The sequence below is a fragment of the Lissotriton helveticus genome (genome assembly GCF_964261635.1).
Source record: "Lissotriton helveticus chromosome 1_1 unlocalized genomic scaffold, aLisHel1.1 SUPER_1_unloc_26, whole genome shotgun sequence".
Lineage (NCBI taxonomy): Eukaryota > Metazoa > Chordata > Amphibia > Caudata > Salamandridae > Lissotriton > Lissotriton helveticus.
Window position 1 is genome coordinate 1,402,151 of NW_027611666.1, and position 72,089 is coordinate 1,474,239.

The 72,089-nt window shown below is 47.3% G+C and overlaps 1 protein-coding gene across 1 annotated transcript; it reads left to right on the forward strand.

Moving 5' to 3' along the window:
• Positions 1-17,928: 17,928 nt before the first annotated feature.
• Positions 17,929-59,155, forward strand: LOC144805804 (uncharacterized). The gene is made up of 2 exons (XM_078672284.1): positions 17,929-18,058; positions 54,843-59,155. Exon 2 carries the CDS (start codon positions 55,560-55,562, stop codon positions 57,744-57,746), a length of 2,187 nt encoding a protein of 728 aa, XP_078528410.1. The 5' UTR covers positions 17,929-18,058; positions 54,843-55,559; the 3' UTR covers positions 57,747-59,155.
• The last annotated feature ends 12,934 nt before the right edge of the window (positions 59,156-72,089 follow it).

Here is a 72,089-nt window from a genome sequence, read left to right on the forward strand (position 1 = left end):
ACCATAGAGAGCGGACCAGGACAAAACTGTACATTTACTCAATGACCATAGAGAGCGGACCAGGACATAATTAGAGATTTACTCAATGACCATAGAGAGCGGGCCAGGATATAACTAGAGATTTACTCAATGACCATAGAGAGCGGACCAGGACATAACTAGAGATTTACTCAATGACCATAGAGAGCGGACCAGGACATAACTGTACATTTACTCAATCATCATAGAGAGCGGACCAGGAATATAACTAGAGATTTACTCAATGACCATAGAGAGCGGACCAGGACATAACTGTACATTTACTCAATGACCATAGAGAGCAGACCAGTACATAACTAGAGATTTTCTCAATGACCATAGAGAGCGGACCAGGACATAACTAGAGATTTACTCAATGACCATAGAGAGCGGACCAGGACATAACTAGAGATTTACTCAATGACCATAGAGAGCGGACCAGGACATAACTGTACATTTACTCAATGACCATAGAGAGCGGACCAGGACATAGCTGTAGATTTACTCAATGACCATAGAGAGCGGACCAGGACATAACTAGAGATTTACTCAATGACCATAGAGAGCGGACCAGGACATAACTAGAGATTTACTCAATGACCATAGAGAGCGGACCAGGACATAACTAGAGATTTACTCAATGACCATAGAGAGCGGACCAGGACATAACTAGAGATTTACTCAATGACCATAGAGAGCGGGCCAGGATATAACTAGAGATTTACTCAATGACCACAGAGAGCGGACCAGGACATAACTAGAGATTTACTCAATGACCATAGAGAGCGGACCATGACATAACTGTAGATTTACTCAATGACCATAGAGAGCGGACCAGGACATAACTAGAGATTTACTCAATGATCATAGAGAGCGGACCAGGACATAACTGTAGATTTACTCAAAGACCATAGAGAGCAGACCAGTACATAACTAGAGATTTACTCAATGACGATAGAGAGCGGACCAGGACATAACTAGAGATTTACTCAATGACCATAGAGAGCGGACCAGGGCATAACTAGAGATTTACTCAATGACCATAGAGAGCGGACCAGGACATAACTGTACATTTACTCAATGACCATAGAGAGCGGACCAGGACATAACTAGAGATTTACTCAATGACCATAGAGAGCGGACCAGGACATAGCTGTAGATTTACTCAATGACCATAGAGAGCGGACCAGGACATAACTAGAGATTTACTCAATGACCATAGAGAGCGGACCATGACATAACTGTAGATTTACTCAATGACCATAGAGAGCGGACCAGGACATAACTAGAGATTTACTCAATGATCATAGAGAGCGGACCAGGACATAACTGTAGATTTACTCAAAGACCATAGAGAGCAGACCAGTACATAACTAGAGATTTACTCAATTACCATAGAGAGCGGACCAGGACATAACTAGAGATTTACTCAATTACCATAAAGAGCGGACCAGAATATAACTAGAGATTTACTCAATGACCATAGAGAGCGGACCAGGACATAACTGTACATTTACTCAATGACCATAGAGAGCGGACCAGGACATAACTAGAGATTTACTCAATGATCATAGAGAGCGGACCAGGACATAACTGTAAATTTACTCAAAGACCATAGAGAGCAGACCAGTACATAACTAGAGATTTACTCAATGACCATAGAGAGCGGACCGGGACATAACTAGAGATTTACTCAATGACCATAGAGAGCGGACCAGGACATAACTAGAGATTTACTCAATGACCATAGAGAGCCCACTAGGACATAACTGTACTTTACTCAATGACCATAGAGAGCGGACCAGGACATAACTAGAGATTTACTCAATGACCATAGAGAGCGGACCAGGACATAGCTGTAGATTTACTCAATGACCATAGAGAGCGGACCAGGACATAACTAGAGATTTACGCAATGACCATAGAGAGCGGACCAGGACATAACTAGAGATTTACTCAATGACCATAGAGAGCGGACAAGGACATAACTAGAGATTTACTCAATGACCATAGAGAGCGGACCAGGACATAACTAGAGATTTACTCAATGACCATAGAGAGCAGACCAGGACATAACTGTACATTTACTCTATGACCATAGAGAGCGGACCAAGACATAACTAGAGATTTACTCAATGACCATAGAGAGCGGATCAGGACATAACTGTAGATTTACTCAATGACCATAGAGAGCGGACCAGGACATAACTAGAGATTTACTCAATGATCATAGAGAGCGGACCAGGACATAACTGTACATTTACTCAATAACCATAGAGAGCGAACCAGGACATAACTAGAGATTTACTCAATGACCATAGAGAGCGGACCAGGACATAACTGTAGATTTACTCAATGACCATGGAGAGCGCACCAGGAAATAGCTAGAGATTTACTCAATGACCATAGAGAGCAGACCAGGACATAACTAGAGATTTACTCAATGACCATAGAGAGCGGACCAGGACATAACTGTACATTTACTCAATAACCATAGAGAGCGAACCAGGACATAACTAGAGATTTACTCAATGACCATAGAGAGCGGACCAGGACATAACTAGAGATTTACTCAGTGACCATAGAGAGCGGACCAGGACATAACTAGAGATTTACTCAATGACCATAGAGAGCGGACCAAGACATAGCTGTAGATTTACTCAATGACCATAGAGAGCGGACAAGGACATAACTAGAGATTTACTCAATGACCATAGAGAGCGGACCAGGACATAACTAGAGATTTACTCAATGACCATAGAGAGCGGACAAGGACATAACTAGAGATTTACTCAATGACCATAGCGAGCGGACCAGGACATAACTAGAGATTTACTCAATGACCATAGAGAGCGGACCAGGATATAACTGTACATTTACTCTATGACCATAGAGAGCGGACCAGGACATAACTAGGGATTTACTCAATGACCATAGAGAGCGGATCAGGACATAACTGTAGATTTACTCAATGACCATAGAGAGCGGACCAGGACATAACTAGAGATTTACTCAATGATCATAGAGAGCGGACCAGGACATAACTGTAGATTTACTCAATGACCATGGAGAGCGGACCAGGACATAGCTAGAGATTTACTCAATGACCATATAGAGCGGACCAGGACATAACTAGAGATTTACTCAGTGACCATAGAGAGCGGACCAGGACATAACTAGAGATTTACTCAATGACCATAGAGAGCGGACCAGGACATAACTGTACATTTACTCAATAACCATAGAGAGCGAACCAGGACATAACTAGAGATTTACTCAATGACCATAGAGAGCGGACCAGGACATAGATGTAGATTTACTCAATGACCATAGAGAGCGGACCAGGACATAACTAGAGATTTACTCAATGACCATACAGAGCGGTCCAGGACATAACTAGAGATTTACTCAATGACCATAGAGAGCGGACCAGGACATAACTGTACATTTACTCTATGGCCATAGAGAGCTGACCAGGACATAACTAGAGATTTACTCAATGACCATAGAGAGCGGATCAGGACATAACTGTAGATTTACTCAATGACCATAGAGAGCGGACCAGGACATAACTAGAGATTTACTCAATGATCATAGAGAGCGGACCAGGACATAACTGTCGATTTACTCAGTGACCATGGAGAGCGGACCAGGACATAGCTAGAGATTTACTCAATGACCATAGAGAGCGGACCAGGACATAACTAGAGATTTACTCAATGACCATAGAGAGCGGACCAGGACATAACTAGAGATTTACTCAATGACCATAGAGAGCGGACTAGGACATAACTGTACATTTACTCAATGACCATAGAGAGTGGACCAGGACATAACGAGAGATTTACTCAATGACCATAGAGAGCGGACCAGGACATAGCTGTAGATTTACTCAATGACCATAGAGAGCGGACCAGGACATAACTAGAGATTTACTCAATGACCATAGAGAGCAGACCAGGACATAACTAGAGATTTACTCAATGACCATAGAGAGCGGACCATGACATAACTGTAGATTTACTCAACGACCATAGAGAGCGGACCAGGACATAACTAGAGATTTACTCAATGATCATAGAGAGCGGACCAGGACATAACTGTAGATTTACTCAAAGACCATAGAGAGCAGACCAGTACATAACTAGAGATTTACTCAATGACCATAGAGAGCGGACCAGGACATAACTAGAGATTTACTCAATGACCATAGAGAGCGGAACAGGACATAACTAGAGATTTACACAAGGACCATAGAGAGCGGACCAGGACATAACTAGAGATTTACTCAATGACCATAGAGAGCGGACCAGGACATAACTGTACATTTACTCAATGACCATAGAGAGCGGACCAGGACATAACTAGAGATTTACTCAATGACCATAGAGAGCGGGCCAGGATATAACTAGAGATTTACTCAATGACCATAGAGAGCGGACCAGGACATAACTAGAGATTTACTCAATGACCATAGAGAGCGGACCAGGACATAACTGTACATTTACTCAATCATCATAGAGAGCGGACCAGGAATATAACTAGAGATTTACTCAATGACCATAGAGAGCGGACCAGGACATAACTGTACATTTACTCAATGACCATAGAGAGCAGACCAGTACATAACTAGAGATTTTCTCAATGACCATAGAGAGCGGACCAGGACATAACTAGAGATTTACTCAATGACCATAGAGAGCGGACCAGGACATAACTAGAGATTTACTCAATGACCATAGAGAGCGGACCAGGACATAACTGTACATTTACTCAATCACCATAGAGAGCGGACCAGGAATATAACTAGAGATTTACTCAATGACCATAGAGAGCGGACCAGGACATAGCTGTAGATTTACTCAATGACCTTAGAGAGCGGACCAGGACATAACTAGAGATTTACTCAATGACCATAGAGAGCGGACCAGGACATAACTAGAGATTCACTCAATGACCATAGAGAGCGGACAAGGACATAACTAGAGATTTACTCAATGACCATAGAGAGCGGACCAGGACATAACTAGAGATTTACTCAAAGACCATAGAGAGCGGACCAGGACATAACTGTACATTTACTCTATGACCATAGAGAGCAGACCAGGACATAACTAGAGATTTACTCAATGACCATAGAGAGCGGATAAGGACATAACTGTAGATTTACTCAATGACCATAGAGAGCAGACCAGGACATAACTAGAGATTTACTCAAAGATCATAGAGAGCGGACCAGGACATAACTGTAGATTTACTCAATGACCATGGAGAGCGGACCAGGACATAGCTAGAGATTTACTCAATGACCATAGAGAGCGGACCAGGACATAACTAGAGATTTACTCAATGACCATAGAGAGCGGACCAGGACATAACTAGAGATTTACTCAATGACCATAGAGAGCGGACCAGGACATAACTGTACATTTACTCAATGACCATAGAGAGCGGACCAGGACATAGCTGTAGATTTACTCAATGACCATAGAGAGCGGACCAGGACATAACTAGAGATTTACTCAATGACCATAGAGAGCGGACCAGGACATAACTAGAGATTTACTCAATGACCATAGAGAGCAGACCAGAACATAACTAGAGATTTACTCAATGACCATAGAGAGCGGACCAGGACATAACTAGAGATTTACTCAATGACCATAGAGAGCGGACCAGGACATAACTAGAGATTTACTCAATGACCACAGAGAGCGGACTAGGACATAACTGTACATTTACTCAATGACCATAGAGAGTGGACCAGGACATAACTAGAGATTTACTCAATGACCATAGAGAGCGGACCAGGACATAGCTGTAGATTTACTCAATGACCATAGAGAGCGGACCAGGACATAACTAGAGATTTACTCAATGACCATGGAGAGCGGACCAGGACATAACTAGAGATTTACTCAATGACCATAGAGAGCAGACCAGGACATAACTAGAGATTTACTCAATGACCATAGAGAGCGGACCATGACATAACTGTAGATTTACTCAACGACCATAGAGAGCGGACCAGGACATAACTAGAGATTTACTCAATGATCATAGAGAGCGGACCAGGACATAACTGTAGATTTACTCAAAGACCATAGAGAGCGGAACAGGACATAACTAGAGATTTACACAAGGACCATAGAGAGCGGACCAGGACATAACTAGAGATTTACTCAATGACCATAGAGAGCGGACCAGGACATAACTGTACATTTACTCAATGACCATAGAGAGCGGACCAGGACATAACTAGAGATTTACTCAATGACCATAGAGAGCGGGCCAGGATATAACTAGAGATTTACTCAATGACCATAGAGAGCGGACCAGGACATAACTAGAGATTTACTCAATGACCATAGAGAGCGGACCAGGACATAACTGTACATTTACTCAATCATCATAGAGAGCGGACCAGGAATATAACTAGAGATTTACTCAATGACCATAGAGAGCGGACCAGGACATAACTGTACATTTACTCAATGACCATAGAGAGCAGACCAGTACATAACTAGAGATTTTCTCAATGACCATAGAGAGCGGACCAGGACATAACTAGAGATTTACTCAATGACCATAGAGAGCGGACCAGGACATAACTAGAGATTTACTCAATGACCATAGAGAGCGGACCAGGACATAACTGTACATTTACTCAATCACCATAGAGAGCGGACCAGGAATATAACTAGAGATTTACTCAATGACCATAGAGAGCGGACCAGAACATAGCTGTAGATTTACTCAATGACCTTAGAGAGCGGACCAGGACATAACTAGAGATTTACTCAATGACCATAGAGAGCGGACCAGGACATAACTAGAGATTTACTCAATGATCATAGAGAGTGGACCAGGACATAACTGTAGATTTACTCAATGACCATGGAGAGCGGACCAGGACATAGCTAGAGATTTACTCAATGACCATAGAGAGCGGACCAGGACATAACTAGAGATTTACTCAATGACCATAGAGAGCGGACCAGGACATAACTAGAGATTTACTCAATGACATGCACCTGTCCACGTTCCTTGTTTATGGTCAGCTTTATGACTGGGTTGTGCCTTTCTTTATTGAGGTTAAATCGATATCTGATGGGAGTTCCAGGCCTAACTAGGTCATCTATCAACAAACTGGACATCTAAAATATGGGCTTGCCTACATGACTTCGCTCTTTGTATTATTGTAGAAATATGTGTATTGCCATACCATAAACTCAAGAATTCTTGCTTGAAGCCATATATCTTGTATATAAGGTGAAGGCTGGTTCTGTAAAAACGAACAGTCTCCCGAGAACCTACTCTCCGTGTGGTGTACTTCTGGGACACGTGTTACTTGGTAGCTACCAATAAAACTTGATCTTTGACCGTAACTAGAAGACTCCGTGTTTCTGTGGTCCGGAACAAGGGAGAACTCAGAGGTCTTCGGGTCTTCACCCAACTCGGGGCGATATCAAGCGGTGACGGTCCAAGCCAGATGTTCGTGAGGAGCTTCGTGTGAAAATTCCAGAGGACGGCCAGCCACTTCAGCGACCCCTGTATGTCGACGTGGTTCCGAAGGTCTTTGCTGCGAGGTTCCCCGCGTCCCGACGGCTACGAAGGACTGCTGCCCTGACTATCGCCTTGTTTTGGACCCAGTGATCCTTGGTAGAGCGAAACGATAGACGAGTCTTCTAGCGACGTCACAGATCTTTAATTACTTCAGTTAAGTATAAGTGGAGCGTCTCCCAGTCCTTAGTTTGTCCTTAGTTTTGGTATCCTTGAGATACACTTTGATTTGGAACTTGCAAGCCCCAAAGCCGAAGGACTCGTGTATTCACGAGAAATATCGTAATAGATAATCCTTTGAAGTTTGAAGCTAGACTAGTGAGCGAAGATGCCTGGTTTTAGCAGACTTGGAAACTTGTTTTGTCTTGGTTATAATAAGGACTCCCGATTAGAGGATTCTTGTCCGGTTCCTCCAATTGGAACTCCAACGTATGAGCTCTATGTAAAGCACGGCGTAGGTCCTATAACATATAACGAAGCAGCAGACATAGAAAAAGGAAATCGCCTCTTGTGATTTACTTTGTGCATGAAGGTCTCCCTTCCTTCACAAAATTCCAGCACCCTTGCATTGCACCATGGTGAAAGGCTGCCTGCATTGGCGCATGGCAGCCCATTGTGCGCCTGTGCTGGGGACAAGGACAGGAATGCGCTGTATCACATAGATACGGCGCATTCCTGCCCTTTTCTTCTGGTGTAGAGCAGTGCAGCAATATTCCTTGTGGTGCTGCCCTACCCAAAACCTCATAAATGAGTCTCTGGGCTTCCTGACGGAGGAGGAGAGACCTGCAGCAGGACGGCGTTCGATCGACTGAATCCAGTCAAGCGTGAACTAGAAAAAGAAGAGATCACATTCTTTGGCCACAATTACACCGACACAAGATGTTTGGAAGAAAGAGCCAGACCACCTGTAGGATTATGAGACCACCATGAGCCAGACCAGATTACCCCACCCCCCCCTCCTGAAGACTCATGAGACCACCATAGCGTTTGAGCAATAAGCAACAGCTAAGACGCAGACATTCGCTGTATCAGAAGTCCACAGTGGCAGGTCGAGGAGATGTGGTCATGGAGTGACTCGTGCATTTTCTCTTCCTCTAGCATTCTCTTTTTTGTGTTTTCTTTCCTTTAATTCTTCTCCTTCCTGTCTGTTTTTCTTCTTTCTGCACCCTGCCCGGTCTCTCTAAATTCTTTCATCTATCAACCAAGGGGTAAGATGTTGATTAAAGCTTAATTTCAGCCGGTGGTTGCAGGTGGGGCCCATCAGCACTCTCCTTTTGAGGGCCGGCACTTATTTTTCGTCATCAGACTTTGACACTTAACAAGGGTGTGAAAAACACCCAAGGGGGAAGAACGAGGAAGAGAAAGATGAAAACAAGTGACATAGGGGGAAATATGAGACCTACAGAAGTGAGATAAAGGAGCCAAGAGTGTCTGGGAGTGGATTAAAGAGCCACGAGGTGGAATCAAGAGTGAGATAAAGGAGCCAAGAGTGTCTGGGGGTGGATTAAAGAGCCATGAGGTGGAATCAAGAGTGTGATAAAGGAGCCGAGAGTGTCTGGGGGTGGATTAAAGAGCCATGAGGTGGAATCAAGAGTGAGATAAAGGAGCCAAGAGTGTCTGGGGATGGATTAAAGAGCCACGAGGTGGAATCAAGAGTGAGATAAAGGAGCCAAGAGTGTCTGGGGTAGATTAAAGAGCCATGAGGTGGAATCAAGAGTGAGATAAAGGAGCCAAGAGTGTCTGGGGGTGGATTAAAGAGCCATGAGGTGGAATCAAGAGTGAGATAAAGGAGCCGGGAGTGTCTGGGGTGGATTAAAGAGTCATGAGGTGGAATCAAGACTGAGATAAAGGAGCCGAGAGTGTCTGGGGGTGGATTAAAGAGTCATGAGGTGGAATCAAGAGTGAGATAAAGGAGCCGGGAGTGTCTGGGGTGGATTAAAGAGTCATGAGGTGGAATCAAGAGTGAGATAAAGGAGCTGAGAGTGTCTGGGGGTGGATTAAAGAGTCATGAGGTGGAATCAAGAGTGAGATAAAGGAGCCGGGAGTGTCTGGGGTGGATTAAAGAGTCATGAGGTGGAATCAAGAGTGAGATAAAGGAGCTGAGAGTGTCTGGGGGTGGATTAAAGAGTCATGAGGTGGAATCAAGAGTGAGATAAAGGAGCCGGGAGTGTCTGGGGTGGATTAAAGAGTCATGAGGTGGAATCAAGAGTGAGATAAAGGAGCCGGGAGTGTCTGGGGTGGATTAAAGAGTCATGAGGTGGAATCAAGAGTAAGATAAAGGAGCTGAGAGTGTCTGGGGGTGGATTAAAGAGTCATGAGGTGGAATCAAGAGTGAGATAAAGGAGCCGGGAGTGTCTGGGGTGGATTAAAGAGTCATGAGGTGGAATCAAGAGTGAGATAAAGGAGCTGAGAGTGTCTGGGGGTGGATTAAAGAGTCATGAGGTGGAATCAAGAGTGAGATAAAGGAGCTGAGAGTGTCTGGGGGTGGATTAAAGAGTCATGAGGTGGAATCAAGAGTGAGATAAAGGAGCTGAGAGTGTCTGGGGGTGGATTAAAGAGTCATGAGGTGGAATCAAGAGTGAGATAAAGGAGCCGGGAGTGTATGGGGTGGATTAAAGAGTCATGAGGTGGAATCAAGAGTGAGATAAAGGAGCTGAGAGTGTCTGGGGGTGGATTAAAGAGTCATGAGGTGGAATCAAGAGTGAGATAAAGGAGCCAGGAGTGTCTGGGGTGGATTAAAGAGTCATGAGGTGGAATCAAGAGTGAGATAAAGGAGCTGAGAGTGTCTGGGGGTGGATTAAAGAGTCATGAGGTGGAATCAAGAGTGAGATAAAGGAGCCGGGAGTGTCTGGGGTGGATTAAAGAGTCATGAGGTGGAATCAAGAGTGAGATAAAGGAGCCGGGAGTGTCTGGGGTGGATTAAAGAGTCATGAGGTGGAATCAAGAGTGAGATAAAGGAGCTGAGAGTGTCTGGGGTGGATTAAAGAGTCATGAGGTGGAATCAAGAGTGAGATAAAGGAGCCGGGAGTGTCTGGGGTGGATTAAAGAGCCACGAGGTGGAATCAAGAGTGAGATAAAGGAGCCGAGAGTGTCTGGGGTTGCATTAAAGAGTCATGAGGTGGAATCAAGAGTGAGATAAAGGAGCCAGGAGTGTCTGGGGGTGGATTAAAGCGCCTCGAGGTGGAATCAAGAGTGAGATAAAGGAGCCAGGAGTGTCTGGGGTGGATTAAAGAGCCATGAGGTGGAATCAAGAGTGAGATAAAGGAGCTGAGAGTGTCTGGGGGTGGATTAAAGAGCCATGAGGTGGAATCAAGAGTGAGATAAAGGAGCTGAGAGTGTCTGGGGGTGGATTAAAGAGCAATGAGGTAGAAACAAGAGTGAGATAAAGGGGCCGAGAGTGTCTGGGGTGGATTAAAGAGCCATGAGGTAGAATCAAGGGTGAGATAAAGGAGCCGAGAGTGTCTGGGGTGGATTAAAGAGCCATGAGGTGGAATCAAGAGTGGGATAAAGGAGCCGAGAGTGTCTGGGGGTGGATTAAAGAGCCACGAGGTGGAATCAAGAGTGAGATTCAGGAGCCGGGAGTGTCTGTAGGTGGATTAAAGAGCCACGAGGTGGAATCAAGAGTCAGATAAAGGAGCGGGGAGTGGCTAGTGGTGGATTAAAGAGCCATGAGCTGGAATGAAGAGTGAGATAAAGGAACAGAGAGTGTCTGGGGGTGGATTAAAGAGCCAGGAGGTGGAATCAAGAGTGAGATAAAGGAGCCGAGAGTGTCTGGGTGGATTAAAGAGCCACGAGGTGGAATCAAGGGTGAGATAAAGGAGCCGGGAGTGTCTGGGGGTGGATTAAAGAGCCATGAGGTAGAATCAAGAGTGAGATAAAGTAGCCGAGAGTGGCTGGTGGTGGATTAAAGAGACACAAGGTGAAATCAAGAGTGAGCCGTAAGTATCTGTGTGCTCGCTCTGTTCCTTTTTGCCTGTTATTTGTCTGCTGTTGTATTATTTTTTGTGGTATCTGTTACCCACTGTTGTATTACTTTTTAGTATTCTGCTGCTGTGTTATCTTGTGCCCACTGTTGTATTCCTTTTCTTTGTTTTCTTTGCTTCCGCCCATTTTTTGCTCTGTAGCCCTCCAGCATTCCAGCCTACCTCTACCCTTCCCGCTGCTGCGTCCCCTGCGGCCCCTACCCCCGTTTGCCCATTCGTCCCACTCCCGTCTCCCATCTGCTCCTCCCTCCCACCTCCCCTTCTAATGGCTGCCGTGCCAAAAGCGTGCCGAATGCAAACCCGCCTGTACTCGTCCACGCCTGGTCCGCGCCCAGCGCCAGGCCACCCTGGGCCCCCAAACTCCACGATGCCCGCCGCCACTACCACACCAGCACCCTCCATGCACTCAACGCCGGCCGATCATACACCTGCTTCCTGGCCACCCCGAAGCGCACCCAAGGACCCTTCACCTGCCGGAGCTGCAGCTTCACTAGCCTCCAAGCCGCCACCTCGCCCATCGGGGTAGGATGCCACCACCTCAGATGCATACTACTCAACCACCGCTCTGCCCATAAGCATGGCATCGAACTCTGGGATCTACCCGACTTATCCTCCCCGGACGACGCCTTCCTGATGGAGACCTGGAATTAACCCCTCCTCTGCACCCGACATCGCCATAGCCATCCTGGACGGCTACAAGATCACACGCAGGGACCGTACCAACATAGCAGAAGGAGGAATCACCATCGTCCACACCCTCAGAATCTCGACCAGCACCAACGACACTCTCAGCTCCACCGAACACCAGCACTTCCAGATCCACATCGACCCCAATACCACCCTCAGAGGAACCCTCGTCTATAGACCCCCCCGGCCACAGTGAAGCAACTCCATCCTCGACTTCGACAGCACGCTTGCCCTTGCATCCATGGACTACATCCGCCTCAAAGACCTGAACTTCCACCCACTCCGCCGGACACATGCTCAACTGCATCTTCTCCACCAGCAACTACATCACCTTCAACCATACCACCAAACACCACTGGACCGACCACTGCTGCATGCACTTCACCTTCGAGAAACCCACCATGCACCACCACACACAACGGACTCAACGCTGCAGCTAGAGCAAAGTCACCGAAAACCAGCTAATGCCCACCCTTGCCTGAAATCCACCAACTGACACCGCCGTCACCGACACTGTGGCCCGCAACCTCAGGCAATGGATCGACGACTGTGCCAACACTCTCACCCCGATCAAGAAACCCTCAAACAGACGCATCAACAGAACATCCATCTGGTTCACCGCCGACCTCCAGGCATCTGAGTAGACCTGTCGAAGACTCGAGATGAAGTGGCACCACAAACAGACAACACCGGACAGTAATGCAGCCCAAAAGAGTGCCATCCACAGACACCACCAACTCATCCGAACTGTCAAAAGGACTTCCTTCAAGGAATGCTTTACAACAACACACACAACAGCAAAGAGCTCTTCAACATCATGAAGGAACTCTCCAACCCCAGCTCCAACTCCAACGACATCCTGCCATCGCAAGACCTCTGCGACTCCCTAGCCACCTTCTTCTACTGTAAGATCGCAGACATCCGTGACAGCTTCAACAACCGGGCCCCCTGACAGCCAACGACACCTCGGACTCACCACCCCCAGCCACACCAACCCCCTGCTCTCCTGTACCCATGTCACCGACGACAACACCAACAAAATCATGAACACCATCCACTCCGGCATACCATCAGACCCCTGCCAGCACCACATATTCAACAAAGCAAGCTCCACCATTGCACCCCATCTCCGCAAGATCATAAATAATTCCTTTGAGACCGCCACTTTCCCGGAGAGCTGGAAGCACGCCGAGATCAACGCCCTACTCAAGAAACCAAAGGCGAACCCTAAGGACCTCAAATACTTTCGGCCCATCTCCCTACTCCCGTACCGGCGAAAGTCATCATGAAGATTGTCAACAGACAACAGACCCTCCTCCTCAAGGAGAACAACATCCCCATCCGGATTCCGCAGCAACCACAACACCAAAACTGCCCTCATTGCCGCCACCGATGACATCAGGAACCTGCTGGAGAATGGAGAAACCGCAGCCCTCATCCTCCTGGACCTTTTGGCCGCCTTTGACACCGTCTGCCACTACACCCTACGCACACGCCTCCACAGCGCAGGGATCCGCGGCTAAGCCATGGACTGGACCACCTCCTTCCTCACTGGCAGAACACAGAGCTTCCGCCTCCCTCCGTTACGATCTAAAGTTACCAAGATCATCTGCGGCGTTCCCCAAGGATCATCCCTCGGCCCAACACTCATCAACATCTACATGGCACCGCTCACCCACAAAGCCCGATCGCATGACCTCAACATCATCTCATATGCCAACGACACCCAGCTGATCCTCTCCTTCACCAATGCCCCACCACCGCCAAAACCAACCTCCACGAAGGGATGAAGGCCGTCGCCGAATGGATGAAGAACAGCCGCCTGAAACCGATGGATGCACCCCGTTCACCTGGGATGACTCCTGAATGCCACACTGGGAGCTGCACCGACTCCCACCGACCACACACGCAATCTGGGGTCCATTCTGGACTCATCGCTGTCAAGGATCCAGCAAGTCAACACTGTATCCTCCTCCTGCCTCAACACCCTCTGCATGCTCCGCAAGATCTACAGAAGGATCCTCACGGAACCAGAAGGACAGTCACCCAGGCCCTCATCACCAGCAGGCAGGACTACGCCAATGCCCTCTACGCAGGAACCTCGGCCAAACTCCAGAAACGACTACAACGCATACAGAATGCCTCTGCATGCCTGAGCCTCGACATCCCCGGCCACAGCCAAATCACATCCCACCTGAGAGACCTGTACTGGCTCCCCGTCAACAAGAGGATCACCTTCAAGCTCCTCACCCATGCATACACGGCACTCCACAACACCGGACCAGCGTACCTCTGCAGACGACTCAGCTTCTACACCCCGAACTGCCAGCTTCGCTCCGCTGACCTTGCCCTCGCCCTCGCCACCGTCCCTGTGTGGGTGAAATACCCCCTCCGTCCTCAGACCCCATCCACTGAGTGAGAGACCCCTGTGTGGGTGAAATACCCCCTCCATCAGACACATCCACTGAGTGACAGACCCCTGTGTGGGTGAAATACACCCTCCGTCCTCAGACCCCATCCACTGAGTGAGAGATCCTTGTGTGGTTGAAATACCCCCTCCGTCCTCAGACCCCATCCACTAAGTGAGAGACCCCTGTGTGGGTGAAAACCCCACTCCATCCTCAGACCCCATCCACTGAGTGAGAGACCCCTGTGTGGGTACAAATATCCCCTGCATCAGACCCCATCCACTGAGTGAGAGACTCGTGTGTGGGTGAAATACCCCCTCCATCCTCTGACCCTCTCCACTGAGTGATAGACCCCCATATGGGTTACACCTAATGGTCTGTGTTATGACTTTATTGTGACTACAACCTGCTTCTTTGCTTGTTTTGTGAGTGAGCTCCTGAAGGGGGTGGTGGACAGGAAAGCAGCAGAGAAATGCAAACCCTGATGTGGTGCAAAGCAGCGGGAGAGTGTTGATTGTCGGAGGTAGTCATTGCGGCGAGGTCCGGCCCGTACAATTGCTGCTCCTCGAGAGGTATCGGTTTTCTTCAAAGTGTACTTTACATTTTATTAATAGCGCTTGCGCGCTGCCTGTGCTGCCGTTCCTAATACTTTCAGTGGCTGTTTGTGACCTGAGTTGTTTGTACTAAATACTAAAAGGTTGTGCTGCTTATTCGCAGCGAAACCCTCTTCTATGCAGTCCCGGCTATGTTTTTGCTTACTGGAGTGGCATCGTTCAATAAGAATGGAAAATATGTTCAATTTGTAGCGTTCCTTAAAAAGTAAACATTTCTTTAATTACAAATTTTCCTTGATTTATGTGTGGTACGACGTTCCCGTTGTGCGCTCTCTATCATCATGTAACTAGCATGTGTGGCAGAGTTTTTACCTTTTTTACAAGTCATGCAAATACATTGTAGGTGTCTTATTCCATTGTTGTGAAGACAGAAGCCTTATTTGGCACAATCGTCTAAGCTATTCAGCTTAGTTGTGCCAATGTAGCTTTGATTTTAGACTGAATTAATCTATTTAGCAAACAGGTTCTCTTGGTTTCTTCTAGCGAACCTTAATTCAGCACGGCTCACATGCTCAGTATCTATGTAGTAGCTCTCCGTGACAGCAACTTCTGAAAACAAATGTGTGCAGGGCCCTTCTGTTCATCTGGGTAGTGTGCGGGCTCTGCATTCACATCATAATGTTATGCAATTATTTCATAACCTGTTGCAGAGGCCTGCTTGGGAATGTTTAGCAGTGATACGAGTGTTTTTAATACCGAACGACTCTTGTTTAGCACGTACTCCGGTTCTTAGCTACATGACTGCGTTTTTGTCAAAACTATTGCATTTTATTTTCCATGGGCAGTTTCTTTAGTACATGTTAGTCTCGAGGTCACCTAAAAGCGATCATGGGAGTTCTGTACTTCGTTTTCATGTTACACCTGACCTAGCGCTGTCATCCGTACTGGAGTGTGCACGTGCCCTGCTCTCCACATGCGGCCTAAGCAGAATATTGCTTGTAAGACCTGAACTCTTCTGTTTTTATAAACGCCAAAACAAAAACCTTTTTTGAAAAGCAGTATGAAGACGGAAAAGGGAGAAGTGGTCCCTTAAAAAAAAACATGCTTGGACGAGGTACAGTTCACATTTAATGCTTCTAAAAATGATTTCTTCATTACCATGATTGATCATCTGTGTGCAATTTATATCCCATGAAGTTTTAAAACATATGCTCACAAAACGCCCTGGTGTAGCCACACTCAGGGCGGAGCATAAGGGAAGGGGAAAAAATAATAAAATATTGAGAAATGACAAGACACAACACAAATGTAACAAACCAAATGATAGAACAGTGAATATCACCCTGTGACTGGGAATGGTGATAAGACCAAGTGCAGTAAATGGGAAAGTGCTTTAAAAGTGGTTTGTGGATACCAATGAAACCTTTATTTAAGGTTCCACAACCAGGCTTAAAAAGAATGAGGATGGGTCGTGTTAGAGGAGAAGACTAGGTTCTCAAAACATTATTAGTTTTTCCCCTTCCCTTATGCTCCGGCCTGAGTGTGGCTACACCAGGGCGTTTTGTAAGCAGACCCGATGATGAAGCATGTCACACACTTTTGTGTGTGAGTGAGGGCAGTTTTCAAAACAGATTTATTTTTTCTGTCTCGTGTTGTTACACGTGTACTCTAATCTTTCCACCCCTTCTTGTGTGTTTACTTTGCCTTAGGGGGTTCGGAGCGGTGGAGTTGTATAATTTCTTTGACCCTCTCCCCTTCTTTGTGAATAGTGAGTTTTAAAACATATGCCTTTTGCTAGCAGGCCCCCTTCCAGTAACATTCATCTTAGAAAGGGGCTGTAGGTTAGTAAGTTTGCAATTCAGGGGCTATGTAGAAGCTTGAACGTCTTTCCAAAGCTTATAACTGTTTTAAAGGGCGTAGTAATTTCTGATATTTCGCTTTTTCCATGGACTTATGTGTTTGGTTTTATTTCAGGGGGAAAAATGTCTCTGTCTCTGAGAGCTGCAGCCATGCAGTCTGTCTCCGGTTAGTGCCCTTCCTTCCATTTCTGCTGCTTTGCTGCAGTTTTAAGACCTTGTTAGAGTTTACTGTTGCTCAAATAGGGGTAATTTCTGATATTTATCTGTTTCCCTAATCTTCATTACTTGACTTTGCCCGCCGCAAGACAGTGTCACTCATAGTCATTGAAATGTCATTCATAATTTCACTGAAATGATGAAAATGTCACACACAGCAATCTGAAACCTTGGCAGCTATGATTAAGTTTGGGGATTCACGGCCCTGTCAAATATAAAAAATCACCCCCAGGAACAGGAACATTAGAAACGCTGCCCAGTCTCATTGCAGCAGCTGTGTCTACCTTGCACACATTGAAGGAAATACAAGTCGTCATTTAAATTCACTCATGAATGTCATGTCTGTTCCTTTGCAGGCGCCAATGCTTGTTTCCCATACAAGACCCTGTCATGGACTGTGTATCCCCACACCTCTGTGACATTTAAAAACCCAGGTCTTTACAGTCACCAAAGCTTGTTTCCCTGCTGGAATCTGGAGGCGTCGGTTCCGTCAGTGGCCACCAGAGGGTGCTCCTCACCTGCTGATGAAACACACTGAGCTGCACATTGTATGGAAGGGAGAAGGGTTTCCTCTTCCGGGTCAGCAGTGGCAGAGACAGCACCAGCAGCAGCGGTGGTGACATCACTTCCGGCCTCTCCCGGTGTGTCCAGCCTGCTGCAGAGGAGGAAGGAGACCTGTCTGTCCGCAGCGACCTTCATCTTCAGACCCCAGACCTCCCCCGCCCCCCAGCTCCAGGAGGAGGAGAGAGCCCGGACAGGTTTCTGCTCAGGTAGGAGAGCTGCCAATTCACTTGGTTGCAATGTATGAATCCATGGATCAGATTCCCCCCCCCCTGGCATTCAGGAGAGCTCAGCTCTTCCTGCTGCTGAGGCTGAGTGGGGAGCGGAGGAGGAGAGGCCTGTCCAGGGGAGAGAGGGGGGGGGAGGTGCAGAGGAGGAGAGGCCTGTCCAGGGGGAGCAGAGGAGGTGAGGCCTGTCCAGGGGTGCAGAGGAGGGGAGGCCTGTCCAGGGGGAGCAGAGGAGGTGAGGCCTGTCCAGGGGTGCAGAGGAGGTGAGGCCTGTCCAGGGGAGCAGAGGAGGAGAGGCCTGTCCAGGGGTGCAGAGGAGGAGAGGCCTGTCCAGGGGTGCAGAGGAGGAGAGGTCTGTCCAGGGGTGCAGAGGAGGAGAGGCCTGTCCAGGGTTGCAGGGGAGGTGAGGTCTGTCCAGGGGTCAGAGGAGGTGAGGCCTGTTCAGGGGTGCAGAGGAGGAGAGGCCTGTCCAGGGCTGCAGAGGAGGTGAGGCCTGTCCAGGGGTGCAGAGGAGGTGAGGCCTGTCCAGAGGTGCAGAGGAGGAGTGACCTGTCCATGGGAGCAGAGGAGGTGAGGTCTGTCCAGGGGTCCAGAGGAGATGAGGCCTGTCCAGGGGTGCAGAGGTGGAGAGGCCTGTCCAGGGGTGCAGAGGAGGTGAGGCCTGTCCATGGGTCAGAGGAGGAGAGGCCTGTCCAGGGTTGCAGAGGAGGTGAGGCCTGTCCAGGGGTGCAGAGGAGATGAGGTCTGTCCAGGGGGTGCGGAGGAGGAGAGGCCTGTCCAGGGGTGCGGAGGAGGAGAGGCCTGTCCAGGGCTGCAGAGGAGGTGAGGCCTGTCCAGGGGTGCAGAGGAGGTGAGGCCTGTCCAGAGGTGCAGAGGAGGAGTGACCTGTCCATGGGAGCAGAGGAGGTGAGGTCTGTCCAGGGGTCCAGAGGAGATGAGGCCTGTCCAGGGGTGCAGAGGTGGAGAGGCCTGTCCAGGGGTGCAGAGGAGGTGAGGCCTGTCCATGGGTCAGAGGAGGAGAGGCCTGTCCAGGGTTGCAGAGGAGGTGAGGCCTGTCCAGGGGTGCAGAGGAGATGAGGTCTGTCCAGGGGGTGCGGAGGAGGTGAGGTCTGTCCAGGGGTCAGAGGAGGTGAGGCCTGTTCAGGGGTGCAGAGGAGGAGAGGCCTGTCCAGGGCTGCAGAGGAGGTGAGGCCTGTCCAGGGGTGCAGAGGAGGTGAGGCCTGTCCAGAGGTGCAGAGGAGGAGTGACCTGTCCATGGGAGCAGAGGAGGTGAGGTCTGTCCAGGGGTCCAGAGGAGATGAGGCCTGTCCAGGGGTGCAGAGGTGGAGAGGCCTGTCCAGGGGTCCAGAGGAGGTGAGGCCTGTCCATGGGTCAGAGGAGGAGAGGCCTGTCCAGGGGTGCAGAGGAGATGAGGTCTGTCCAGGGGGTGCGGAGGAGGAGAGGCCTGTCCAGGGGTGCGGAGGAGGAGAGGCCTGTCCAGGGGTGCAGAGGAGGAGAGGCCTGTCCAGGAATGCAGAGGAGAAGAGGCCTGTCCAGAGGAGGGGCAGAGGAGGTGAGGCCTGTCCATGGGAGCGGAGGAGGAGAGGCCCGTCCAGGGGAGCAGAGGAGGTGAGGCCTGTCTAGGGGTGCCGAGGAGGCGAGGCCTGTCCAGGGGTGCAGAGGAGGTGAGGCCTGTCCAGGGGTGTCGAGGAGGCGAGGCCTGTCCAGGGGTCGGGAGGAGATGAGGCCCGTCCAGGGGAGCAGAGGAGGTGAGGCCTGTCCAGGGGTGGAGAGGAGGTGAGGCCTGTCCAAGGGAGCAGAGGGGGTGAGGCCTGTCCATGGGAGCAGAGGAGGTGAGGCCTGTCCAGGGGGTGCAGAGGAGGTGAGGCCTGTCCAGGGGTGCACAGGAGGCGAGGCCTGTCCAGGGATGCAGAGGAGAAGAGACCTGTCCAGGGGTGCAGAGGAGGTGAGGCCTGTCCATGGGAGCAGAGGGGGTGAGGCCTGTCCATGGGAGCAGAGGAGGTGAGGCCTGTCCAGGGGGTGCAGAGTAGGTGAGGCATGTCTGTGGGTGCAGAGAAGGAGAGGCCTGTCCAGGGGTGCAGAGGAAGAGAGGCCTTTCCAGAGGAGGGACAGAGGAGGAGAGGCCTGTCCTGGGGTGCAGAGGAGGAGAGGCCTGTCCAGGGGTGCAGAGGAGGAGAGGCCTGTCCAGGGCTGCAGAGGAGGTGAGGCCTGTCCAGGGGTGCAGAGGAGGTGAGGCCTGTCCAGAGGTGCAGAGGAGGAGTGGCCTGTCCATGGGAGCAGAGGAGGTGAGGTCTGTCCAGGGGTCCAAAGGAGATGAGGCCTGTCCAGGGGTGCAGAGGAGGAGAGGCCTGTCCAGGGGTGCAGAGGAGGTGAGGCCTGTCCATGGGTCAGAGGAGGAGAGGCCTGTCCAGGAGTGCAGAGGAGGGGAGGCCTGTCCAGGGTTGCAGAGGAGGTGAGGCCTGTCCAGGGGTGCAGAGGAGATGAGGTCTGTCCAGGGGGTGTGGAAGAGGAGAGGCCTGTCCAGGGGTGTGGAGAAGGAGAGGCCTGTCCAGGGGTGCAGAGGAGGAGAGGCCTGTCCAGGGGTGCAGAGGAGAAGAGGCCTGTCCAGAGGAGGGGCAGAGGAGGTGAGGCCTGTCCATGGGAGCGGAGGAGGAGAGGCCTGTCCAGGGGAGCGGAGGAGGAGAGGCCCGTCCAGGGGAGCAGAGGAGGTGAGGCCTGTCCATGGGTGCAGAGGAGGTGAGGCCTGTCCAGGGGTGCAGAGGAGGTGAGGCCTGTCCAGGGGTGCAGAGGAGGTGAGGCCTTTCCATGGGAGCAGAGGGGGTGAGGCCTGTCCATGGGAGCAGAGGAGGTGAGGCCTGTCCAGGGGGTGCAGAGGAGGTGAGGCCTGTCCAGGGGTGCAGAGGAGGCGAGGCCTGTCCAGGGATGCAGAGGAGGAGAGACCTGTCCAGGGGTGCAGAGGAGGTGAGGCCTGTCCATGGGAGCAGAGGGGGTGAGGCCTGTCCATGGGAGCAGAGGAGGTGAGGCCTGTCCAGGGGGTGCAGAGGAGGTGAGGCCTGTCCATGGGAGCAGAGGAGGTGAGGTCTGTCCAGGGGTCCAGAGGAGATGAGGCCTGTCCATGGGTGCAGAGGAGGAGAGGCCTGTCCAGGGGTGCAGAGGAGGGGAGGCCTGTCCAGGGGAGCAGAGGATGAGAGGCCTGTCCAGGGGTGCAGAGGAGGTGAGGCTTGTCCAGGGGAAGGAGAGGAGCTGAGGCCTGTCGAGGGGTGCCGAGGAGGTGAGGCTTGTCCAGGGTTGCTGAGGAGGTGAGGTCTGTCCAGGGGTACAGAGGAGGTGAGGCCTGTCCAGGGGTGCAGAGGAGGTGATGCCTGTCCAGGGGTGCAGAGGAGGTGAAGCCTGTCCAGGGGTGCAGAGAAGGAGAGGCCTGTCCAGGGCTGCAGAGGAAGGGAGACCTGTCCAGGGGTGCAGAGGAGGTGAGGTCTGTCCAGGGGTGCAGAGGAGGTGAGGCCTGTCCAGGGTTGCAGAGGAGGTGAGGTCTGTCCAAGGGTACAGAGGAGGTGAGGCCTGTCCAGGGGTGCAGAGGAGGTGAGGCCTGTCCAGGGGTGCAGAGGAGGTGAAGCCTGTCCAGGGGTGCAGATAAGGAGAGACCTGTCCAGGGGTGCAGAGGAGGTGAGGTCTGTCCAGGGGTGCAGAGGAGGGGAGGCCTGTCCAGGGGTGCAGAGGAGGTGAAGCCTGTCCAGGGGTGCAGAGGAGGTGAGGTCTGTCCAGGGTTGCAGAGGAGGTGAGGCCTGTCCAGGGGTGCAGAGGAGGCGAGGCCTGTCCAGGGATGCAGAGGAGTTGAGGTCTGTCCAGGGGTGTAGGCATAGAGGCCTGTCCTGGCTTGTCATCTGGGTTCTGTGCGTTTAGACAGCATAGACTATAGGATTGGTGTCAGACTGATTCTGGATACTTCTATCTGGTATGTTGGCGTGTATACCAGCTAGCTCACAGTGCCAATGGAAACTACTCTTACCAAGGAGGGAAGAGTTTCTGGCAACTATCAAACATGACAACTCTGATCCCCTCAGATAGATACACAGAATAAACGGTTGGGATGTTTTCAATATGTATTTTATGAACAGTCGTTATTCTAGTGTTAAATAGATGTGCTGAGACAATCAATAGACAGTAGAGGATATACATAACTCGAAGCGCTAGAAACGTAAAAGGATGATAGATTTCTACCATTCTGCTAAAATAATGAATGCATACAAGCATATAAAATACATTACAGTAAAATGCGTACTCCTACGATGTAATCCTAGCTAGATGTACCTAAGTGTACCAAGCATGTATGTAGGTGTTAAGCCAAGAATCCTCCTAGGATAAGTCAAACCCCATTACCTGAATTGAGAGAGTGTGGGACCCCCGTTCTGGTCTCGAACTGGACAACCCGCAAGGGATGTTCAGACCACTGCGAGCTGGAGTGTCTGAATGCAGGAACCTCAGCGTCTCGTTGCAGTGTGTCGGCATGAAAGTCCTGATCTCCCCTCTCTTAACTCAGTAAGATGTGCTGTATTTATACAAAAAATATCTAGTGTTTCTTTATCCCTTGTTGCTTGTACTAGCCATTTTTGGATTTGAGCATGACGTAGGGGATGAACCTTGTACATAGATATTATGCAGGTGGTGTAGCTTCTACCTAGGTTTCCAAGAACCCTCATGAATATTCATTCATACTGTGTGAGTCCATTGATGTAGTTATAGGAGGCTATGGTTTAGGGAAAAACCCTCCTGCTGCACCCAGGACTTGAACTAGGTAAAGGTTCAATCCTAAAAGGTGAAAGTATATGATATTACCCAGACCTATATATGGGTACCTATATGGAACATAACAGGTCCTCACCAGGCCACGGTTCACATCCTGGACCTCACAAGGCCCTGGTCCACCAGGCCCCAGGTCATGTCCTGGTCCTCACTAGACCCAGGCTCACGTCCTGGTCCTCACAAGGCCCTGGCTCACATTCTGGTCCTCGCAAGGCCCCAGCTCAGGTCTTGGTCCACCAGGCTTCGGCTCACATCCTGGTCCTCACAAGACCCTGACTCATGTCCTGGTCCTCACAAGGCCCTGGCTCACGTCCTGTTCCTCTGAAAATCTGGACCCTGTTGTTACCCCGATATCGAGGTCCAATACCCATGTCACAAAATATCAACGTACCATGACGAATTTGGTATCAACGAACCGGTAATGATTAGGACATCATCCCTATGCATTTGCGTCGTGATTGAGGCATGCCAACACCCTTAAACTATTGTTTCCGTTCCGACCCCTTGGACTCCATTTTGTAAACGGCATCCATCTTATATCTTGCCCTCATGATAAGTCAATTAAAGGTCGAGCTTGATCTAAAAGGACACGTCCACCTTCCCTGACTTCCCCCTGACCTGTCCCAACTGACTCCATTGCCTTTAGCCGATTCTGTTTGGGCAGCTCCTCGCCCAGTGGCCGAATACGATAAGCATCAATGCATAACATGCCATAAACCATTCACTACATTCAGATCATGTTTTCTACACACATACACACCTGTCCACGCTCCTTGTTTATGGCCAGTTTTATGACTAGGAGGTGCCTTCCTTTATTGGGGTTTCATCGATATCTGATGAGAGTTCCGGGACTGGCTGGGTAATCTATCATGAACTGGACATCTAAAATGTGGGCTTGCTTACATGACTTCGCTCTTTGTATTATTGTAGAAATATGTGTATAGCCATATCATAAACTAAAGAATTCTTGCTTGGAGCTATTGTTCGTGTATATAAGGAGAAGGCTGGTTCTGTAAAAACAAACAGTCTCCTGAGAACACACGATCCGTGTTGTCGTGCTTCTAGGACACATGTTACTTGGTAGCTGCCAATAAAACTTGATCTTTGACTGCGACTAGAAGACTCCGTGTTTCTGTGGTCCGGAACAAGGGAGAACTCAGAGGTCTTCGGGTGTTATCCCCTGGCACCACCGGGTTCCTAAAAACTCAGTACCTCAGTTGGCGCCCAACGTGGGGCGGTATCAAGCGGCGACGGTCCAAGCCAGATGTTCGTGAGGAGCTTCGTGTGAAACTTCCAGAGGACGGCCAGCCACTTCAACGACCCCTGTATGTCGACGTGGTTCCGAAGGTCTTTGTTGCGAGGTTCCCCGCGTCCCGACGGCTACGAAGGACTGCTGCCCTGACTATCGCCTTGTTTTGGACCCAGTGATCCTTGGTAGAGCGAAACGATAGACGAGTCTTCTAGCGACGTCATCGATCTTCAAATACTTCAGTTAAGTATAAGTGGAGCGTCTCCCAGTCCTTAGTTTGTCCTTAGTTTTTGGTATCCTTGAGATACGCTTTGATTTGGTACTTGCAAGCCCCAAAGCCGAAGGACTCGTGTATTCACGAGAAATATCGTAATAGATAATCCTTTGAAGTTTGAAGCTAGACTAGTGAGCGAAGATGCCTGGTTTTAGCAGACTTGGAAACTTGTTTTGTCTTGGTTGTAGTAAGGACTCCCGATTAGAGGATTCTTGTCCGGTTCCTCCAATTGGAACTCCAACGTATGAGCTCTATGTAAAACACGGCGTAGGTCCTATCACGTATAATGAAGCGTGGATAAAATACACTCGCAAGGATGGTGTTTTAAAATGGCCCCAATATGGTAGTTTTGACTCAGAAATATTAGATAACTTAGAGGTCAAAATGTTCAAGAAAAAAGCCCGTCCGGCGATGTTTGACTCTTTCCGCTTATGGCGCAAAGAAGCCAAACAGAAAGAAATAAGATTTAGCGAAAAAGAATAAAAGAGGAATGTCGATGGTGTAAGCTGCCGTTGCATACAGAGATAACGAGGAAGAACAGGAAAACGAACAAATGTTTAGGAGCAAGAAACTAGCAGTAGATAAATGCTACCCAATGTTACCACATAAGGGACAAGGTCAAGAGGAAAAATCCGAGAAAGATCCATTAATGTCCCACTTATTAAACTCACCTCCACCGTATGCGTTAGACGCTACCGCACCCCCAAAGCATTTTACTATACCGCGCCCTGGCGCACGTAACCCAGCTCTTGCACAAACGCCAGCTCCTCTTCAGCTGGTTCCTACTTCTCCGGTGCAGCCTTCTCAAGCGCCGCCGTCTTTGCTACATACTCCATCTACTTCTACGACTTTGCCTACAGCTCCCCAACTATTCCCTATGATACTACGTCTGCCACTGTTTCATCTTCCTCTGCTATTGCCTCTACTTCTTCTTTGTCTCAGCGTGTCTTTTCCGATACACTTGCCCCTCCGCAAGCTTCTCCTTCTATTGGACAAAGAGTGACTCGTCACTGGTCTATTTTCACCTTTCTTTGGGTCGCCCAAAACGACCCTTAAAACAGAACATAGACAGTCACGTAGTCAACTGCCTGATTACGAGGAACCAAAAGTGCTGAATGAACTAGCACGTCAATGGATTGCAGATACTGCTAGATATGATGTTCAGTCTGTTATGGATGTTTTCCGCCAATGGAATGCACCCACTCAGAGATACGTATTCGAAGAAATGTGTGTATATCTGTGCGAAGATTTGGAGACAAATGATCCCAAATGCACAATGGACGAACTATGGCGTACACGTTTTAAGTTCCACGAAGGTATTATTATAGGCGCAGATGTCGAAAAAGCGATAGAGTTATTGCTCTCTTATAGGAGTAAGGGAAACATCTCTAGATCATTACACAAAGACGACGTATCAGTTAGGAAAAGAGCGAGACAGTACCCCATGAGAGAGGTTCCTCCGGTTTGGATGGAAGGTGACGCGACTGCAGTTCCACCGGTTCTGCCTCATTTCCAGCGCGTATGGGTACATGTCCCCTGGAAAAGATCCGAAGTCTTAGCACTCAAGCAGTCACTGCCTGATCCTCGTAAAAACCCTGTGGTAAATAAATAAATTACCGGTACTATTTTTCTATGCATTTAAAGGAAAAAGGATAGCTCAATAAATGAGAGGCAGAGTCCGTGGTATCGGAGTCATACGGGTTTTAATGAAATGGCTCGAGCCAATGGACATCGGGTTCCATCACCTGCTAAGGTTCAGGAAGGGACAGACAATCTCTTATTAACATCATACAGTATATATAATAAAACAGTACAGTTGCATTGAATACAGTAGGCGTAACAAGTGAAAAAGGAAGATAAGAACATATGGGCGTGAAAGAAGGCGTGCACGGAGGTGTGTCATGTAAACGTCACAGAAGTGTCACAGGTGGGTGGACACATGGAGGGGGTTTCATGGGCAGCTGGAACCTTTAACCTACTGGTGCGCGCAAAACTAGCCATGACGTGTAACTGGGGAGAGCTGGGGGGCGCTGACTTCTAGCACTAGTAGAGGAGACTAAAGTCTAGGATGTCAGAACGACCTGTACCTATAGCATATCTGATATCTTGTGTTTAGAGTACATGTTGCTTGATTCTAAAAGTCATCAGGGCAAAGGCTACTTGTCACTAAAGCTAGTGTATGCATATTTTCTTCATGTATTGCGTGAACTATGAATCCTCTATGGATACTAATTCAGGAAATCACTTTGCATGGAGACAGAAAGACTGGACTGTAGACGAATATGTTTATCCTGTTCGTTAGCTAGGAATGTGAAGACGGGGAGTTGAACAGATAACTGTAGGCATAATATATTCTTGGCAGGCCGAGCCGGGCACCGTGTTGCTTGGCAGGAAGTAAGGGAAGGGTCAGGGATGCGGGCGGGGCTGCATCTCTCGGAGTGTTACAGGAGGCTTGAGGCCTGGATCTCATGTCCGGGCCCTGCTGAGCCTTAGAAACGGGTGCATCTCGATGATTTAACGTGCACCATGTAAAGACATTGGCAACATAGGCCTAAAAGCCTAATTCACGTTGCTTTCACGGAGGACTGGATAACTGACATACTAACGTTGGACGTAACTGTAAATACGTCTTTATATTCGGTCATGAAGGGAAAATGCATAGAAATCATATATATATATTACATGTTGGGGAACACGTAGGGACACATAGCAGGGCAAAATTCAATTTTCCTCAAACCGACTGGGTATTATAAGGAGTTATCGCAAACTGCAAGCTCATGTATAATGAATTTAGCGGATGTAGACATGTTGTTTGGGAACGTTGTTCCACATCCTTTATGGAGCAAAATCCGTCATACGGATCATGACCAGGAATTAGGAGACTCATGGGCTAACATTACCGCTACAGATGCTAGACAAGTTGGTGGTTTCAAACCTGAGCCGTTAATAGCTGAACTTCCCGGTAGAATTATCGCGTACATGAAGACAATTATGCCTGAAGTACGCGTGAACTGGGACAAGCTATCTGCATGCAAGCAGAAGAAGGATGAGAGTATATCTGACTTTTTCACGAGGTTTGAGGAGACTTTCACCGATCATAGTGGTCAGGACATGGCTACCAAAGGTGGTCAAAGATTGTTTGTAGACAAATTCGTACATAATTTGCTTCCTGAACTTTGTACTAAATTAAAAGATTCAGAGAGTGCTTGGGCTGTCTCTACGTCAGCGCAAATTTTTGCTACAGCCCAGTACTATGAAAATAGGCGCAAAGACGAGCTAGATAAGGCAGATAAAAAGACGAAAGATTTAAAAACTAAAGTTCTTCTCCAACAGGCCTATCCGCCTCGTACAACTAGTCAGCCTAATTCTCAACAATCACAGCAGTATTCGAGAAACACGCAAGGGAACGAGTTTTCCCATCAGCGTCTTCCGTATGGCCCGAATCAATGTGCGTATTGCAAGGAAGAGGGTCACTTTAAAGGTAATTGTCCGGCTCTTGCGCGACGTTTAAATGGCGCTTCAGGTGTAAGGGGAAGAGGTGTTCAACATGCCCCTAGAGGTAGGGGCCGTGGAAATTTCACCCAAAATACAACTTCCTTTCCGCCTCAGAATTCCATGAACAGCTTTGACCAACACAATAATTCATCGTCTAGGTCAGCTCAGTACTATGCTGACGACTATTACACCGAACACGAAAATGAGGGTAATAATTGCTAGGACAGCCATGGACAAAGAGAGGGAGTTGTTTCAGTTCCAGTAGATCAGAATGGACCTTATGTCGAGGTGATTACCTCAGGAGTGTCAGAGCCATTTCTGCTGGATACTGGTGCTACAAAAAGTTCTATTATGCACTCGAAACTTCCTGGCGCACCTTTGTCTGGCGAAATGAATGTTTCAGTAGGTTTCTCTGGCGCCCCTGTTAGAAACCCGATCTCTAGTCCTATATCCCTTTCTGTTGGCCCATGCGAATTAGAAGCACCCCTCATTCTTACAACAGGTTGCGGTGAAAATTTGTTAGGATTGGATTTGCTAAAGAGGTTATACGCGACTTTGTACTGTTCTCCCTCGGGAGTACAACTTACTTTAGGGAAAAAAGTCATTTCTCCAATGTATTTGTCAAAAGAAAATATTCCAATTGAATTGTCATCACTTCCTGATATACTGTGGGCTAATGGTTCCAATGATGTAGGTCGTTTGGAGAAAGCCCCGTATGTCATAACTTTAAAAGCTAACGTTAGGTTGCCACGTATTCCTCAATACAAAATATCTAGCGAATGCGAAAAAGTGTTGTTAGCGATTGTTCATGATCTAATTGATAAAGATGTCATCGAAGAAACAACAGGTAATGTTTGTAACAGTCCAGTTTTGCCCGTCTTAAAGCGTACTGATCCTTCACAGCCCCCTGTGTATAGGTTCGTGATTGACCTCAGAGAAGTGAATAAGGTAGTTATTCCACAGTTTCCAGTTGTCCCCGACATTACTGCTTTATTGACAATGGTCCCAGCTTCAGCAGCTTGGTTCTCGGTGATTGACCTGAAGAACGCTTTCTTCAGCATCCCGATTGCTGAGGAGAGTAGAGATATTTTCGGCTTTAATTTAGGAGGACGAAGCTTCCGCTTCAAATGCGCTCCTCAAGGCTACTGCGAAAGCCCATCAATATTCAGTCAGGCCCTGAAAACACAACTGGACACGATTATTCTACCCGATGGTTCAAGTCTGATTCAGTATGTAGACGATCTACTGATCGCTGCAGACACTGAGGAGATTTGCAAGGAAGCAACGATGTCACTATTGCGTTACTTATGTGACATGAAGCACAAAGTCTCTCTTTCAAAACTGCAATTTTGCCGACAAGAAGTAACCTACTTAGGTCACATCTTGTCGAAGGAGGGAAGGAGACTGACACCAGAAAGAATACAGGCAATTGCAGAACTAAGTGCCCCAAGGACACAGAGAGAGGTTCGAGCCTTCTTGGGCATTACATCGTACTGTAGACAATGGATACTGAATTTCTCACTACTAGCCAAACCCTTGCTGGTACTACTCCGCAAAGACACGCCTAATCCTATGCCCTGGTCTGAAGATTGTCAGACGAGTTTCCACGAGTTGCGTGATGCATTGTGTTCGGCTCCTGTGTTGGGAAACCCCAACTACAGTAAGCCTTTTACATTATATGTCCACGAGAAGGAAGGTTGTGCATTATCAGTCTTAACACAACACTTTGGGGACACACAGCGCCCATGCGCGTATTTTTCGGCAACTCTGGATCCTGTGGCTAAGGCACTGCCAAGTTGTCTGAGAGCTACCGCCGCAGCAGCTGTCTGCATTCGACAGTCTGCTGGGTTAGTCATGAATAATACTCTGATCGTTATGGTTCCGCATGCAGTAGACATCTTGCTAAACAGGACAAAGACACAACATCTTACTAGCGCTCGACTATCCAGTTACGAGCTTACCTTGTTAGCAAGTCACATCCACATAAAGAGGTGTGATACACTCAACCCCGCTACGCTATTACCCATCCCGACAGAGACAGACAAGATTGACAAACATGACTGCTGCTTTAGGACAGAAGAAGAGACAAAAGGGAGAGTAGACCTACAGGACACTCCCCTTCCTGAATGCAATGACACTCTATGGGTTGATGGTTCATGTTTCAAGTTGCCGAATGGTGATACGACTGCAGCATATGCCGTAACAACATTACACACCATTGTAGAGACCGCACGCATTTCCCACAATTCTGCACAAGCCGCGGAACTAATTGCACTTACCAGAGCATGTGTGTTAGCGACAGGAAAGCGAGTGAATGTGTACACTGACAGCCAATATGCCTTTGGCATGGCTCACAGTTTTGGGAGATTGTGGCGTGAACGTGGTTTCCTTACATCACATGGTGCAAAGATACAACATGGTCAGCTAGTTAATGAGCTCCTCGAGTCACTCACTTTGCCACTACAAGTTGCAATTATGAAATGCAGTGCACACAAAAAGATTCATGATGATGTTGGCCGCGGGAATGCATTTGCAGATGAGGTTGCGAAAGAGACTGCAAGGAACACAATGAGTCGGATGTATGTTGTAGGTCCCGCTAGATGGATCACTGATGTAGGAATGTGTGAGGACACCATTGAAAGCGTGAAATGTATACAAGCCGAAGCCACTGAGAAAGAGGTGAATGAATGGAGAGAAAGTAAAGGTAGGTTAGATGCGAATGGTTGTTGGATCGAATTGTCGGAACACCAGCGATGGCTATTACCTAAAGCATATGTACTTGCAGTAGTAACGATGGCTCACGGAATTGCGCACATCAGTTCGAAAGGAATATGCAAACTATTGGCCCCAGTATGGCAGAATAGTAATATCCCAAAATATGCAGATAATGTGGTCAGAAACTGTATGGTGTCTTTGAAGTACAATCCCGGTAGGGGAACCCCAACTCCAGCTGGTCATTTTGCGCCTCCAACGTATCCGTTCGAGGTTTTGCAGCTTGATTTCATCCACATGGAGAGGTGCAACAATCTGAAGTATGTGCTCGTTGTTGTTTGCGCTTTTTCCAGGTGGGTGGAAGCGTACCCCCTTAAGGACAACACCGCTTTGACAACTGCCAAAGCCCTTGTCAAAGAGTTCTTCCCTAGATTCGGTATGCCTAGAATTGTCTGGAGTGATAATGGAAGTGAATTCGTAGGACGCGTGATGAAGAGAGTGTGTGAGTGTCTAGGCATACACCAGAAGTTCCACGCTGCAAATCACCCCCAATCAGCTGGATTAGTAGAGTGCTACAATGGCACTTTAAAACTCAAACTAGCCAAGATCCAAGCCAGCACAGGTCTTAAATGGCCTGACGCCTTGCCCCTAGCACTCTTGTCAACCAGAATGACTGTCCATTCCAGATTAGGGCTCAGCCCTCACGAAATAGTGTTTGGCCGCCCAGCCAACGTCTGGGGCGTGCCAAGGCCAAAGAAACTCAGCGAAATAGAACACCCCGTACTGCTTGACTATTTGTGCGATTTGACAACTAAATTGCGTGTTTTACACCAACAGGTTCACAGTTCCTCTCCACCAGCCTCTGACGATCCTGGTCACGCCATCAAACCCGGCACGTGGGTTTTGGTGCGGAATTTCCAGCGCACCAGCAACGGACAGCCGAGGTGGACCGGACCATACCTGGTACTTCTTTCCACGAGATCTGCTGTTCGGGTGGAAGGCAAAAAGAATTGGGTACATGGGACCCATTGTAAACGGGTCCCTCTACCCCTTCCATACGACCGGTGGGTCAATGAAGGATTTGCCGACTCTGAGACAGAATCCGTACCTCGCTTCATCCCTTTCAGCGATGCACGTCTGAAAGAAACTGGTACCGAAAAGGAGAGTGACTACATTTTACAAGGACTTGGGTCACCATCTATGCAGTTGGACACTACCGAACCTGAGACATTGTTTGAAGACCACACCGTACCTGAGAAACGGCAATATAATCTCAGGTTGAGACAAAGAGACTAATAAAAGACGACTTTACTGTGATTTCCCTTCCCCCAAGAACTATTTTTGATTTTTCAGCTCTCTCGCCCAGGGAACTTGCTCATTTTTTGATTTTCGAACCGCCATCCGGTTCTGCTGCTAGGGTCGCGGTTGAAGTCTGGGGAGTGCAACTGGGGAAGTTTTAGGTCAACGGTTCTGGTTGGTCCGAGGGAATTACCCCGGACTGAACAGAGCGCACTCCCTGGGAGAATCAATAAACCACCGCGGGCAGCAACTAGAGGATGGAGTTTCCTAGGGTAGAGAGACCTATCAGACTCACGAACTTTGAAAAACAATTATGCACGATACTGTCCAAAAGAACGTTCCTGATAATATGTGTTTTAATGCTGTGTAACATAGTGATGTTTTTTACTGGTTATATTCTATTCGTATTTCAAGTTTCCTTGTTTGCAAATGACACCCGGCCAGTGCCTCCTCCCACTCTCTCTCCACACTACTTTCACCCTCTACCTGAACACGAGTCTGCCAGAAGACTCGAATTCGTAAACAACTCATTCATTCAACTCCTCCACCAACACCAGTCCATAATGAACACATCAAACTGTTGGATATGCGGACTCATGCCACACACGACTGATAAGGGTATCCCATACTTCATCCTGCCATTCAGTTATTATGGTTCTCTGTGGGCTTTCCAGACCATGTTCCTATTCGCCCTAGAACCATACCCGACCCGTTCCACTGAGAGCGATTCCAGTAACAAGGCACTAATAGCAGGGATAAGGAATATGAGTAGGGATATCGACACATACCTGACAATCCCCAAGGATGAACTCACTCCATACGCTCGTTGGAACGTAACTAAATATGGGGTTTATCTGAGTAAGAGCCAGACAGCGAAGAAATCCCGCCCAGTTTGGATAGTACCCCACCGAGGTCACTTATGTTTACAAGGTATTGGTAGGGATCCCACAGCACAATTAGGAAAGAGCATTTGCACGGAAACATATGTATTCGCTTCCCGAACTTCTCCTATACTTTTAGCAGCCAAAGGCACATATTTCATCTGCCACGATCAAGCTTACACATGGTTACCCTCGGACTTCTCAGGCACATGCTTCGTCTCATTTCTGCTGCCTCCCACCTACACGGCCAGAGCAGATTACCATCGGACAAGGACAGCTAGAGGTGTCGTGAGTAAAGACGACACCGCGGGTCAGGAATTTGCAGACTTCGCAAAGGGTTTTCTGCCATTTTGGGGGCCTATGGTGAACAGCAGGAATATTCGCAAGTTATCAACGATAGTTGAATCCACAGTGATTGAAACGGCCGGAGCCCTTGGCAACTTGACAACCGAGCTTCAGTCGGATCGACTTATGACCCTTCAGAACCGGGTTGCCCTAGATATCATACTCGCCGATCGTGGTGGTGTGTGTAGAGTCATCCAATCCAGTTGTTGCATTTTCATCCCTGACAATGCGCCGACAGTGTACTAGGCCATCTCTAAGCTACATGAAATCTCTGGTTCTCTTCACATAGAAAAAGGGGATTGGTCCTTGCTGGGGTGGTTCTGGGAACTGATCACTGCCTGGGGATGGAAAACACTGATCTTCATTGGGATGATCTTAGCACTTCTGTTCATGTTTTGCCTGTGTATACAGTGCGCTCCTGCACTATGTGGCCTCTGTGCTACCTCGTGTGTACGGAAGCCTGTGTCAAGGGACGAACTGAGTAACAGAATGATGCTACAGCAGCATCTCCACGAATTCCTTCATACCGATTTAAACTCAGATTAACGTGAGTTATTGCCTTACATAAGGGCAAAAGGAGGGTCTGTGGTTCTGAAAATCTGGACCCTGTTGTTACCCCGATATCGAGGTCCAATACCCATGTCACAAAATATCAACGTACCATGACGAATTTGGTATCAACGAACCGGTAATGATTAGGACATCATCCCTATGCATTTGCGTCGTGATTGAGGCATGCCAACACCCTTAAACCATTGTTTCCGTTCCGACCCCTTGGACTCCATTTTGTAAACGGCATCCATCTTATATCTTGCCCTCATGATAAGTCAATTAAAGGTCGAGCTTGATCTAAAAGGACACGTCCACCTTCCCTGACTTCCCCCTGACCTGTCCCAACTGACTCCATTGCCTTTAGCCGAACCTGTTTGGGCAGCTCCTCGCCCAGTGGCCGAATACGATAAGCATCAATGCATAACATGCCATAAACCATTCACTACATTCAGATCATGTTTTCTACACACATACACACCTGTCCACGCTCCTTGTTTATGGCCAGTTTTATGACTAGGAGGTGCCTTCCTTTATTGGGGTTTCATCGATATCTGATGAGAGTTCCGGGACTGGCTGGGTAATCTATCACGAACTGGACATCTAAAATGTGGGCTTGCTTACATGACTTCGCTCTTTGTATTATTGTAGAAATATGTGTATAGCCATATCATAAACTAAAGAATTCTTGCTTGGAGCTATTGTTCGTGTATATAAGGAGAAGGCTGGTTCTGTAAAAACAAACAGTCTCCTGAGAACACACGATCCGTGTTGTCGTGCTTCTAGGACACATGTTACTTGGTAGCTGCCAATAAAACTTGATCTTTGACTGCGACTAGAAGACTTCGTGTTTCTGTGGTCCGGAACAAGGGAGAACTCAGAGGTCTTCGGGTGTTATCCCCTGGCACCACCGGGTTCCTAAAAACCCAGTACCTCACTCCTAGTTGTCTACGCACCTCTTTACATTCCATATTGAACCACTGTGGGCCTTTCCTAGGATAGACTCCCTTGGCCTTATGGCATCTAATGAAATAAGTGCGTAGCTTGGCAAAAAAGCTAACATGGGTACCGATCACCGGGTCAAGAGCCGCTGAGTTTAGCATGTATACTTCCAACTCTGAAATCGCCCCTTCAACATCTAGGGATATTGAAGCTAAAGATTCGGGGTGCTTGAGTATATTTGCCCATTTTAGGCGTCTCATGTCGTTTGATGGAACCACATCCTTGTGAGCAAATTACTCTCTGATCGCGTGTGTTCCCATTGTGGTACCAAATCTAGAGTTGCACACAGGGGGTTGTGGTCCCTCTCTGGCCGCTCTCTTACTACCATATCCCATAATGTATGCCACAGTCGCAGATTGATTAATAAGTAGTCTATGCGACTGGCTCAAATGCCATTGTTGAAAGTATTTGCTCCATACCTATCGGATGTGGATCTGACATTCGCCGCCTGTGGTCCCTTCTCTAGATAAGTGGCATTGATTTGGATTGCCATGTCAGACCATTTTTTAATTGGTGGCAGTTCTAACTTTAAGATCCCCTCATTGCTCATCAGCATCTGCAATAAAATCACAATATTGTATTGTATTGTATTGTAATTGCATTTGTATAGCGCTTACTACCCCATACGAGGCGTCGAAGCGCTTTTTCGGCGAGTAGCAAGCTACTCCGGGACCTATTGAGGATTAGTGTTGAATTAGTATAGTAAAACATGCAAGTAACTTTTAAGTGGTGGATATGTTAGTCAGTTATTTGGATTCGGAAGGATAGCAGAAGGATAGAAGAGGAAAGAAGGTTTGTATTTATATAGCACTCCTAACCCCTGATGGGGGTGTTGAAGCGCTTTTTTTGGCGGGTAGCATGCTATTCCGGAAACCCATAAAGGATTAGTGGTGAATTAGTATGGTGAAACATGAAAGTAATTTGAGTGGTGGATATTAGTCAGTTATTTGGAGTGCAAAGGATAGCGGAGGGATAGAAGGGAAAGAAAGAGTTGCATTCATATAGTGCCTGTTACACCTGATGGGGTGTTAAATCGATTTTCTGGCAAGTAGCAGGCTACTCCGGAACCAAGAAAGGATTAGTGTTGAAAAATTATATATATGAAATATGAAGTAATTTGAGTGGTGGATATGTTAGTCAGTTATTTGGATTGAGAAGGGTTGGGGAGAGGTAAAAAAGGAAAAAAGGTTTGCATTTATATAGCGCTTGTAACCCTGATGAGGTGTTGAAATGCTTTGTTGGTGAGTAGCACGCTACTCTGGAACCCATAAAGGATTATTGGTGAATTATTATGGTGGAATATGGAATTAGAGAAGTGAACATGTTAGTCTGTTATTTTGATTGAAAAGGATAGTGGAGGCATAGAACAGTGAAGGATTTCTCTTTTAGGTCATAGCAGTAGGAGGAGGCTTTTGGATGAGTAAAATGTGTTTTTAGAGGGGAAGAGTCAGAGGGAAGAGTTTAGAAAGTTTTCTTTTGGGGGATCGGTATAGTAAGAGAGGTGTCTGTTGATACAAGGTGGAATAGAGTAGGAGAAAGGATTATTTTGTGAAACATAGTAGTGGTATGGGGGTTGGGATAAAAGAGAGTGGGTGTAGAGGATATATTGATAGATGTATAGGGTGAGACATAGGGTAGTGAATTGGAAAGAGTAGTAGAAAGAAGTTTGAAATGAGTCAGAAAGTTGGGCTCGAAGAAATATTGAGAGAAGTATAGGCTGAGAAATAGGGTAGTGCATTGGATATGCTAAATTAGAAGAAAGTGATAAATATATAGATACATAATTAAATTGAAAGTATATGGATGCATAAAGGAGGTAAGTATATGCAGATTAAAGATATTGATAGAGGTACAGGATGAGAAATAGGGTAGTGCATTGGGTATGCTTTTTAAGGAGAAAAGTAACTGACACATAGATCCAAGTACGTGGAGGTACATAGATGCACAATGGAAGCAAGTACATGTAGACCAAAGATGACTTTTGTCTTTTTTGTTGTTTTATAATATAAGTGTTGTACATGTTTATACAAAGCAATAGACAAAGATAGGCACATATCTATAGTGAAAATAAATGTATATCTACAGAGTGACAAATACGTAGGGTGGGTATTAATGAATGGCCAGCATTCGTGGCACTGGTCCCGGCCAGTCTCTAACAGGTTTAAACAGGCACTCACCCATGTCCTCTCCACCCTTAGCTCCGACTCCCAAGCGGCGATGCCCTAAGCCTTGGCTGTTTATAGCCCTAGTAGTCAGGTGAACCCCTTCAGCCATTGGGAACCCTAGCCCAAACACTATCTAATCACAACACTAACCCTAAACTCTAGAACCAATTGGAGACCAGGACCTTACAGCCAATCATGACCTTAGTCCAAGCACCCAATCAGTTTAGAAAACCCTGATCTCTACGTCCAATAGAGGCCCTAGCCCTACCAGTAGTCTCAACCCTAGTCCAAGCAACAAATGGCACAGGAAGCCCTAGTTCCTATTTTCAATTGAAAGCCTAACCCTACTCTTAGTCCCACACCTAGTCCAGGAACCAATCACACCAGAAGCTCTAATCGCTACTTCCAATTAAAGGCCTAACCCTAGCCCTAGTCCCACCCTAGTCCCAACAACCAATAAGACAGGAAGCCCTAGTCGTGAATGCAGTGCAGTAGTGTGTATGTGATGTGAGTTAAAATTACCAATGGGAAGCAAAACTATTTATTCGTGCCTCTCAGAGATCAAGACATAAAAACAGTGCAAAACGACAGTCTTAAACAAGTAACTGTCTAGATGTGAAGGGTCAACATGTTTCAGCAATTAATGGATAACGTGTCCTATGCCTTCGTCAGGACCTTAAGTATTGCTACTGGGAGTGAGTGTTATAAATACACAATATATAATGTGTGTAAAGAGTTGGAACTGATACAACCTCTTTATCTGTAAATAAGGATAACAGTTCCTCTGTAAATGACGATTTCCCGTCTTTTGAGAGGATAAGACCTCGCCTCACCTGGCCACTGATCAGGACATAGGAGGCACCGCTCTCTCCGTCGGTACCTCTGTCGGTTCCAAAAGCCCCAGACGGCTTTTGGAACCGCCAGAGGTACTGACGGAGAGCAGTAGCAATACTTACGGTCCTGATGAAGCCATAGGATAAGTTATACATTAATTGGGCAATGGTGCCCGCTTGTTTGCATTTGCAGCCGGCCCTGCACGCTCCCACGTCAAGAACAGCCGCCGCCCCACACAGCACGTGCAGGACACGCATGCTGTGTGGGGCGGCAGCCACTCCCAAAGAGAAATCCTGCATGGCGCTGCAAATACAAACAAGCGGCGTCCCACGAGTGCTGTGTGGGCTGCATTTCAAATAAGCGACAGGCGTTATTAAAGTGGAAGGGCTCATGGCATGCTGCTGCAAATACAAAGAAGAAGGGCGCCAATGCTGTGCACTTTGTCGTGCCTGCTTTAGCAAGACTTGAATTAATATGTGAGAAGTCGGCCTGGCATATTCTGTCCACTATTCTTGTACCTTGCACCAGTCCAAACGACCCTTATTGATGATAGGTTACAGACAACCTTTATTGAAAGCTATCCTTCTGCTTCGGAGCAGCCTTCAGGCTATGTATTGGAGGAATGTGAAGCAGCTTGTTTTACCAGTCGATAATCTCGTGAATGACCAAATGAAAGGAGAACCACACAAGGGATACATATATAAAATGTATGTATTTATTCTAAACACATCCCTCTAGTCTCTTTATGAGGCTAGAGTCAAAAGTACATACAGAAAACTTAATAACACACAGTAAATTAACACAATATATGTTGAGCCCTAGGGTCGTACCAAACCATATATTAATAAAGTGGTATAAGAACCACAACTTTGATAGACACAAGGCCTAGAGCCTGTAGAAGTGCTGGGCCCACCAGGAACCACCCAAGGTAGTGACGCAGGGGACCCACAGGGGACACGTGCAGTGTCTGAACACAGCCACGGATCGCCGTTAACTTCAATGGGGAATGTCGCGGTTGGAACTTTAAAGAAAAGGGACACCTAGTGGAGGACTTTGAGCAAACCCCTTTAGACTTAAGGGGTTCTAGAGCCAACACCCACAGGAGCAATGGAGTACTCGAGTTACCTCACCCTGGGAAGCCGGGTGCATAGGTATCTTTAGGTGTTGGGAATCGTCGCTGTTTCCAATGGCGATCTGCTGCAAAGTGCTACTGCAGTCGAAATGGAAAGTGTCCGCAGTGATCCAAGCCTGGATCGAAGATGAGAAGAACCTGAAAGCAGAGGGGACAGAGTGGGTCACTAGCCAGTGACCAGGGGCACGATAGGCAGATACCCACCGATGTTAGGTGATTTCAGGTGAAGGAAGTGAAGCTTGACACTTCAGCCACGAGGACCAGGTAGCGTCAACGACAACCAGGAGCTAGATTTGTGCTGTCCCATGAAGGATGTCGAGTGCTGCGGTATCGGTGCCCGGATTGGACCCAACAAGCTGTGGCAACAACAACCCACGCAGAAAGGAGAAAGATACTTCGGTGCGGGCCAGCAAGGTCCGAGGGACTCACCACTTGGTGGGGAGTCAGGGCACATCTAAAGCAATCAGAGAAGCCTAAGGAAAATCAGAATTGACTTCACAGGGACCCACCAGTCAACGGACTAGGGATCGCAAAGGAGCCTCGAGTGGAAATGCAAGAATCGGGCCCACGGAACACTCATGGAGTGTGGGCCCACAATCTTCATTGCAGATGGTGCTCGGGGCTAGGGCTACAAGTAACCTAAAGCACGACTTCAAGAGATGTCGAGAAGTCAATGCACTTGCAAATGTGCACGGTGTCTAGGCGTTCCGGATCCACGTCACTCACGAGGGCTGCAGGTCTCAGCTTTGCTGGGGACTCAGGTCAACCTCTGAGAAGTCTGGAAATCCTCTTCCTGGGCTGCAGATACTTCGGAGTCCGTCGGGAGCTTTGGAGATGCAGACCGGCAAATGCTTTGTTGGTGCCTGCCAAGCAGGGCAGTCACTCCTTGACCCCAAGGGAGATTTCTTCAGTCCTCTAGTCTTGAGTAGAGCGTTGAAGTTCCAGGATTCAGTTGCAGAGTTTCGTCCAGGGATATCTAAAGTCCTGTTGCCAGGGGTTCCTTACTTATACGTAAGAAAGGGGTTGGACTAACTCTGGTGACCCACCTAAGGGAGGGTTTGGTAAGAGGGGTGGCTACACCCATTTCCTTTGTCCAGTTTCTTGCCAGAGCAGGGGCTCGTAGCCCCGTGCAACCGGTTTGAACTGGACTATGCACAGGGACACCAAATGTGCCCCCAGTGCAGACTTCAAAGCACTCCTGGAGTGCACCCACCAAGCCCTAATTCCCTAAGGCCTGTCTGGGAGGTGGTTACACCTCCCTGTGACAGGAAACCTATTATACAGGCCTCCCTTGCCGGAATTTCGGTCAGCAGCAGGAGGCCAGACTTGTGTCCGTGGCTGCAGCATCCATTTTGTGATGCCAGGGCTCTTCAAACTGGTTGTACATGTCTCTCCCTCTAAAAGGCTGGAATTCTACCCCCACCGCCAGGACTGGGGGTAGAATGTGTTGACACCAAACACAACATGTTTGAGTATATTGTCAGGCTGCATCACAGAACAGCCCCATAGAATAGGTTCTGAGGCTACAGAGGGGCTCTACTCATGCATAGGCACCCTCTCACATGAAATCAAGGCCTGCCATAGGAGTGACTGATAGGTCTCTATGTGAACTGATTTAAGGTAGATATAGGTAACCTATATCTATGCAGCCTGGGTAAGGTGGTGCATGCACCTTACCCAGGCTGCGCCACCAGTCCTGTGGTGTAATTTTGGAAGGCTTCCGAAGGGTGGCATAATGCATGCTGCAGCCCCTGGTAGGCCTCTGGGGTACCTATGCCCTTAATACCTATTGTACCATATACTAGGGAATCACAAGGGTACCCCAGTAACCAAACTGGAGTGTACCTTTTCTACATGGAATCCATTTTAGGGAGAAAGCAGATAGGCTGGGGTCCTGAATATCAGGATCCCAGCCAAACTAAGTTGAACACCAGCAAAACACCAGGAAAAAAGTGGGGACAACCATGCAGTCCGATGACACCTTCCTACAACAATGTTCAAGAGTGAGGGGCTCAAAAGTCACATTAAAATCCCCCGCAATCAGAATGTTTGAACCACGGTAGATCTAATAAGTGGTCTAAAGGCGCTATAACTTTAGACTTCTTCCCCTTTGAGCCCCTGGCATAAACGTTAGAAATGTCCACAACCCCTTGTTGGCCCCACTTCAACCTGATCGCAACAATATCATTACTCTGTGTTTCAAGGACCCAATATTAAAACCGCCAGCTTGGCGCACCCAGATTACCAATTCACCTGAGGGTCGACCCTTACCCCCACATATTGCAGGGGTATAGACATTTAAGTAACCTAAGCAGTATAGGGGGTCTATTGCCCAGGTTTCTTGAAAACAACAGACATCAAACTGATCAATAAAAGTGAACCAATCAGGGGAGACGGTCTTCATCTTCAATCCTGCTATATTCCAGGATAACATGGATGTCCCATGGGCAGCAGGTGAACGTAGCCGCTGTCCGCTTGTAACATCAATAAGTACATCATTTGGGCCCGATACTCTTACAGGTTAGGAGGGTGCTTCCCGAGAGGCAGTAGCCTCCCTTCCTGGATGAAGACAAGGGAGTTGAGTACCAGCTAAGGGTAAGAGAGGGGATTCCATAATCGTATGGGGAGCAAAAAGACCACCTAGTTTGTTCTGGGTATTACAAAGCAGTCAATCATTAGCCTCAAGAAAGAAAAAAACTCTTAACCTCGAAAGTGTATTTTCTAGTGTTTAGTGGCACGTACTTGTTCTGTAAGAACCGTCTGAATGGGATCAAGGAACAATCTGGGGGAAAGTACGATATTCCAGGGAAAGAAGATTTTCTGCAACATTAATCTCATTCAGTGTAAGCTCGATACAATCTAGTGATTAGGTTCGGGAGGTAAACCTGGAAGCCCTTGAGATGTCTTCGCGAATTACAGAGCGACAGCCTCTAACATGGCGTATCCAGTGTATGACCTTGCTGGTCAGGGAATGATTATTTTCATGGCCCTTGCTTGGGTCATATTTGGGTACGTTAATCATGTCAATTTTGGGAGGAAAATGGATATTAGACAGCGCAGGTAGTGGTGCGTTATGGTTTTGTGTAAAGCGCTGTGATGGGGGTGGTTCGGTGGGTCCAGTGACCAGTGGGTGTGCCAACTTTGGGGGTACACTACTGCAATTTGCATGTATTGGGCATGACTAGGGGCTATAGGGCGCTCGGTCCTGGAGGGTGCTGGAACCACTATACGTGGCATGGCTGCGGGGGCTAGCTTGCAAAAAGATGCCAACTTGGGAGCTTTACCTACAGTGGGTATCTCCCGCTCTGGATAAACCACCTGATGAGATGTAGAGTCAGTGGGGAAGGGTCCTTATTCAATATCTGATTTACCAGGGAAGTAAGACCCTTAATTATGGTTCTCATATCCTTGACCTCTAGTCTGAGAGTATTAATGAGGTGTATTTCTTGGGGAACATTGGTAGATCTACAATCTGGTTCTAGGATAAATGTCTCGGGATGCTGTGTTTGATGAGGTGGTTGACACCTAGGCCCCGTTTCGGTGTCCTCCTCCAGCAATTCAACCAGTGGTAGAAACCTATTAGTGTACGGGATTTCCGACTCTGTCTTCTGTAGGTCACTCCCAGATGACTTATTTGAGGATTGGCTATCACTTCCAGCATCTAGGTTTCCCTCACAGCCTATGTCTGGGCACCCTTTTTAGGTCAAGCCTAGAGCAGCCCATGCGCTGCTCTAGGAAAACGACATTTTGGAATTGCTGTGGACTTTTCTCGCCCTTGTGCGTGAGAAAAGGCCTACGGCTTTCGGTCACGAGCGGCGGCACGCAGTGTGCCATCTGTTTTGTGTCACTTTTCACACCAGCGCACGCGCACCACTCGCAATAGACTCGCAACAGCAATGTCTGGTAAGTGAGACCTAAAAAGGAAAGTGCCCCACTTCAAACATCTACAACTTTCACTTTTCTGTACTTTAAATCCATTAAAATTGTATATTTGAAGTGTAGGGATACATTATAAGGGAGTATTTGGTTGATACCGATTTTTACTTTATTAGTGGGTTTTTATTCCGTACTAAATAAATAGCTGAACCTTTTGAAATGTAATTCACTAAAAGGGCAACCTAAGCCAGAGTCTCGTAAGAAAACAAACACAACGGGACAGTGTCTGAAGTGCTGATGTGGAAGAGGCTATCCATAGCCTTCTTTCAATGGAAATGGGGCAGGACAGTGAGTCGGCGTTCATCCTCTGGTGGCCAATCATTCTTTTACAAATTTTCCCTTATCACTTTGGCTGGTGGAGGGTGATTTTTGCTTGCCCTTTCCTCCTGTCCTGCTTGCTGGATTGACAAACTTGGAAGTGATTGTCCGGGCATCATTAGGCCATCAAGTATTTTGGGAGCTTCTTCCTCTGATGTTGCCCATAAGCCAAGAGCATGGAATGAGATCAGGCCCTGGTGGCAGCCAATGTGCTTTATTCCTTTCTCTTTTTAGCTAAAATTCTGGTGCCAGTCACACCCTTTGTTTTCGTCCTAGAGTTTGACTTAAGGTGTTTCTTATTCACTATTTTCAAAGTCAGTAGAGTGTGACAGAAAATGTTGCTTCAAGCACGCCTTAACAGCTTGTTTGATCATCAGAGTAATATGCACCATTATTTTCAGGGATATCTCATGTTGTTCCCTACTTAAATTAAAGTATCAAACAGTGATGGGCAAAGGGTAATAAATGTTGGAGTTATCTTACTGGGTCACCCCGGTTTTGGAACTGACGCTGTTGTTTTTTTTGTTTTGTTTTTTTTAAAAAACCTTTATTGAGATATGCAAGTTGTTACATGCGCAGGCCCACAACCACAGGGGCCGGCCGCAAACGAATCAAAGAAACCAGGATTCGGACAAAAATCAATTAAAAAAGGATAAGCAGTACGACTACCACACGTGGTCATGGGCACCTCAGGGCAAGAGGATACATTAGGTTTTCTTTTTTTAATTATAAAGAAGAAGTAGCGGCGGCTATCTCAAAGGCATCAAACCATTAAGTTTGAGAAAGAAGAGATGAGGGGGACATACTCCGCAAAGCAATCAAAATCAGGTGAGAACCCACACAGCCATGCGAACAATACGGTCGCCGAGGCAGCCACAGGGCAACAGGCATTACGGCAGCAAGCAATGTAGCAGAGCACCATCCCATAAACCCACCCTCTAATGACAGAAAGGCATAGGCAAGTGGAGACGCCTGATAGAAAAAGGAGAGGAGGTAAAAGAAACCGCCAACCCTACTGGAGAGACAGAGTACCCTCCCAAGTACAGACAGAAAAGAAAAAAGGACCATAGAACAAAACAAACTAAAACAACAAACCCCCCCCCACACCCACCACCCTGCACACTTGTAATGGCTACGGCCAACCCCACTAACAGCGTGCCTGTCGCCCAGAAACTGCCCCACAGAAGGGAAAAATATAAAATGGAGGAGTAGAGCGACAAACACACTCCCGGACACCCATACCCTCCACCATTGGCGACCTCCCCAAAGCATATCCACCAACCATTAGAAGCAAGAAACAAGTGTCCAACTGGGGAGGACATCAACCAAGACCACCCATCTCCCGGTGAAGCCCAGGCGAGTTCAAATCCGCATTAAGACACATATCGCCCAAGTGACAGCAATTACGAGGGAAAAAATACAACAGTCCATTCGAAGCAATGGTGATGTGTCAAAGCAGGATACCAGATGAAGTCAGCCCTGGCCAGTGCGACTCCGCATAGAGCCCCATGTTCTCCAAATCACGATAGGCAGGAGACAGTCAAAATGTCTGCGGAGGTGCGGGGCAGCTAAATCCGAACAAAGACCAGGCACAAAATGGCGGAGGAATACAAAGACACTGAACCTGGAAGAAGGGAAAGAATGGAGACAAATTGCACACACAAATTGCAACAGCAGCAATGTTGTTTACTTAATTGAATGCACCTGAAAAAAACAATATGTAGGAATGACCACCCGCAAGATCAAGCAACGAATCTGCGAACACCGCAGCACCATTCGCTGTAAAAAAAGTGCAACCAGACTGACTGACCACTTTCTAGAGAAAAATCACATGCCAAACGACATGATATGGACTATCATTGAACAATTACCTACTGGGCCAAACCTACAGAAACGTCTGTATGAAAAAGAACAAAGATGGGTGTACAGACTGTCCACACATATCAATGGTCTCAACGATAACATACAATGGGCTAATGTCCTGTAAAACACTCCCTTCCCAGATGTTTACAATATGCCTTTACACTCCAGGCACTTCAGGACTGTTAATTCTTAGCCCTCTTAGCAGCCGCTTATTAACTTCCCTTGTCTGATATAGGCTTTTGTTCTGCTACGTCTGTTTTTCCTCACATGAAAAACTTGCGAAAAGCTTTACTATCTTGAACTGAGACACGTCATGTGCTTTATTGACTGTGCCTCCTCAAATGAGAGTCTCTCAGAAGTAATAAGCATCACCCCCCAGATCTCCTCTGAATCATTTACTTGTGGCGCTACTTCCCCCTGTACTAAATTCAATCCAACGCATACATCGGAGTACAAACGTCACCCCCTAGATCTCCTCGGAATCATTTACTTGTGGCGCTACTCCCCCCTATACTAATGCATACACCGGAGTACGAGCGTCCTCCTGGTGACGTAACTATGGCAACTCAAAATTCTGCACCCGCGAGGCTTCCGTAGTAAACGCCTGAGCTTCGGCGTGGCGTCATCACGCCAGGCCGGCCACGCCCATCACATCCTCGATGGCGGCCGCCTTATCACCGGCCCGTCTTCAGTCCTATTACGGGCACGTGGAGGGACTCCATAGGTGCATTGCCTTGTTAGACCTGCGGAAACTGTAAGTAGAGACCCTCCGCACCTCCAGGCAACATGAAACCCTATGCCTCTTGACTCGAGTTTTTCGAGTGCCTTTAATCCCTTGATCAGGCACTCAGCATTTTTCTACGCCTTATCTTGCAGAATATGTCTTCAAATACAGGCCTTCCCTCCCTTATCCCGTGCTGCCCAATGACCCCTCATTAGGAGTAAGCCTTTCTACTTTGTGGTTGATGTTGTGTTTGTTCGGTATTGTCATGTGTTGAATCAAGAGACAATTATCACACTTCGCTATGTCCTTCACCTATAATGACATGATTGTTGCATAGTCACGCACCTATAGATTTCGGATGCGTGTGAATGACTAATTAATCTCAGATTACTACCACAAAGCACACTACGATTGATAGGTGTGTTAGGAAGACATTGAGGCTTTTCTGCGCCAATAATTGATTACGATATTTTTTGAGCTGCACTGTGCACCCCAGGAATAATGCCCTATAATAGTCCGCATGAACTCAGTATGGGATGATTCATGAAGCACAAAGACAGGAGACTCCGTCACTTCACTACGTTGCAGGCTTGTAACAAGTTTTATTGTGATTATTACCTTTCTCTCTCCACAGGTCTTTTTAGGATAACCACCACCGGGTTATACCTTTATTTGTTAGTTTTTTCTGCCTGGTACCACGAATTTTGTTACCTAGGCACAAAGGAATGTCGGCACGGAAGGGTGTTAGTGTACCCTGACCACCCGTTTCTTTGATTTGGTCCTGAAGAAAAAACGGTAATTCCCATTACGGTTTGAAACATGTAGACCCACCACATATTCTCCAGATACATTTGGTCATAAACATACCTGTTATTGTATCTACACCCACATTTTATTATTGTCCAGTAGTCTTAAGAATAAAGTTTTTTCCAATAAGTCATACCAGGACAATTTTTAACTCACCTACTTTTTTCTTTTTCACACCCATCACTCACATACCAGCTCCACTGTAGTTCAGGTGTTGTAGCACACCTTGATGGCACTCGGTCATCGAGGTGGCCCCGATGATGAAGCATGTCACCGACCAGGTCGGTGAGTGAGGGGTTATTAATAACCAAAGAAGGACTTTTCTTCTTTTTGATATTGAATCATCCCGCCGGAATCGCTCTTTGAGCACCTTTTCTGGTGGTACTCCTTATTTTGTTAATTAAGATACAAAATGGCGGAGTCCACAGAGCCAGCAGGGCAAAACGGAAAGGAAATGTCGACTTCTCAAATATTCTCGGAAGGACTTTTTACTGCGATCAGGACCATGGGCAGCGAAGGTCCGCCGGGCAGGGAGCACGTAGGGAAAACCATCGGTAGTTGCGGGTGTAGCATAAATCGGGCCAAAAGAATCTTAAATGAGCCAAGGCAGGCCGCCGCTCGGGAACCTCAGAACGATGGGTCAAGTCCTCCACCGGTATCAACGGATGCAGGTCACATGTCACAGGGTCGTCGTCCGGTCCCAGGCAAATGTTTTCCAGCTTTACCGCGAGGCGGAAATACGTGACGGTAAGCTGGATATGGAGCGCCCCTATGGCGGCCATGATGGACCCCAACAATGGTGCGCCATCCGTCCCCTCCATCCCCCGGGCCACAGGGACGAAGCAGGACTCGAGCCCCGGACTCACTTCGGAGGCTCTAGGCACACACAGAGCAGATGTAAACTGCGGGCGCTCTCACCACCGGCAAACACTACACCCTCTTCGGCCGCGGGGGACAGCCCTTCGACCCCGTCTCCCCAGCAAGGTCTCCGGGCGACGTCCCCGGACCGCGGTTCAGGATGATCGCCGTCCGTCACGATAACATATCTTCGTCGCCTATTAAAGACTGGATTGCGATGCAAAGTCTCAAAATCCGAAGTCGGAGGACCGGACTAGACCCCGGACTCACAGCCGCTGTCGATCTACTGCAACCCGGGTGGGCCGGAAATCGAGGTCCCGGCGGCAGCCCTGGAATAGGCCAAGAACAAAACACGACAGAACTCTGTCACCCAAGCAGTTAGGAAGACCGGGTTTGCACTTACGGTGTCAGGCAGACTTCACACACCCAGGCGCCCGGTGGTGGTACAGGATGAATAGCAGGGTATACGAGCCGCCGGCGGAGGTCGACGGAGCCGGGAGCTTATGCGGCCATCTTGGATCGTTGCGTAGCTCCTCCTCGACGCTGTTGGTTTTTAAACAATCCACTGGTACCCTGTCAACCATTAACCAGTGGATGTGCGTTGACCTTTGAAACCATGTACGCATGCGCTGCTCTAGGAAAATGACCTCTTGGAATCGCTCTGGAAGCGTGTGAAAAGGCCTACGGCTTGCGGTTACGAGCAGCGGCGCGCAGTGTGCCATCTGTTTTGTGTCAGATTTCACACGAGTGCGCGCACCACTCGCGGGACGCTGCAGCTTCTAAAAGTTCTGAGTTTGCTCCTGAAACTGATGCTCAAGGGGCAATCTTTCTTACCCTGGTTTCACCCTTTCTTCCACCCTGTTCCTTAAACCTGCTCTTCTGTGTTCCTTATAATGTTCTATTATCTCTTCCCATCTCTTGTCCTTTATTCGAACTAAGCCCCCCCTCTCTCTAGTTCTCACGTTTACTAATTAGACGCATTTGGTTTTAATTCACTGTAAATCGAGTCAAATGATTCGATTCAGTCACTGTGCCGCAGAAGGAGTCACACACCAGAGTTAGTATTCTGTAAGAACACAGTCAGTTCAGTAAATGAAATAAACCCAACAACACAGAGAATTGGTCACCCCATCCAACAGACGAGAGGCTGCGCACAATGCTCGCACAAGTGAAATGCACTCATTGTCTGACATATTTAGCACTGAACCTCCCTGATTGGCTTTGGTTCAATATTTATCTACATATGTGGTATCTGTAGAGCGCAAACCTACCCTAAAGGCAGCTGAGCACTATACACGGGCAAAGGTAAAGGAAAGTCCATGAGTGATCGGAGGGGTGTCTGGGTTCAGGGAACAGAACAGAAGTCTATTGTTATTGCATTGTGATGTAGTGTTATTTTTTAAGGTGACTTGTGTTCTGCACTATGCTAAACTCGAGCAGAATTAAGGGTGTTGTCCCCAGATCCTGGGTGCATGCATAGATGGAGTCCGCTTTGGGGTATCACGATAGATACCACATAATTACATTGCACTAAATGCAACATACACTCCAAATAATAGCACTTAGTGCAACATGATTACATGCCACATAAATACACGCCACATAATTACACTCTACTGAATAAAACACACTCCACACAATACCACTCAGTGCCACATAATTATATGCTACATAATTACATTGCACTAAATGCAACATACACTCCAAATACCACTCAGTGCCACATAATTACACACCACATAATCACACTCTACTGAATGCAACATACACTCCACACAATACCACTCAGTGCCACATAATTATATGCTACATAATAACACTTCACTCAATGCAACATACACTCCAAATAATACCACTCAGTGCCACTTAATTACGCACAACATACTTGCACTCCACTCAATGCAACATAAATACACTCCACATAATACCACACAGTGCCACATAATTATTTGATACATAATTACACTGCACTCAATGCAACATATACTCCAAATAATACCACTCGGTGCCACATAATTACTCTACTGAATAAAACATACACTCCCCATAATACCACTCAGTGCCACATAATTACACGCCACATAATTACACTCTACTCTATGCAACATTAATACACTCCACATAATACCACACAGTGCCACATACTTATATGCTACACATTAAATTTCACTCAGTGCAACATATGCTTCAAATAATACCACTCAGTGCCACATAATTATACACCACATAATTACACTACTGAATGCAACATGCCCTCCAAACAATACCACTCAGTGCCACATAATTATATGCTACATAATTACACTGCACTCAATGCAACATACACTCCAATTAATGCCACAAAATTACACTCCACTGAATACAACATACACTCCCCATAATACCACTCAGTGCCACATAATTACACGCCCATAATTACACTACTCAATGCAACATAAATACACTCCACATACCACTCAGTACCACATAATTACAAGCCACATAATTGCACTCTACTCAATGCAACATAAATACACTCCACATATTACCACTCAGTGCCACATAATTAAACACCACATAATAACACTCTACTCAATGCAACATAAATACACTCCATATAATACCACTCAGTGCCACATAATTAACCAACATAATAACACTCTACTCAATGCAACATAAATACACTCCATATAATACCACTCAGTGCCAGATAACTACACGCCATATATTTGCACTGTACTCAATGCATCATAAATACACTCCACATAAATGCACTCTATACCACATACCACCAATTAGCATAAATGCACTCCACACCATGACTCAATTTTCCTAAGCATAATTTCACTCAACACCACAGTTCCAGGCCACACATTTAAACTCCACATTTCCAAAACACACTGCTTAATTACACACCAACCAAACAACATGTTTCAACTCCACAATCCACAACATACCTCCAATCCACACCATATATTGTCACCACCTGAGCACTAGTCATCATTCACCACCACCATTTTGTATCAGTGCATCACCTAATCATCACGTCAGTCTGCCCTGGAATCTGTTGATTCTCCCCTAGTGTCCGTCCGCTGCTCGTGTTCTAATTAAATTACTGTTTTCCAACCTGCACTCCCCCGTTATTTATGTCCTGCTTTCCCATAATAAAAAAATTATAACAAACAAGCATGAGAACAGGCAGGAAAAAGTTGCCAGCCGTGCAAGTACAAAAAAAAAGAAGACATTTTTTATGTTAAAATCTTTTTTATCAGGTTTTTCAGTTGTATATAATGTTGTCTTCGTTTGTATAAACTTAACAAAAATGCTTAACACTTTTTATTATAACTTTTCAACAAAATTCACAGCAGCCACAACGCTGTACAACATAGCCAAAAGTTCTGGCTAAACACATAAGGTCCCAAAGGCGAGACCCATTGGCTATGACAACGCTTGTTTTAGGGGGTTATGAAACATAGCTGGAATAGCTAATTGGCGGGCCGTAGTAGGGTTGTTTAAACTAGCTGGTTGGGTAGAGCGTTGTGGGGATTTAGTATTTGCTACATGGGTGGTTGTATCTGTCACTAATATGTCCTCGCACTCGCTAATGCGGGTGTCTATCCTATCCAGTACACAATTACTCCCTGCATGTTTCTGTATCTTCCTAGCCTTTTTCCCTTTACTATCCCTCCCGCCCCTCCCCCACTGCCCTCCATAGTTTTCCCTTTCCCCATGCTACCTCTATAGTGCAAGTTAAGTCTAAAGCAACCTGTCTACACGATCAGCAATGAACAGGCCTCTTGGCCCCGTGGACAATGAGAACCCTCAGGCCACCCTTATACCGGCCCCACAAACCCCTCAGGAGAGAGAGCGTAATTATTTAGAATCAAAGAGAGTAGTTTGGGCAATGCTGGGAGATAACCGCGTTAACAGTACCTTGACTAGTCCACGACAGTTCTTGAATGCCCAGCGAATCTGAGTAGGCAAGATGCCTAATGCCAGTGGAAAGGGGGGGTAGCCCTGCCCTGCCTCTTCCTGGCAATGAGGGCAAGGACGGGACAGCCCTTGGCCCAGGCTTCGTCCGCGCGCGTCCCGCACTGCGGGGTGAGAGGCAGCGCTATAAGCGCCGTGACATCAAGGGATGCTGGGGCAGGCAGTCCTCACACTGAGGTTGAGCGCCTGGATAGGCTGATGGCAATAGCGGCGTTTCCGACGTGGACCCTGGGACTCCTTTGCTACCAGGGTGCTGCGCAGAGCTTGTGGTGTCCCTTGCTGGTGATAAGATAGCTTGCTCCCCTAGTGCCTGGCCTGTGCTATTGCATTGTTTGCATCAGATTCACCTAGTGCCTGGCTTGTGTTATTACATTGTTTGCCTCGGATTCTCCTAATGCCTGGCCTGTGATATTGCATTGTTTGCGTTCCGTTTTCCTAGTGCCTGGCCTGTGTTATTGCATTGTTTGCCTCGGATTCACCTAGTGCCTGGCTTGTGTTATTGCATTGTTTGCATCAGAATCTCCTAGTGCCCAGCCTGTGTTATTATATTGTTTGCATCAGATTCTCCTTGTGCCTGGCCTGTGTTATTGCATTGTTTGCGTCGGATTCTCCTAATGCCTGGCCTGTGATATTGCATTGTTTGAGTCCCGTTTTCCTAGTACCTGGCCTGTGTTATTGCACTGATTGTGTCATATTCTTGCAATGCCTGGCCTGTGTTATTGCATTGTTTGCATCACGTTTTTCTAGTACCTGGTCTGTGTTATTGCACTGTATCAGCGGCTTTTGGTATGTTATTATTCCAATAGTTGCAGCTTTTCTAACAAACATGGTACCTTTTATCCCAATCAACTGCATCTGACTGCAAGGACACTTCCTGCAGTAACAATCTACTTCCTATTTATGTGGCAACAGACAGCACAACATGTCTGCCAGAGATGCTGTAGGGTCAGAAACAGTACATAGGTAAGTAGGTATGATGGAAAACAAACTATTGCGTAAGGTTTTAAATGAAGAAGCTGCTGTGATAGCCGGCAAAACATCCATGTCAAAACAGCAGCAGTAGGACAATGGTACATGTAACAATAATGGTAGATATATTTACACTTCTGTGTAGTGCGTGTCACTTAATGTTCTTTTCTTGCACTCTCATGAGATGGTTTTTCAAGGCAACTCTGAGCTCACTGAGTGTGGAGCTTCCACGAATCTCAGAAACAGGCTGTTCCAAAGACGGTAACAGAGAAGGTTGAAAGATCTGAGTCTTGATCCTGGCAGATGGACCGGTGATCCCTGAGGGGGTGTGGGTGGTCTGTGTGTTGCCACGGCTGTCCAGGGGGTGTAAGAAAATGTCAGCAATTTGTGGAGGGCCCTCTTTTGCGTGAGAACCACCCAGCTTCATGCAATACAGACTTGAGGGTTTGTGTCTGCGCAGGATGAGTTACATTCTGATAGCAAAATGGAGGACATTGTCTAAAGGCGATAGATGTTACCAAGGATTAACATCTTCAGTTACGACAGACAGAGAAAGTCCATGTACCTCGAGGAGCTTGAAAAGCTTTCTGCACTCTGCTGGTGCAGGCTGGATGTTTATTCTCTAGTTGGCATTTGCCAGGGGATGTTCACATACAGATACAGTGGGTTAATTAAACCTTGCAGCAGCACTTGTAGTGTGGACTCTTGGAGTCTTGTAGTATGTGTTAGATGCGGAAGAACTGTCTTAATGTTCTACGGAGCTCAGAAAATCCAGACTTTCCGGACCAGAACCGGGCGCTGTAAGCTGCACTAGTTTCAGGGAGATGGACAGATGTTATGGCGATAGGAAACCCCGACAAACCACAATAATGTTCCACTCTTCCAGGTTAGACGAAACCAAAAATGCTTGAACCAAGGGAGCTGTTGAAAGTGTCAAAGGTGACCTATGAACAGCAAGGTAAAGACAGGAGTTGGTATTTGAGATAATCTTAAGTGAATAGGAAAGAAATGAGAAGTGTGTGAATGGAGTTACTTTCGTTGTATACTTCGTAAAGAGTTACTGGAAATTTTGCAGCCCCGCCTGGTCCATCTCTTTTTCTAAACTCTATTGTTGTTTGAATGAAATCTTGACCGTATGCATCTATCTTAAGCAAAACCTTAAGCACTTGGGAGCTCCGAGCACCCTTACTTTGCTAAGTTACTCAGTGAACACTGTTATATCACCTAGTTTTCAGACATTAATAAGATGTCACCTGATCACCAGAACTTTTAGTTAAATATTTGTGTATTATGAAATATTCCCTACTAAGTTCAAAGGCAGTAAAGAAGAAGGGGCGATTTACTAAGATTTTGCGTCGTGTTTGCGTCACAAAAGTGGCACAAAAGAGTGCAAAATCTTTTTTTCCTAATTTTCTTTCCAGCAAATAGCGTAAAAGTAATGTGAAGCATCGCACTGCACTGCTTCGCGTTACTTTGCACCTTGGGGCCTGCCAATGGTGGGGCATGGGCGTTCCCGTGCAACCACCCATTGGGGCAGATTTATGAGTTCTGGCGCATCTCTGCAAATCAGCAGGGATGCGCCAGAACTGATGTCACGCAATTCCCTCCTTGCGGCACCACAGATGCGCCGCATTTATATTGCGGCGCACCATGGTGCAAGGAAGGGCAGATGCGTGACGCATCTTGTGGTGTACGGGCGGCGCATTGCTGGAGTAGCGTCGCAAGTGCAACGCAACTCCTGCAATGTACAGAGGCCACCCATACATAACGTGGTGCGTCACTCCTTACGCCTGCTTCAAGCAGGCGTAAGGATTTGACCCAGCAGCGTCGTAAAACTGACTCAGTGAAATCTTATAGATTTCACTACGTCAGTTTTACGGGGCTTTCCTACGAGGGAACGCCCAACCTGCGACAGAACGCCCACATGAAACCTGACGCAGGTTTCATGTGGCGCAGGGCTTTACAACGTGACGCATCTGCCTAGATGCGTCACGTTGTAAATAGGTTGCAGGGATGCGCCACGTTTCCGCGTCTGACATAAATCTGCCCCATTGTTTCTCACGCTAAACTCAATTTACCAAATACAGTAGATTGGGTTTAGCGTGAGAAAACTGCGCCCTTTTACACTAGGCGCTTGGAAGGAGAAATGCTTTAATTTCTCCTTCCTTTTCTGAATTTTGCATGCGTGCTACACTGTGCAACATGCATACAAGGTTGGAAAAGGTTTCCCTCATGTCTAGGCATAGTATTTTGTACAGGAAGGGTGTCCTTCCTGTAGAAAACCTATGCTGGGCTCACACACACACGCTAGCGCTCTGGTGCTAAGGTGTGTGCATGGCGCAGGGCTGCTGTAATCAGTGCCGGCGCAAGGGAAAGGGAAGGAGAGAGCCATATCTTTGAAAATATGGTGCTCTCCTGCTCCCTCCCTGTCATGCAGTGCAGCCTCGCAGGGGGAGGCCTGCGCCACATTGCGTGGAGATTTGGTAAATCTCCCCTGAAATATCTTTTACAACCAGATAAATATTGTGATTTCTCATTCTATTTTGTTTCAATTTAGTAATTTTAAATATCTTTACATCCTACAGATAACAAGCCTTGAATGTATGAATTGACCATCAATAATAACGCGAATGCTGTAAATCTTCAATAATAGCAGAAATATTGAGCTACAGTATTCAGGAAAACATCAGCGCAGTTGGCGACAGAGGAACCTGCACACAAACTGACAGATCCCGGATGAAGCATCAAGGGCAGTTCAGTGATTGTAAGAGTCTGAGCTGTGCACCTCCACGCCAAAAGACGAATAAATGACCTTAGGAAAATTAAGGCAACAACAATAACAAACCACCTCCTGAATAAACAAGTGTCAAATACTAACTTTGATCAATGTATCGGTATGATGTGATTACCGCAGTGCTCTATTTTCTAAAATGAAGACAAGCCTTCATTCCGTGCTCTAGGTGAATTGTAAACTCTTTCTGGCCAAACCACAGTAACAAGCGAAAAGCACAACAGAGCGGAGCCAGACAACTGACGGGTAAAGGAAAGAGGAGCTCTTCTATCTACAATACAACAGACTGTCCCAATTTGCACCAGCCAGAAGGAAGATACATCTTTACCTGCAAGCGTCCACAGCCATAATCCAATCTAAAGGCACAATCCCCTACAAAGACACATACTACGTACTAGGAGTGTGGCAAATATTTGGTGGCTATTGTATTTTATTGTTAAAACAGAAATCAAACGTGCAAAATACTGCACACATTTAAAGTGTGTGAGAAATCACAAGTGCTTTATCAGCCATGTTGGCCCATCAGGAACTACAGTCAAGGGATGTAGATAAATTTATACCCGACCCACAGGCACTAACTAAGAAAGAAGAATCATACACATACAGCAAGAGCTTTAGTTTGTCATCACTACTCAAGCTTCATCAGCACACGAGCACAGGACAAAAACCATTCAAGTGCAGTGAATGTGTAAAGTGCTTTAGTCAGTTATCACACCTTCAAAGACATAATCAAACACACACAAGGGAAAATTCATTTAAATGCAGTGAATGTGTGAAGAGCTTTAGTCGATTATCAGAGCTACAAAGTCATCAGCGAACACACACGGGGGGAAAACCCTATCATTGTAGTGAATGTGACCGTAGTTTTAGTTACTCTTCAGCATTAAGGATTCATCTGCGAACGCACACAGGAGATAAACCATTCAAGTGCAGTGAATGTGCCAAGAGCTTTAGTCAGTTATCACACCTACAAAGACATCACCGAACACACACAGGAGAAAAACCATTCAAGTGCAGTGAATGTGGGAAGAGCTTTAGTCGATTATCAAACCTACGAAGACATCAACAAACACACACAAGGGAAAAACCATTCAAGTGCAGTGAATATGCAAAGTGTTTTACTTTCTCGTCACACCTACAAAGCCATCTGTCTAACCACATAGGAGAAAAAAAATTCAAGTGCAGTGAATGTGCAAAGTGCTTCAGTAAGTCATCACACCTACAAATTCATCTGCGAACACACACAGGAGAAAAGCCATTTAAATGCAGTGAATGTGACAAGAGCTTTAGTCAGTTACATCACCTACACAGACATCAGCGAACACACTCGGAGGAAAAACCATACCAGTGCAGTGAATGTGGGAAGAGCTGTAATCGATTAGAAAATCTACAAACACATCAGCGAACACACACAGGGGAAAAACCATACCATTGCAATGAATGTGAAAGCATTTTTAGTCGTTACTCAACATTAAGGATTCATCAGCAAACACACACAGGGGAAAAACCATTCAAGTGCAGTGAATGTGCAAAGTGCTTTAGTCGGTTATCAGACCTAAAAAGTCATCAGCGAACACACACTGGGGAAAAACCCTTTCATTGTAGTGAATGTGACAGTAGTTTTCACAGCTCTTCAGCATTAAGGTATCATCAGCGAACTCACACAGGAGAAAAACCATTCAAGTGCAGTGAATGTCTAAAGAGCTTTAGTAAATTATCAGTACTACAAGGTCATCAGCGAACACACACAGGGGAGAAACCATTCAAGTGCAGTGAATGTGCAAAGTGCTTTGGTCGGTTATCAGACCTAAAAAGTCATCAGCGAACACACACAGGGGAAAAACCCTATCATTGTACTGAATGTGACAGTAGTTTTCACGTCTCTTCAGCATTAAGGTATCATGAGCGAACTCACACAGGAGAAAAACCATTCAAGTGCAATGCATGTCTAAAGAGCTTTAGTAAATTATCAGTACTACAAGGTCATGAGCGAACACACACAGGGGAGAAACCATTCAACTGCAGTGAATGTGGGAAGAGCTTTAATCACTTATCAAACCTCCAAACACATCAGCGAACACACACAGGGGAAAAACCCTATCATTGTAGTGAATGTGACAGTAGTTTTTGCGGCTCTTCAGGATTAAGGCGTCACCAGCGAACTCACACAGGAGAAAAACCATTCAAGTGCAATGAATGTGTCAAGAGCTTTAGTCAATTATCAGAGCTACAAACACATCAGCGAACACACACAGGGGAAAAACCTTTCAACTGCAGTGAATGTGGGAAGCGTTTTAGTCTCTTATCAAACCTTCAAACACATCAGCGAACACACACAGGGGAGAAACCCTATAATTGTAGTGAATGTGACAGTAGTTTTCATGGCTCTTCAGCACTATGGTATCATCAGCGAACTCACACAGGAAAAGAAACATTAAAGTGCAGTGAATGTGCAAAGAGCTTTAGCCGATTGTCACATCTACAAAGTCATCAGCGAACACACACAGGGGAAAAACCCTATCATTGTAGTGAATGTGACAGTAGTTATCGCAGCTCTACAGCATTAAGGTATCATCAGCGAACACACACAGGGGAAAAACCCTATCATTGTAGTGAATGTGACAGTAGTTTTCGCAGCTCTTCAGCATTAAGGTATCATCAGCTAACTCACGCAGGAGAACCATTCAAGTGCAATTAATGTCTAAAGAGCTTTAGTCAATTATCAGTGTTACAAAATCATCAGCGAACACACACGGGAAAAACCCTAACATTGTAGTGAAGTTGACAGTAGTTTTCGCGGCTCTTCAGCATTAAGGATTCATCAGAGAACTCACACATGGGATAAACCATTCAACTGCTGTGAATGTGGGAAGAGCTTTAGTCACTTATCAAGCCTCCGAAACACATCAGCGAACACACACAGGGGAAAAACCCTATCATTGTAGTGAATGTGACAGTAGTTTTCGCGACTCGTCAGCAATAAGGATTCATCAGCGAACACACACAGGAGAAAAACCATTCAAGTGCTGTGAATGTGCAAAGTGCTTTAGTCAGTTATCACACCTTCAAAATCCTCAGCAAACACACACTTGGGAAAAACTATTCAACGGCAGTGAATGTAGGAAGAGCTTTAGTCACTTATCAAACCTCCAAACACATCAGCGAATTTTTATTATTATTATTATTATGCGTTCTTATATAGCGCTCGATTACCCGTAGGCATCTCGGCGCTTGCCTTGGGAACCCGTCCTGGCTTTTTCCCTGTGAGACACCCGTACTGGGCATCCCCAAGGTGAAAGCCAGGCATCCCGCTGCGGGGGGGCCGTAGTGGAGATTAAGCAAGTTGATGCCCAGAGCTGCAGAGTGTGAACCCGTGATTCGAGTAGGCACCGAAACGAGAATTATCGAGTCCGTGGATATTTGGGCTCAAGACCCCGAACACAGAGACTCTGGAAAGAACTTAAGAACATCAAAAATAATATTGACCCATCTGAGGACAAAGACAACAGCAGAACAGTGCAGTTATTGTGAGAGGAATGAATTACGGGAAAAAATTAAATTCAAATTATGTGGGACATTGAAATGCCAGATGATAGAAGACAGGACTAGCAGTAAAGAAGGAAAACAGATAACAGTATTTGCAGAGTTATAAAAGTGTTTGTTTCCAGTGATTGTTCACTTCTGTACACATAGCAAAGCAGCATGATGTACCAGGATACACAGTGGGAGGCTAGCACAATGTGGACTAAAAGAAAAGAAAAATTGTTGATTTTTATTTGGTGAAGAAGAGATACAAAGAAAAACATTCAATCGCACCGGATCACACTTCCTTTAAAAGCAACACTGAACAATACTGGGACTAGCAACGATATTTTCAGCTAACTTGTCGGATTAGTGATAAAACCTATAAACCAAACACACCCAGAGTGGACACGTTGTCAGAGCTCTGGAGATGGGAAGCTTCATTGGTAAAATGTAGATATTACTATTAACAAATGCCGCAGCAGTATATGTGATGAACTAAAGTGAAGCACAGGTGTTCAAGAAATAACCTGTTTTTAGATATAAAAGAGCATATAAGTGTTTTTAAGTAATGTTTGCTGCATCTTTTACACTATGTTATCGGTTGATGGATCAGCTCGTGCCTCGGGCCTTATAACTAAGTGTGACCTGTGGCTCCTCTCCGACATGGCTCTTCCTATTCAGTTTGTGACTTGCCAAACTCTTCTTTTTACCAGAATTGAGCCATTGTAAGCAGTCGACTCTGTTTGAAGAATGTGGTGAAATAGCGAAATCCCACATCAACAGCATATATGTGCCAGGATAATCAGTTGCACTCCCAGCAACTAGTCTTCCACACTTGATTGTCCCTTGTCCTCAAATCTTCTAAAGGATTTGTCGTATGAATGCCAGAAGTGGCAGTGACATTCATGAAGCTAACGCTAACAGGAGTGTGTGGGAGATAGAGAGGGTGCGAGATAAAGAGAGCGAGAGAGACAAAGAAAGGGGCGAGAAATAGAGAGAAATGGAAGGAGGGGAAACGGCACGTTACATGTACTCACCTAAAAATAGAAGAAGCAGCCGAATACATGTCAATGTGTGACATCACCAGAGAAATGGTCTGAACACCTGTGAATTTATATGTTTATTTTTAATACCTATAGACCCATGTCATGCCAATAAACAGCGCACAAGTAAGGAAAATAGTAAAGGAGCCCATTATCATATGCAAATCACAGTGACGTCACATGTAGTGACATCACAAGAAGTGTTGTCAGGCCCTTATACTAATTTTCACGTGAAAGGTTGGCGGCCAGTTTTAAAAACACAAAACAAGAAATATAAAATAATGTAAAAATATGTTTTTGGTTTCAGTTTTTATACATCATTTGTTTTTCCCACTATTAGTTTGTAACTAAACTCGGAAATGACTGAAAGTGTAAATATTTTTAAGCAGATATGTGAAACTTTGAAATTACATTTTTAAACAATTTTCAGCAAATAAATAAAATGTGCTTTTAATTTGCGTTTGTTTCCTGATGTTATTCGTTATCCAGCCCCTAAGCCCCAAAGTGGTTCACATTTACTGTGTATTAAGCAAAAGAAGGGCTAATTTTGTCAAGTTCTCTGTTCCTCTCTTGCGCCACTCACACAAACAAACAGTCGCAGGCTAAGGAGCTAGATGGAACTGAGTCAAGTTTCTAGATAATAGTGGGGGGACCCCTTCAAACTGTGGCTACCCCCGACTTGTGCCGTGCTGATAAAGCAATAGTGAATTTGAGTAATTTATGATGAATGAAATGAGAGAAAGAGAAGAAGAGAGCGAGGTGCAAGATATATTAAAGAAAATGAAAAAAAGAGACTCAAGACTTTACCCTTTTCTGTGTACAAGCTGTGCTGTGCGTTGTGAACAGGTTGTCACCCCCTTTGTATGTAAATGAGCTTCTGTGACCAGACATCCCAGGCTCCCATCTTTTCTAGCACGGATGATAATGTGAGCACTGTAAGGTAATCATAAACTAGGGCTATATTGAGAAATAATCGGCTTCCAGGTCTCACAGCTGTGGATATGTAGTACTTTTATTAGTTTTTTAAAATTTACTTTAGTTTGCAACAATTCTCAAGGTTACTTTTTCTCAGTATATCGCTTTATATCCCTCTTTGCGCTTCATGAGTTAAACGTGAGGTTTGATGTAGGAGTTGTTGTCAGTGTCCCTAGACCATGTTCCAATACCTTTGCCCTCGATTTGTCGGCATGTGTTTTGTCCACACACTGGTCTAGGATGGGCCTTCTCAAGGTTGAAAGCGCGGTAATAGGAATAATAAATCAGACATATTTGAAATTGTATGTAAACAAATGCGTGCCTTTCAGTTATCAGGTTCCACCAGACACATCTACATATGTAATTGAGCACCAGACTAAAGTGACTCCTCCCTATATGTAAGGGGGGAGAAGGTGTGACGTCCTGTGTCATGATATTCTGGAATGTGGGGACGGTTGCTAGGCCGTGAGCTGGAATAGAGACATTTGTCCGTTGGTCTTAGCTTGATGATGGAAAGGGTCTCTGCATCTGTGATACTTAAATAAACCTTTCTTGACCCCCACCGTATGATCTACTCTGATTTCTGGAGGGACACACTTCCACAGACGACCATGTTAAATCTAGCTTTGCACAACCCACTGAGCATTCCTGCAGGTGTGGTACTTGATAGCAAACGTTTATTGTCAGCGTTATTTACAGCAGATAATAAAACAATCACAATTCGTGTTGATTTAAAACGACTTAAGCACAGTTCATACAAATACTACACTTTGCGCATAATCCATGATCTGACGTAAAATGCTAGTGCAAATGGAGGACGTACATCACTTTTAAAGCCAATCAATTAGATAGAGCGGTCATTAGATCTTACAAAGTGTACCAGCTAACAAGCACGTACATAGGTGCAGATACCGGCGTCTCCGTCTGCTTGTTGCCTACTCAGAGCAAGTAAACCCCTAGCAAGCCTGACAGCTGTCTTATAAACATCAGAAATAAAAGAAGAGCACAAGCCTGCTGCGCAGACGTTACCTAGTGTGTTAAAAAAACAAGGATTGTCCAAATAGTTTGTTTTGCTGACAGCCGGGTGGAAATTAAACCCTCAGATATGGGCCAATAGACGGCCAACACCTAAGCGAGCATTTTATAAAGTGCAGGTACAAGTAGAAATGTGCGCGGTCACGGGTCGGCAGATTGATGCAGACACGGGTGCATGCCTGCTACTCTGGTTTCCCCATACTCCTGCCACAAAGATAACTAGTAAGTTTTATGATTTGGGGTTCATAATGGCTAAAAGGGAACTTACACTACCCTGGAAATCTAGAGGGGGACCTAACTTCCTGAGGTGGCGGAGGTGCTTCCTGCAATGGGCCTCGTGTGAAGGTTCTCTCCGTTTGCAATTAGCTATGCGCGCGGCAAACGATAAAGCGCTAGAGACTGCTAGGGCATGGAGCGCGCTTGTGACAGATTTGCAGTCACTTCTGGAGGCTGATGATGGTGGGGAGGCTGGCGAACCGACAACTATGGAAGGGGATACGGGGCGGGGAGAGGAGGAGGCTACAGGGGGGGGAAGGGAATTAGACAAAGAGCCCGGAAGTAGGGAGGAGGCGGGCTGTGTGAGACACCGGAATTTGGGGATGGAATGGAGGGCTTGGCCAGTGCTGGACCATACCTGAACTTTGATGTGGTCGATGGACGAAGGGGATTGATACCTGCTGCTGAAAGGATGGTTATGATAAGCCGTAACGAGGGCGTAGAGGCACACTGACAAGGGGGGGTGGGGGTAGAGGGGGAGGTGGGATGTCAGGATTAGGATAAGTTGATGGGGACTGTGCGGAAGGAACGGACAGATACGGAATATAAGCGAGTTGATGTGAGAACTGAGACTGTATGTTATGTGCACAAAATCAATAAAAAAGTTAAAAAAAAAAAAAGTAGAAATGTGCAACAATACCTCTGAATGCTCTGTCCAGTCCATAAGGTTCTCCAGTGCCTTTCATGTTGGAGTCGAGCTACGCCCCAGTTTCTGAGGGCAAATATGTCAAAGGACGAGCACAGCCCCCAGAGATAAATGGAAAATGGTTTATGGTTTGAACCCACCTCCTTCGCTGCTGTCTGTCGCAGGTCTGCATATACGAAGCAACTGCCTGGCAAATCTCCATACGATCAGTTCTATAACATACGAAAAGTACTACACTGCAGCATCTCAGAATACGTGTTAGAAAAAGTGGACGTAGGTAGTACCTACAGATTTTATGCGACATATCACACAGCAGCATAAAATGCATAAATGACTCAGGGCCCCCTTATGTACGGGGACATGTGTCAGCTCCGCCCCCAGGGGCTTTACCCATGATTTAGTTAAGGTCCGCACCTGAAGAGTCCCTAATCTGAACATGAAATATAAAGCCATTTTCTCAGGAGGGAACAGCAAGTCCATGAACGGCTCCCAGCGCGGTTCACATTCTACTTTCTGGTAATTAGTCGCAAGGGTGCCTTTCCTGGCTTCTTGCTTGCACCACATGAATGCCCAATATTTCTTTTTAACCAGTTCTAGTGTTGCCTTATTCATCAGTTCCAGATGATTCTATTTCTCTACTCAACTAGTGTATGTTAGAATGTTCTCAGCATCCTTGAACCAGATTAAATTATTGTAATCCTGCATTGTTGCAGTTCCTGCGGAACCATACTATATGATGCAAAGGATAGATTTGACCACACTCGCATCCTTTAACTTACGGGGTGAGATCCTCCAGTGAACCCCAGTTCAGCTTTTAATACTGTCAGTGGGGTTCCAGGACCCAGGTTTAGTACATGTTACAATAAGATGTTTCCCAGTTTAAGAAGAGCCTGAACTTTCGTAAACTCCCACAGTTCAGCACCATAAGCGCAGGCCATACGTGCATTTGTCTTGAATGCATCAGTGCTAGTTTTATTGGTCTCTTGCTACTTGAGTTAGCAAAATGTAGAATAGTGGCGTCAAGTTTGTTTCTGCCTTCGCCACATGAGCTTTCCAATATAAATGGTCATCCATTCGTATGCAGAGGTAGTCATGTTTTAAGTCGCTTAGTTGGTTTACCATTAATCCTGAATGTCAACAATACCTTTGATTTATGAATAATTATCATATATTTTTCTCTTTATTGATTATTAACTTCCGTAGCTCTAAGCCTTCCAAAAGTTGATGCATTGATTTTTCAGTATGCGCTAATATTACTGCATCATCTGCAACCAGCGGGATTGGAATATTTTCCTTCTCCAATATCGGAACATCAAGACGAAGGTTCCCGAGAGAAATCAGTTCCACTGATGTGAATGTTGAATAAAGCTGGGGCAAGTACGCAACCCTGCCCCACGCCAATGTTTATTACAAACTTCTCTGTGCATTCTTCTTTTACACCAAATCTTACTCTGGAATGATTGCCGCGGCAGATCCTTTCGGATACTTAAATAGTTGCTTGGGAACCTCCTTCTTCCAGAAGACTCAGAAGGACGGAGCGGCGACAGAATCGAATGCTGTTTTTAGGTCTCTTAAGACCAAGTAGAGCGGGTAGTTTCCAGGGACACAAACTTCATACAGATCATGTGCAACCTCAGAGCCTGGTCGATTCTACTTTAGCCTTTTCAGGATCCAGCCTGAGAGTTAGAGGCAATATTGTCCTCCTCTGTCCTGGTCTCGAGTCGTGACTGTAAGGGTTTCCCAAAGATTTTTCAGATGTTGCCTAATTGGGAAATTAGCCGATAGTTGGGGGGGGTCATCTCTCCCCCCCTTTCTTTTTTTAAAAAAACCTTTATTTCGTAAAAAAGAGTACAGTTACAGACCTACAACCACAGAGGCCGGTCAGTTACATGCAATAACAATAACAACTCTATACACAGCTCATCAGCCGACAGCCCGAGGGTCCGGCAGCGTAGAAGCACGATGTTATCCGGAGCCCATGGCAAGAGAGGATAAATAAAGGTTTCCATTTTTTACAATGTATAAACACCACAAAGAAAAACACGAAAAAGAGTCGAGGCAAAACCAAGCAATATAAGGACTGTTACGTACGGTAGGGGGAGACAAATGAGTAGCAGGCATCAAGAAATCACGGGAGAGGGGAGTGGGGACCGAGAGTGAGCAGTGCATCACATACAACAGGAAATCAAAGTACCAGAACGTACAGTCAAGGAGATCGTGGAATGTCAGGGGGCTCAGCAAGGGGAGGAGCACAGATCTCTCCTCGATATGAATTCTATTGACCCCATATCTTGCCCCACTTCTTGGGCCTACCACGAGATATGTACACGATTTTTTCTCTAAACATGCACCAGTCCATGTTCTCCTCCCAGGTCGAGACCGACGGTGCCCTATGAGATCCCCACAATTGAGCAATATCTCTCTTCGCAATCATGTTACCCAGCGTGATCCACTGAGTCTGAGCAACCGTACAGTCATTCGGTTCCCATACATTCAACAAACAGCGTCTGGCCTCAGGGAGCTGCTCAACACCCGTCACTTCACCCATGACCGCATGCGCTCGATTCCAGAAAACCACTACCTCCGGGCATTCCCATATAATGTGGAGGAAGGTAGCAAGCATACCACAGCCACGCCGACATGACACATCCACAGAATAACCCAAATGCACCAACCGTGAACCCGTGACATAGACACGATGCACAATCTTCAGCTGCACCAGTCGGAGACGCGCCGGAATCGCAACTTCTTTAGGGGAGGATATTGCAGCTTGCCAGTCCTCATCGTCCAACTCCAGACCATCACCAATCCACGCATCTCTTAGCTGTATAAGGAGGTCTGAACGGGCATTAATACGTTTTTTTTATATATGAGAGAGATAGTGCTGTCAGGGACATGCCCATCCAGCACTCTATCCTCCAGGGGTGAAGACTCAGGAATCGTAGTCCCAACAGGGAAGACCGAATCGAGTGCGTGGCGGACCTGAAGATATCGAAAATATTCCCTGTCACTCAACTTATACTCCCGTTTCAGTTCGTCAAAAGTTTTGACTCTGCTGGCGGCCCAAAGATCGCCTACTTTGCTGATACCGATAAGGTCCCAACTATCGAATCCCTTAGATGACCACAGACCACCCAATCTCTCAGCAGCATACAGGGGAGTTGCCCTAGTCAGTTTATCCGTCCAGCCCGTGGCCGATGTTGCACTGCCCCATACCCGTACCGCCACAGCAGTGGGGCCCGTCAGATTCCTCCTGGCGGTTCTGGAATAGAGCGCTCTATTGTAATCACCCCCCGGCAGTTGCCACCTGTCCATCTCATAGGCGGGATTCGGGATTCGGGACAGGACCATACATGGCGTGATTGATAGCACTCAACTGAGATGCCCAGTAATAACGTTTGACATCAGGCAAAGCTATACCACCGTCATACCACGGCAAAGTCAATTTTGCCAATGCTATGCGGGGCCGCCCGCCCCAAACCAACTTCCTCGGGAGGCCCTCAATTTCACGGAAATAGCTGGCCGGAACCAGATCGAGCGTATTCTGAATGGCATTCAGGAACCGGGGAAGAGACATCATTTTAAACAAGGCCGCTCTTCCCAAAGGGGACAGAGGCAATCCACACCACGCTGCAGCATCCGACCTAAGCCGGACAAGCGGAGGTAGTAAATTCCGCTCATAGCGCACCGTGGGGTCCATCGAAATGTAGATCCCCAAGTACTTGAAGCCAACTTCGGAAACAGGTATAGGGCAAATGCGGGGCAGAGAAGGTTGTCCACCCCTAAGTGGGTAAATGCAGGACTTAGCCCAATTGATAACCAAACCAGAGTTCCTCCCGAAAGAACTCAGGATGTCAAACAGAACACCCAACGACTTACGGGGAGAAGTGAGATACAACAATATATCATCGGCATAAAGCGACACACGATCCTCGAAGGCGGGGGACCACCGTATGCCCTTGAGCGAGGGCTCCCAACGGATTCCAAGGGGTTCAAGAGCAAGTGCAAAAAGGAGAGGCAACAAAGGGCAGCCCTGCCTCGTGCCTTGCCCAAGAACAAAAGGTTCCCAGGCCCTTCCGTTGACCACCACCTGAGCCAGCGGTTGCTCATATAAAAGTCTAACCCACCCAATGAACTTAGGGCCAAAGCCAAACTTGGCAAGGGCAGCCCACAGATATGGCCATTCCACCGTGTCGAAGGCCACCGAGGCGTCAAGTGAGACCAAGATGGCCGCCTCCTCAAGAGATCCCGCCCTTGCCAAGACACCATGAAGACGTCGAAGATTCAACGCGGTATTGCGGTGGGGTATAAAACCAGACTGATCCGGGTGTACCAAATCTCCGATCACCGTAATCAGCCGGCTCGCCAAGAGCTTTGCAAGGATCTTGGGCTCCACATTAAAAAGCGAGATCGGCCGATATGACGAACAGAGTTCACGAGGCTTGCCATCCTTGTGGATGACCACAATGGACGCCAGTCTCTGGTCCCGGGGAAGAAGCCCGAGATCTCGCGATGCCAAGAACATCCGGCGAAGATACGGCGCCATTTTGTCAGGGCTCAGCTTATACAGCTCGACCGGTATGCCGTTCGGGCCTGAAGCCTTGCCCGAACGAAGCGAACGGATAGCGAGCGCTACTTCATCGGTGGAAAAATCTGCCTCCATAAGCTCCTTGTCTGAGTCCGACAGACTAGGCAACGCTATATCGCAGAGCAACAAGTGCGAATCCTCCTCCGGTCTGCCAGAGACCGGCGCGTAAACCTTCTGAAAGTGCTGGGCAAAGACCTCCACTATCTCGACCGGGTCCACCACTCGCACGCCATCCACTCTCTCAATAACAGGCACCACCCGACTCAATCTATCCCTCTTGTCCAGCCAAGCAATCAATTTTCCCGCCTTGTCACCCACATAACACAGACGACCTTGCTGCTCACGATTCATTGCCCTAGCCGCATCAGTCACCAGAGCTCTGTATTCAGACTGTTTAAGTACCAAGGAGTGCAAGTCCTCAGGCGTAGTCCCAGACCCCATCCGTTCCTCCAACTCAGTGATGTCATTTTCCAGGCCCACCACTTCCATAGTTCTGCGCTTCCTCTCGCTGGCAATCAAAGATAGAGTCTGACCCCGGACCACAGTGTTGTATGCCTCCCATAAAGAAACAGGGGAGGACACCGACCCTACATTTTCGGCAAAGTAGAGATCCATACACTTAACCACTTCCGTACCAATGTTGGGGTTGCGAAGATGCCATGGATTAATTGGAGCGACCCGACCCCCGGACTCTAGCCGCACGTCAATAGTGAGCCAGAGTGGGGAGTGGTCTGAGATCCCTCTAGCCAAATGCCTAATTTCCCTCACAGAGACCATCTGTGCCGCTGGTACAAGTATGTAATCGAGTCTTGAGAGACTACCATGCGCTCCGAATAGAAGTTATACTTGAGCTGTCCAGGGTGCAGCTGCCTCCAACAATCTGCTAAACCCAACGTGTACAAAAAATTCCCCAGCCATAGCTGCGACGTGGGGAGGGTTCTGCGAGGGCCACGATCCTCTTCTCCACTGACAACTGAATTAAAATCGCCACCCACTACCAACAGACCATCGGGGAGCCCCAGGACCACCCCGCCCAAATCAGAAAACGTGGTGGATTGTAGACCAGGGGGAACATACACAGACAAAATGGAGATCGTCTTCCCCTCCCAACGGCCCACAACAGCGGCATAGCGGCCCCTATCATCCAAAACCATGTCATCTATTTCGAGGGGGAGGGAGTTTCTAACCAGGATACCCGCCCCCCTCGACCCAGTAGTAAAGCCAGAGTGGGCCACCAAACGGTAGCCCCGTCTATTCAACGCATGGCACGTATTTCCTACGAGATGAGTCTCCTGGAGTAAAACGATATCCGGGGAGTGTCGCTTCAAATACTGCAAAACTATCCCCCGTTTTATCCTATCCCCGAGACCATTAACGTTCCAGCTCAGCACCCTCAGCCCCCTACCCCCATCCCAGAAATGAACAAACAGTCCCCCCGCCACGAAACAGGCACATAGGATAAAATACTGACCAAATCGTAGCCTCGAAACAAACAAACAAGAAAAGACCCCTCCACCACCCCCCAAGAACCCCTCAACACACATCCCCCCACCCTGCACCCCTGCGGTAGACCAAAAAGCCACCCCAACTTGCAGTGTGCCTGTCGCCCCATTTAACTAACCTACAAGAAGAGAGAGAAAGAAGTCCCCTGAGGAGGAAGAGTCCCGAATCCCCCTACCCCCGGGTATCAACACCATACAAACATAGCTATCACAGAGCCACTGCAGAGCGTCCATAAACTGGCTCGCCGGTGCAGACTCACTACTCCTGTTCTTCCAAGCCACCCTCGGCGCCCCTCGAACTCTCCGGGCTGGCAAGGTGCGTCGTCAAAGTGTCCAACCAGTCACTGGACCCCTCAGGGCGGTCGAAAAAGAATGTACGTTCGTTATGTTCAATCCTCAGGCGGGCTGGAAAAAGCATGGCGCACTTCAGTCCCATATCCCTGAGACCTCTTTTCACCCCCGTAAAGCCCATACGTTGCTTCTGTACCACCTGTGTAAAGTCCGGGTAAAAACTGATCGACACATTCTCAAACTTAGTGGGACCATTGGCACGCGAGGCCTGCAGGATAGCGTCTCTGTCTCGGAAATTAAAAATCCTGGCTATTATAGGCCTCGGAGCGGCTCCAAGCTTGGGCTTCCCACCTGGAATTCTATGAGCACGTTCCACCGCAAAAAGATTACTAAGACCCTTTGGTACCAAATGGTTCCGAACAAGGTCTTCCACCAGAAGATCCGCAGGCACGTCTGTGGAGTTCTCCGGAACACCTACGATGCGAATGTTGTTGCGCCTGGCCCGGCTCTCGAAATCATCCAGCCGACGGGCAAACAAGTCTCTGGCCGTTCGAAGATTGCGGACTTCGGCTTGGAGATCCGAGACGTCCGAAGTCAAGCTTGCGGTCTTGATGTCCAGGGATTTGACCCGCTTATTGGTTTTCCCCAAGTCCGTCCTGATAAGGTTGACCTCGATTGCCACCATGTCTAACTTAGTAGCTAAAGTTTCATACTGCTGGCCCATAGCAGTCCGGACACTGGCAATGGCGCCCATAACATCCTGTAAAGTCGGATCATCAGTCGCGGGAGGACCGTCAACGGTCTCCTCAGGGATCTTGCTTGCTCGGCCTGTGGATCCCTTTGGGCGAGTAAAGCGATCTATGGTCTGAGAGTGGGCAACCCCTCCTCGGTTCGGGCCTCTGGTGTTGCGCTTCTCGGCATCAGCCCTGCCCGCCATGATGAGCAACGAGCTCCGGCGGGACCTTTGGGATCTGGTCAGAATGATTCCCTCCGTGGCAGGCCTGCAGAGATTCGAGATGTCGAGGATCAATGGCCAGTGTGGGATTGACGACTAGACCAGGGCAGCAGTGTCGATCAGCAGCGAGTCGGCGCCAACAATGACCAAGAGCTAAACCGAAAGTACCACAGGGGCAGCGAAAGTATCTCTCCAGCCGTTGTTGTTCACTTGCCACCTGGGTACCTCGGAAACTCAAGCCCCCGGATAGCCTTCGATACACGCCCCTTCCCCCCTTTCTTGTGAATCACCACAGTTATGGAAGACTTTCATGATTCTGGAACCACACCAAGAGTCATTACGATGGAAAATAACGCTGTTAAAGACCCTGAAGCACTGAACGTCTGAACTGGCTATCCCTGCTCTCCTCTGAATCCATGCAATGACGCTTAGTGAAGGTGTGGAGGAGGGAAGCCCATGTTACCTCACAGTAAATCTCAGCCACAGGAACACCCCTGACAAGTGCTGATGCAGAGGACTCTGCTCTTGGGGACTGAGCGCAGATTCTCTCAATCAGTTCCTTTGTGATGCACAAGATGATGCAATGACATAAGGTCCTCTTCTGGGCAGAGGTGCCCTTCTTGCAGCCTCTACAGTCCACACCTAGGGTCAATATAAAAATAGACTTCCTTTTGGGGCTCTTACTGAGATGTTCATGCCCTTACGTGCCCGCATTGCTGCTCTGCTGTTTGTGCTGCTGCCTGGGCCCTTGTTGGGATATTGTGGCACCACCACAGGACTCCGTATTATTTCTTCTCTGCTCCTGAACACGGACCACGGACTGCCTGGACTCCATGTCCCACAGGGCAGTGCGATCTCGCGTGAGGAGCAGCGCCAGCCAGTCACCGGGTCTATAAAACTCTCTGGGGGGATCCAACAGCGCGGGACGCGTGTGGGCCAAGGGCGGGCCCGTCCTTGCCCGTCGAAGCCCGGAGGAGGCTGGGCTGGGCCCCCCCTCTAACAAGTGGCCCTACATTATACCACCTCTATAACGACCTTCAGGTACAGATTTTAATTATAACTTTCTGTTGATTCGTGTGAAGCGGGATTGGTACTTAACGTCGTGGTGGAGTGATTATCTGAAGCATTTATAACGAGGGAAGAATCATTACTATGCCATGAGATAGAACTAACAGAGAGGCGTCTGTCTCTAGACCCCCTATCTCATTCAAGGCGAACCTCATTAGTATTACATATTCCAGCAGGTATCTCCCAAAACTTAACCCAATCCTGCTTATCACCTTAAAACTTAGGGACACTACCAGTGGTCTCGGATGTGTTGGCCCTTGTACATGATGAGCCGCCAGCACTACAAATGGATATCTCTAACGGGCCAAGCATAGCCTCTAGAACCCGGACTTCCAATTCTTCTATTGGGGGCACAAAGGCTAAGCCGAAGGCAAAGGCATCCGTGAACCGTAAGAAGGGTAAGGGTCCATCAAAACAAAAACTTCAAAAGGAATCCGAGTGTGACTCCCAGACCAATACAGCGGTAAAGAGTTGCTCTGTAAGTACTCAGACCATGGATGTTTCATTGTCTACACAATTCTGCCCAAGGAGGACGGCACAGCCATTAATGCCATTAATATGACAGTATTGGACACTGTCCTTGGTGGGATCAGGGAATCTATAGACAAAAATGTTGCTTCATTGGGCGGCCGTTTAAAGCTTCTGGACGGTACATTGATTGATTTGTCTGGGCGCATGGAGTCTTGTTCCATTTCCGTGATCTCTTTGGTGCCCAGTGAGGGGCAGAGATCTGGCAATGCCCCATACCATCAACTTTCACTATCGGCCTCGGCCACATCAGAGAAACTGCTGGCAATGACCCTGGCGATCGAGGAACTGTTGAGAAAAATGCAGGGTGTAGGCACAAATAACATAACGCCCAGTTGCTTAGGGTGTCTAGGGAGCACATCAAATGGTGGAAATATAGCCAACCCCCATATGGCGGACATCTCACAACCAGCCGTGCAATCTGGGGGGGGTGTTGGACATACGAGTCATCTTAGTTTAGATTATAATAAAGCGCCATCTGATATAGCACCCGTTATTAATCAAAGACTGCCCAAACCCGTGATCACATATAGGGTAAGGGGCAGGGTAAATGAAGAAGGCCTGACCTTGAATCTATCTCATCTATCTCCATAAGCCACACCATATACA

Excerpts from the sequence above, each read along its gene's own strand:
- LOC144805804 (XM_078672284.1), top strand. The coding sequence starts at position 55,560 with ATGTTGGCCCATCAGGAACTACAGTCAAGGGATGTAGATAAATTTATA.